Raw genomic sequence first — 72,089 nt, 5'->3', positions numbered from 1 at the left:
AGGTTTATTTCAAAACAAATTCTTTATATAATGAATTTTGTGTTTTATTCCTTAGGACCAAAGATAACACGTGAACCTTCCTCACCTCTTACCTCACAGCTTTCTTAATGCATTGAGTCCATTTAAATAAGTGAGATTAAAAAAAAAAAAGATTCTTTAACGTTAAAAAAAAATTTACTCCTGAGAGTAAATGTATGGCTAGAGAGAACTCAAGCAGGGCACATGTTCCAGAGGTTCCTCTGGGTAACAGAAAGTTCCTGGTTCCTGTGGCGAGATGAAGCTTCTGGGAATGAATCCAGGAATCTTACAGTTATATGGAGCCAATTCCATGATTCCAGAGAGACTGCACTGAGGAAACAAAATCAATACAGCTTTCTTTTTTAAAAATATATCTCCAAAGACTTGAGGACCAACCCACTCTCAAACCTTCAAAATGAGATTCCCAAGAAGAACAAATTTCCTGGCCTTGCTTCCTCTTACCTGTGTTTTTTCAATATTTTTTAGTGATAAGATTATTAGACTGATCCCATATAAATTAGGCTTGGTGGATTAGAGTCATAATGACATTTCATTACCACTTGAATTCTTTTAGGTTTTACTCTCATTTAGACATAATATGTGCAGCACAAAGTGAGGCTCTATTGTCTATTTGCCCTGAAAGCAGATTAGAGAAATTCAACCATTTATTTACCTTACAATGATAATCTTTTCTATTTATTTATTTATTTTTAGAAAGAGGAAGGGAGAAAAAAGAAGAAAAACATCAATATGTGGTTGCCTCATGCACCCCCTAACGGGGACCTGACCTGCAATCCAGGCGTTTGTCCTGACTGGGAATTGAACCCTTGACCTCTTGTTTTGCAGTCTGGTGCTCAATCAACTAGGCAAAACCAGCCAGGGCACAATGATAATCCTTAACAAATTTACAGCCAACCAAAATTTATGGTTTAAATTATTGTTTTCTTCTATTAAAGCTTGTCTAAATATTATTTTATATTAATAATTAAATTGAGGAAGTTTATTAATATATTTTGTTGAAATAAAAATACATGACTTATTTATAAAATAAATGATTTTATTTGATTTTTTAAAATCTTCTTTTATTCTACCTATTATTAAGATATTTTAGGATTCTGAAAATTCCAAGTGCGTGTTCCCAATATATTTTATTAGGCAAATTTAAAGTAATTCAACAAAATTTACTCTCAGAAAATTTTTTTATAAAAGAAAAAAACATGTTGGGTAGGAGTTGGCCTAGAACAAAGGCCTGTTGTCAAGCATTCACCCACATATAAAATATTTTGAATCAGCTTATTAAAATCTAATGCTTGGGTAAGTATATGGATTTGCTTTGGTATGATTTAGTGAACTAGATAAAGGTAGAGAAATAGAAATGGCCAATTCATGTGTATACTGAACAGAGAACATATGGCAGAAGTTCCTTCAACGAAAAAAAAAATAGATAACTTCGCAACTTACATTTATTTTTTTCTCCTTAAAAATGCAGTGCAAAATTTGAGAAAACTGCTATTACATTGTATTTTATTATATCCTATTGTCTAATTAACAAAGGTCAGCTGTATTATAAACTTTTAATTGCAGTTTTTCCAAAGCCATTTAATTGTTATCTATGGCGTTTTCCAATCATATATCATACTCTTAGCATATATGTGGCATGTTCAGAAGCTGAAAGTACAATACAATCTCCTCTTCAAATAACCCAATTTGACATGAAACTTATGTTGTTTTGATAGGTAATCCATGTTTATTTCACAGCCTGTTTCTGAGATGAATACATTCAAACGTATTGATCGTCACTAGACCAGCATCTGTAAAATATGTCTTGGAATATCTCAATATGCCATACCCAAATGAAGAGTCTCCTGTTTTAAAAAGTGTACATCTTTTTATATAGGTCTGTTCTTATTATTAGGAGTCCAAAATACTTTTTTTAGTGAGTTATAAAAAATGAGTTTATTCTTCCCCACATAGATCTATTTATTGCTGGAAAGTGGTTTCTGTCCCATGAAGTTTGAAGTTCCAGAGCATTTGTCAGATAGACAAATGTTCCAATTTAATAGGTCTGCTCCGTATAGATGTGGGTGCGGAGCAGAAGTAGGAGCAGCTCTGAAGCTTCTGCTTGCAGTACTCCTTCCTGATACTTATTCCTAAATTTACTCCATGTGTGTGCCCTTCCCATCTACCACTTTCTTCTCCCACCAAACAGTTCTTCAAAATCTATTTGAATTCAGAGTAGTATAGACAGGTGGCTTCATGACCTGATGTATTGAGGCCTGGTCACAGACACGTGTTTAAGATGACAGAAACAAATCATCTTTTTTATTAAAACTCTTTTTTGGCACTGATTAGCAAGGGAGACAAGAAAATTTACACATACACAAATGGGTCTATCTATTTGAAGTGTTTGGTGTATGAGGCTTTTATTTGGATAATGACATTATTGTTATATACCCATGGTACTGCTTTTCTATTGCTGCACAATTATCACGAGACAAACTGAGTGGGTTAAACAGAATGCATTTATTTTTCACAGCATTCAGGAGTCCCAGCACAGCATTGGTTGGGACTCTACTTCGAGTCTCACAAGGCAGCACTCCAGTGACAGCTGAGCTATGTTCTCTCCTGTAGGACCTGCTAGGGAAGGATCCGCTTCCAAGTTCATTCAAGTTTCTAGCAGAATGCATTTACTTAGAGCTGAATGACCTAGAGGCTCCGATTGTACCGGCTGTTGTCTGGAGGCCACTATCATGTCCGAGGGGCTGTTCAGAGTTCACAGAGTCCTCCTGCACTGCTTTCCCAGGAGAGCTTTCTCTGCATGACTGTGCTCGCTGGAAAATCTGGCTGGGAGTTTCCCCTGAAACTGGCCCCATTACACAGCGGCCGCGGAGAAACTGAAGAAAAAGGCAGATCCCTCCAGATTGGTAGATGGCAGGTTTAATAAGCAAAATAACCTAATTAGGAGGCTTGTCTAGGGCAGCCACAAGAGAAGTTTTCTAGACCCACCTGCCACATCTTAAAAGTTTGTATGAGCTTTAACGAGGTCCAGTCAATACACAACAGGTTTAACAGGGTTCAGTCATGTACCAAGTGCAGATGGTCTACTCACTACATGGCTATTTCAAGGTCGTTTCCTTGGGTGGCTTCTAGGAAGGAAAACAAACAGAGTGCACATTCCAAGGACAGGGAGAGGGTGGGAAAATTCCAAATGCCCTGGGCCAGCCTGCAGGTCAAACTAGAGTCACATCTTCTTAAAGACCTTCCCCAATGGTCTGTCTATGTCAGTAAGTCAGCAAGAATAACCTTTCATAAAATCACAAGAGTCCCATTTTCCTTACCTTACAATGTTAGCAAGTCAAGAGATTCATCAGAGGCAAGAGAGGATCTGCCTACATCCCAGGGAATGATTTACCAGAATTTCAAAAAGTGTGCTCTCTTCTGCTATGTCAAACTCATGGTAACTTTTTGTGTGTTTCCTTGGCCAGAAGAAGGTGTCAAGCAGACCATCTGATGGGAATGTCCACAATTGTAACACCACCCGCCATTATAGATCTATACACATACATAGATCATTTTATAAATAATGCAGAAAATAGCTCTGCCACAAAAATGTGGATGTCTCATTATTAGGTTGTCAAAATTTTATTAAAATATAAGACATTTTTATCATCAGAGGAATGCTAATGAACTTTTGCATGCTGATATTACCCTGGTCCTAAACAAAAAGTCTTACTGCATTATTTTTTATATAATGTGACCATTGCAAGTATCTATTATACAAATCTCAGAAAATAATAACAAGAGCTTTATGGTACACACAGAGAATGTCTAAGTCACTTTTTTTTTTTTACTTTAAAGAAAATTTTTTAAATTAATTGGCCATTTGCCATAAATATGGAGGTATGATTGTGTAAAAATAACATAATTGACATAATGCTAGTGAATATGTTTGAATAATACAAGTTGCTATTAAAAATAAGATAAAATGTGTAATGCTAATTAGTTATTCTTAGTACTCTTAATATTTCATATTTTCCCCTTGAACTTTTATCTTATGTAAAGTCATACTTATTATGCTAGTTGCCCAAAATTGAATTAATTTATTGATTGCAAATTCACTTGTCAACATAATTAGTATAATGCACTCTGCATTTACTGCTCAGTTAGACACATAAACAGTTTTCCTTAGAAGTGTATTTCAACTAGCTTTTGAGGGTCTAAGTAAAGAGAAAGTTTTTAGCAGAAAAATACACTTAAAAAATCAAACAAAAATGTAAATAATTGCTTTCAATTGAAATAGGGATAGTTACCTCTTTACAGATACAAGTGTGAATTCATAAAATGTTACACTACTAACGAGCAATCACAGAACAGGAGAAATGAAGACGAGGTATTTCCTTTCACTATTTGCTCCTGACAAAGAGCAACATTCAAGTGAACACTCTACCAATCTGAAACAGCATGTGGACATGTGCTTGAAGGTAAATACAGTGAATAGATGGCTATAGAGGCTTCCATCTCAATACTAGGCAAATCATAACACTTTCAGGTAATAGTTATTAAGGGAACATTTCACCAATTTGAAACATGGCCAATAGTAAATTATCTTCACAGTGTTATTCAGGTGAGAGAGAAGGGCTGCTCCAATGCTACCAGATTATGTGTGATGAATCTGCTTCTCATTTGTGATTATATTGTTATTTCCCTCAATGTAGCCAATATTCAAGAAAACTCAGCATACGATCTGGTGAGGTTAAGGTTATGGGTCCTCAAACTTGGTGAAGATGACAAATGAATATAAAGTGCTTTTAATTTTCTTAGTCCAGTATTGTTTCATTGGCCTTAAAACTCATGTCAATAGGTAACCTTTAAGAAAATATTAAAAAAGGATTATTTTGAGAACATATGCATTGTATAAATTCCCTTTTCCTCTTTCTCCTTCCTGCCCATTTCCTCTGCTCTCAGGACCCCCACCACGCACTCATCATTACTCTGATTCTGGTTATGTAGAAACATCTAGAATTGCCTTGCCTGCTCATTCAATAAGATATTTCTAAGAGACAAAAAGGCATATTAAAAGAGATAGATAATGCCACCAAGATAGGTCAAATAAACTGTTGTTGAGATTAAAATATGTGAAGATACATATAATTTGAATTTCCAGCATCTTTAATGAGGTCATTATTGAATGATAAAGAAGCCTTGAATAATTTTTGACTTGTGATGGGTAATTTCATTTAATATAAGAGACAATGGAAGAAATATTCAGGAAACAGAGTAATATTTAAAGTGCAGTTATATTAGTGGTTCAAAGTCATCACATGACATTTTTAAACAGTAATATAACTAAATTTCCAAATAATTCACAAGTTCTTATTCCTTATGTTTATGGAAAAAATAAATTATAGTCTTACCATAGATAAGCACAAGGTTTCTATTTTTGTGATGCATGTGGTCTTTCACCTATATTCATTCAAAAACGTACATTCAACAAATATTTAATGACCTCTTTCTCTGTACAAAATATTTTGTTTGTTGCTCCTCATAATACAAGGATGAATGTTATTATTCCAAAGTAAATAATCTCAAAATTGTAGATGGAGATGGAATATCATACTGACTAGTGTATTGAACAGAATGCATTAAGAATTCAGCAAGTACTCTTTGGGAGCTCACCGAAGATAGCACAACTTTGCTCTGCTATAGTCAAGACAGACTTACTGAGAAATCGATGTTTATCTTTCGCTTGGATGGTTCATTTTAATGCTAAACAAAAATAAAATTGGAATATATAATAAAATAACCAGCTTAGTTCTTTAAGTAAGGAAGATAATGCAGTAGCCTATCCTTATTTATTTTTTCTACATAAACAGACTTAAAAACAAGCTACTGTATTTGAAAGTGCTGGCTTAAGGGAGAACATCAACTATTAGAAAATTCTGCTCTAAGTCTGGGCAAAATTTTAACTTTTTTCTAAATTTTGTCTTTTATTTACAGAATTAATGACTAGAGTAGTTAAAAATATTTATTGCATTACATTTCCTGGTTAGTCCTGGACTAGTATATCTAAATAGACCTAGATTCCATATATATTTATTTAGATATTACTTCTCACTCGAGTTGTTATGAAATTCAACAGCTTAAGGTTCAATAAAAATGATGTATGACTTTGTGTTCCAAATTCCATTATCTGAACTTTTTCTCATTTTTGAAAAAAGCATGACCACTGTTGTGAATAATTCTGAATCAAATCACCTTCCAATTGTGAAACATTCTGAACAAGAATGTATAAAAACTAGGATGTTCATACATCTTGGGTTATCTGGGATGATTCAGATTTAGGACTGTAATTTATAAGTAATGATTAATTACATCCTAATTCTATTCTTGGAGAGATCTAGGTATGACAATAAATTATTTGATCATTCTACATAAAATGGATCTATAAATGCCAGGCATTCAGCTTAATGACACATTAGAAACACCTTGGCCACTATCATTTCCACCTTCTCCCCTTTTTCATATTCATTTTGTTGAAGTTGGACGTGATAGGCATACGTGGTTGTTGTGGATTGAATTGTGTCTCCAAAAAATAGATGTTGAAGCCCCTTTTCCCTATGAATGAAAACTTTTCTTGGAAGTAAGGACTTGGAAATGAAATTTAGTTAATATGAGGTCGTACAGAATGAGGGTGGACCCTGAAGGAACTGATTGGTGTCCTTTTAAATAGATGGAGAGAGACAGACACAAAGATTTAGACACATGCAGAGTGAAGATGGCCATATGAAGGTGACTACAGAATTGGAGTGATGCAGCTACAAGCCAAGAAATGCCAAGGATCATCTTCGATAACCAGAAGCTAGAGGAGACAAAGAAGCATTCTTCCCTAGAGTGCTTAGAAGGATCATGGTCCTGCTGATGACTTGACTTCAAAGTTTTAGCCACCTGTATTTTGATAAAATGAATTCATGTTATTTTAAGCCACTCATTTTTGATACTTTGTTACAGCATCCCTTGGAAACTAGTACAGAGGTTATGTCCATGAATGTCTTTCTAGTTTACCATGAGTATATATGATCAAATAGAATACATAATGCTGTTATTTTAGATAAGTGGAATTATTTTGTTTCTACTTGTTTCTCCAAATTCAATGTTGATTTCTTTTAGCTTAACTATTGAATACTATCCCGTTTTATAAATAAATACATATGTATCAACTATAAGATATATACAATGTATTGATATTAATATTGTTAGCTATCACAAAAATTTATAGCTATCACAAATACATACTATACTTTTCTTTTTGTGCATATGTATATACAAGTGAGTAGGCAATGCAACTCTACAAATTTGTGTAGTATTTATAAACTGATCCTCAAATTAGTGTAGTAATTTTGAATCCCATCAGGAATGCATATAATATTATTTTGCTTATACGTATTGCCAAGATTACTTTTAGTAGTTTTACTAGAGCAATATTTTTGTTGTCTGTCATTTTTTTTCTTTGTGGAGTTGGTTGTTTGTTCCTGAAGATCGATTCAGTAAGAAATGTATTTAAAATTAAATTATATTCTTTCTTTGTTTTAATTTGTGGTTCTCTGATTATTAGTGAAGTTCACTTACTCATATGTTCATTGAGATTTCAAATATTCTCTTTGTGGATTACATGATCATAACTTTTCCCTTGTAGGCAGACTTATTTGTATTTCCCTCAATGATATGTGGTGGATATTTTTAGTTTGGGGGCTACAAGTTTTTTTACTTGATTGTTTGTATGATTTCCTGTGATTCTTTAAGAACAAGGATAGTGTTTCTTCTCTTCTCTAGCTAAAGACACACACACAAAAACCTGAAAAATAAACACTAAGTGGTAATAAAATAACTTTAGGCTTAAGGGGCTGTTAAGCCCATTACTGGGGAATATTGGACAATCATTGTTTAAAGAACACAGTACACATGATAAGCCTGTTCTTTTGTTACTATAGGATTAAAGAGGTGAACTGAAAAGAAAGATTCCATGGTTATAAGCCAAAACAGAGCTAGAAGGAGACAGTGAATTACAATATGGACATAATTTCATTATATTTGTTAGGTAGATTCGTAGGAGTCTTAGGAGTCTCCTTAGGAGACTCTTAAGTATTCTCCATGGGACATATAGAAATGTATATGAATATATGTGGTACATGCTAGTAATTCCTAAGAAGTACTGCAAGAAAAAAAATCCAGAGGCAAGAATAACAATGAAACTATTTAGAAAAAGAGTCTCAGTAATAGCTTCACAGAGATACAGGTATATAAATATATCCAATAATTTAAATAATTTAATTTTAAATAATTTTACTTTATATTTTTATTTGCACATTTATGCTAATATACACACACATATATATTTGTTGAGTAAATGAAATCATAAATGTATTTGTGTGAGAGGTGAGTTTGAAACATTCCAGACAAAGAGCTGATATGGGTTGGGGAGGAGGTAGGCATCAAAATGCTGCCCTGTCACTATCTTGATCGATTATGGTACCTGCATCGAAGGTTGTTTTCAAGTAACTTATGGAACCAGGTTGACAAACAACAACACTAACAAAGAAGACTGTGTCCATTGAGATTATTCTTTCCTGAAAAGCTAAAAAAATATTAAAATAGGTGTACTTAACAATAGGTATATCAGATAATCTTTAAAGCTTTAGATTCTCCTGTAAGATTATTTTCCTTTGTGACTACATATCTATTTTCAAGTAGATATTCCAAGACATTCCCACTTAGTTACTGCCTTCTTGGTATATGTTTTATTAACACCATACTTCACTTTCGAAAGAGCCCTAGTTTCGATAATAAATTATGTAGCTACCTTACAAATCTAAAATATATTCAAAACGTGTTTTACCTTGCCATTGTTTTATACCAACCAAGTAATAACCTTTAGCATCTTTTGCATGTAAACAATACTGAGAGCAATATATTAACCCTGAAGTTTCACTAAAAAGTGAACTCTTCATTTCTGGTAGAAATGATTAGAAACTTCTAACATTGAATATTTTTCAGCATATTTTAAGGTTGGTAAGCAAACAGAAAAACTAAGGTCAAATTAAATTTAGAGATTATCTAACATTTTTCAAATCTGTCTTCTCTATTATATGAGGAATAAAATGATTAAGTATATCAGAAATGCTGAAATGATATACAGAGCTAGTATTTCAGAAATGAAACTGAGTTTAAAGTGATATAATTTGGCCTGTTGTACCCAACTCATGATTAGAAGTCAATTAACCTGGTCTATTCACTTTATAACGTACAGCCTTTAATTACTAATGTAAGTGGGTCATAGCTATATGCATTATTCAAGACATAAAATTTAACATTGAAAAAGCAAGTTTTTTCATGTAATATAATAATACTTTGAGACATATATAATCATAATTTCTTAAAGGATGACTAAACTGAAATTTAGAAAATTGAATTAAAACACTGATAGAATGCTGGTAGTTAACAGATAGTTAACTGGTAGTGGAGCTAGATTTTAACTTAAGTCTGACTCCATTTTGCTCTGCATTTTGCTTTCTTTACAGGGAATAAAAATTCTCATGCTGAGAAGCTGGACATGTAGACAGTCCTCCTAGGTCTCCGCGGGCCATGCTCCTTTGTAGAGCTTCCTCTTAACATCTCAAATATTTCCAGCTTTCCAACTTTTTGCACTGATCTTCAGCAAACTCAGTTATTTTTTGAAGGCCTGCAGTCCACATCTGTATTTCTTACTTGTGTAGCTTATCCATCACAGCGTGGCTTTTATCCTTTTTGTTGAGACAGAACGTCCAAGAATCCTAAGCTTGGATACATTCTCATGTGTCCAGGATGATGGAGATAGGTGGGCATTATCTCTCTTTCCAAGTGCTACCTCTGAAACTCATGGTCCTTATGTTAGATGCTATCACCATCTTTGGATTGCCTAAACTCCAGTTTCAGATAATTTTCATTTATCCTTCATCATTTGGAATTGATAGAGTGGTTTTCAAGAGTGAACTTAAACATTAGAGTTTGAAGGTTGAGCTTCAATGGAAATATTTCTAATATATAAAAGAAGTCTAGTGTACAATTTTACACCTGCTTAAACGGTAAACTAGAGAATTAAACCTCAAAAAAATCTGTAAGAGCCTCCAAAGGTATGAAAAATAAAAAAAAAGTTATTCAAAGTTTAAATTACATATATGATATACAATATATTACATATTATATATAATAATGTTATATATAATGTTTTCCTCAGTAATCATTTTAGCTTTTCTCCTGTATGTAGCATAGCAGCCAATAGTCCACAATTAAAATGGAATAGGAATTAAGTTTTTTTCTTACTATAATGTAATTATTTCTAAACACTGTTCTTTCTTAGAGAGCCATATAATTTTGATATTTGTTTTAATTTAAGTTACTCTTAGTAAAATATTTTATTATTTTAAAATATTGTACTGAGATTAATTTCAGTTATACTAATGTATATAATTTAAATGAAAACATGAAATCAAATTACTAAAGGCTTATACAGTATTTAAGAAAAGCAGCTTAAATTGAGGAAAAGTAGAATTAAGTACTGCATATTATTGAAATGTGTAAGTTAATTCCTTCCTACTGTGTTAAGTAAGGGGATTGGCATAAAATCTTTAGTTGTGAATTAAAGTGCTTGGGTGTGTACCTGAGCAAGCAGGAAAGGATTATCAAAGGAAAGAAACAACAGTTGTTCTTTAGAAAGCTTTGAATAAAGTTTGGTAAGCACATGCAAATTGTTCCTTCTCTTTTTTTGGAATATTATATTGTACTCCTTATTCTTTTATTTACCTAATTCTTTTTGAATAGTATAGAAAATAGCATACTTTTTCTTCTATGTATATAATTTTTTGATGTAGTGTAATAATTTCTTTTGGGTCCTATTGAAATAATCTTTGAGCAATAAATAGCATTCAGAAAACAAACTTTAATAATAATAAGGTCATTTATATGAAATATCCAGAACAGGCAAGTCTATAGAGACAGAAAGTTGATCTGTAGCTGCTAGGGGTTGGAGAGAGGCAAGAAAGAAATGTAATTGCTCCTGGGCACAGGATTTCTCTTGGAGATCATGATAATGTCACACAATTAGTGTTGACATGGGTGCGCAATTCTGTGAATCTATTAAAGTCACTGAATTAAAAATATTTGTACGTAATTTAAAACTACAATAATTATACAATAATATTTGCATATTTCATTAGTTAACATTATCAAGGGGTCTTTCAAATGTTTACACCCTGTAAGGCAATAAATCACCTCCTCAAACCATATTCTAAAAGCCTAAATAGGGATGCAAATATTTAGTTATACAGTATTTCTATCAGTGCTTTAAAAATATTTATACCATTGGTATCTATGATTAAAACTTTGACAAAGGGAAAAAAGAGTAATAGCAAACACACCAAAGTTAAGCTCAGGCCATACATACCAGTTTGCCTGCCACTTTTCTCTTCATTCCATATATTGCTGTCAGTTTATGTGAGCAGTTACATCATTTGAACAGTAGTTTCACAAAGTTCATTATTCAATGATAGCCAGTGATAAGAAAGTCCAATTGGTCTGCCTCTATAGATCTGTATTTAAGGTGTGAGCTAGTAAGTATTTAATTTGATGCAGTTTAAAGAATGATCTTAAAGTAATCATTTATTGAAAAAGTTTCTAGCTGAGCTCTGGGTCCCTCTGCATAGCTAAGCCCTTCTATCTACGAGGGGATAGCTAATTCTCTCATCTGCCCCCTGACCTGAGATACTCCTGAGGCAGAATATAGGCAGTGGAGGTGCCTTCAATTCCTTGGGATGTGTTTGATGTTGTCGGTGTGTAGAAGTCTTAAAGTCTGCATAGTTAAACCCAGCAGTGGGTGATGCAGAAGTATCCATGCTTGTCCTTGAGATCTTTACTAGCCTACCAGCACCAAGAGAAGTTTTCAGTCCTCAAGGAGTGACCCATGTATGAGACACAATGCGTGACCACAAACCGTCACTTCGTACAGCGCAAGCATGTAAGTGGTCTGTGCTCCTGCTGCACAAGGTCCCGCAGGGCTGCATAAGATGCTCATCTCACCCTCTGGCTAAGAGTAACTCTGCCGCAGGCCTATTTTGTTAACATATGAAGCAACACCTGAATTTCGTGGGACCTAGTGAACTACCTTGGTGGGCATTTTACGTTTGATATGGGGATCAATTTTTCATTGTGTAGGAACTGAATCAAATCACTTTGCATTTGGTATCACGTTTCATATCATCTGAATGTTTCTTCTAATTTTGTTTGTAAAGTATGTTTGCATGGATGCTAAAATCCGCATTTGGGACACTGGGAGTTGGTCTTTCACTACAGATTTATTATAAAGAATTTTGAAAATTAACAAGAAATATAGGGAGAAGTATAATTTGTCAAGGGAGTAAAGTAGGGTTCAGAGTACAAGAGGGTTATTTGCAATTGGTGGCTTCCTAACTTCTTGGTTGCAATGATCAAATCTTGAGTTAAATAACAGAAGATTGCTATCTTTTCAAGGGTAAGAATCTCCTGGTATATTTGACTGCTATTAAATCATACAGTTTCAGTGCTTCCTCCAAATGTAAATTCAGCAATTCAACTAATATTTTAAGAGATTACATTAGATAAACTTTAAAATTATATAATAGCCACACATTTTATCTAAACTTTCTCACCAGGATTTAAGTTTCTGTCAAAATTTGGGTTTTTCGTAGTTGCTACTGATAATTTATAGTTCACATTAACCAAATTTCACATCTTTTATTACAAACTAAGTTTTTTTCCAAACTAAGCATTGGGTCTTTAAAGATTAACATAACCAACTAAATTAAAAAAAAATAGTTTGGAAAATACTTAATGTAGTGGGAAACAAAGAAAGTAAAATGTTTGTTTTACATGTTCATAAAATGCAGAGTTTCTGTAGCCTGTTACTCTTCTCTTTGATGTAAATAACTGTGAAATCATATATATCTTGATAAACTCACTTTAGCGCTCTTCATAATGAGGCTCAGTCCCACTTTATAGCCATATGGTCTATTTCTATACTATGTAATATTGCATGCCAAAAAACATATTATGTTCCTTTTTTATTACAATAATGTTTACACACTTCACTGTAACGGTAAATTCTATCTCCAAGACATGGTAACAAGATGGCCTGAAATCTGATTAACTTTAGTTTTCATTTCACCTCTTTTGATTAGTACTTATATTAATTTGGGTAAGTTATTTAACTTCTCAAAAGCTAAACTCCTCATCTATAAAATTGGAGTTAAAATAGTAATAACCTGTAACCTACCTGTGGAAATTAAAAATAAAATATAAAACACTTGATATATGACAAGACTTCAAATGTTCAATATTATTACTTTTCTTAGTCACGTCCTGGCTAAATATCTCCCACCCATTATTTCTTCATAGACAATTTCACTTTTTTAAGTTTCTTTTTATCTTGATAAGATGTAACTAAATCATTGTTAATATATATTTATTTTATATCATTAATATTTAATAACTTCAAATGATGCCATCGATGAAATTTAATGGATAAAATGTAATCATAACATATTAAATACCAACTATTGTACTTATTTAAAACTACAGATTTTAGAGTATGAGAGAGTAAAAAAATGTTGCAATACAAGGATGGAGGATGGAACCTCTAAAGTAATCCAAATATTACCTAATGGGGACCATTGTTCAGATTCTCTCTCCTGGCAGAGATAAATTATTGATAAACCAAGAATGTCAATACCAGGGCACTGGGATCAGAATACTTACCTTTCATAATATAAATTTAAAGAGAGATTGCAATTGATGTCAAGTGAGGCTTGCAGAATGCTTTCAAACATGTCTGCTTATCAAGGGAACCAAAGAACACTAGGAGCTGGCACAAAGCCACCATGTGTGGAAACAGATTAAAGCAATAAATGGGGAGAGAGAACAGGCAGATTCAGCAAAGAGAATGGCTTCTGGATCAATGATTTTCAGTTCCATTTGTTTCTTTTCTCTTGGAACTATAAATAATTTTTATACTCAATGCATTGTCAAGTTGATCTCACTTTTCTTTTTTTACCACTAATGTATTTTAAAGTGTTGGATTTTATGTCATTTTAAATGTATTGAATTTACTCAAATAATCTCATCTGCAATCACACATTTAAAGAATAAACAAGTTCTTCTTATATAGTTATCTATTTTGCATTATTTTTTGAACTTTGATTCAATCTTACTTTTTCAAAGAATTCTTATAATAAATATGTTTTACATGTGCTTATATGCATATTTAAAAACAATATATATTGTAAACATTTAAATTATTTATAATTTACATACATTTAGAAAATAATTCCTGTGCCAGTGAAGTTTTAAATCATAAATATTTATTCTGGCTTGAGAGAGCACTTATTAGTAGTTCAGCATTGACCACAAAAACATTATATATTACATCTTTTGAAAATATTTAATCATAAAAGTACATTTTACGATAATTGCAGTTAGTGAAATTGTATAGCAGGGTCATTAAGCTTGTGGAAGGAGGTCTTTAGATGTTTTATTTGTAACTTTGTAATTATCTCCTTGGTCCTGAGATTTTTTTCCATCACTGAGCAATAGACTTATTGGGATGTAAGATGTTCATGTTTTAGTGAAAATAACTAAAGCATAATCATGAAGAAAGGGGTTGGGAAATGAAATGTAGTCATCAAGCAGATCACACTAGGAAAAATACATGTAGAAGTAAAGGATCCGAAATAATATTTCTTTAAAACAATGTGTGAATGAGTTTTTGGAAATCTTTTTTGTAATGCTAAAAATACATGTGTCACAGGATGAAGATAGGTTTTTTTATATGATCTGTGTGGTTTTCCTGATCTCATCTGTGTAGGGTTAGCCAATTCACATTAGAGAAAGACATGGTTACAGAATGGAAACTCCAAGTACAGAAATGCAAATGTATTGATTAGAATGCTGTCAGCAGTTAAGGAAATAATCACTCACTTCATCTTATCCAAGAGGCTATGGGGCTCCTTCGGGGAGTCTCTCCACACTCCACTCTTTGCTGGGTTCAAGGACAAGAATCATATCAGCAAGCGTGCTTTCTGTGGATAGTCTCTAATTATGTATATTCATTTCTAAGAATTTGCTGGGAAGTGTTGGAAATTGTAAATAATGAGGCGCCCCAGTGCCTTTTAACAAAGTACTGCCTTGGGTTGCTATAGGTTTTTTTTTTTTTATATCAACCTATTATGTTTTACATTAAAGAAAAAAAATGTTACATACTCCAAAGATAATTATATACCGCAAATAATTACTTCCCACCTTGACTAAATCTGTTAGTATATTTAACTCTAATAAAAAGATGGTTAAATTGGTTTGGTCGGTTTATTTTATGTACTCTAGGTTCCTGGATTGTGTAATTAATTATAGTTTATACTAATGTTGTATACATCTTTGAAAACAGAGCAAGTGAATACAAAATGGGCTTATACAAATGCTGAATGTGCTTTGAATTAAGAATCCTTGGTTGCTCAAAAGCCTACTAAAACATAGGTATTATGCTTCAAAATCAAACTTCTTATTCATGTAAGCACTATTCATGGGAATTGTTAAAGTCTTCTATAACTTTTTTCCATATACTTTCTAGATAAATTATTTTTTAAAAAACACATTTTTTATACTCATATATCTTAGTCAGTAATATTGAATGAATATTGTTCCCTAGAAAATCAATTTTACCTATTCATAGTACCTATGTCAGAAGCTCAAACAAACAAAGCTATTCAGTTGGTCATTCTGTAACTTAATTAAGTCAAAGAAATTTCACAGAGTGAACACAATCACTTTTGTATGTAACACACAAAAAATTAAACTAAATAGAAAATCTACTTTTTTAAGAATATATTCTCTAGACTATTCTAGAATTATTTTACCTACAATCTTCAAAATATTTGAAAATTATATTTAACATTCATTAGAAAGATAACATAAAACACTTAGGATTTAAGTTCAAAATAATTTTCTTAAATTTTAAGAGAGATGACCCTAGGAAAAAAAAATTTCCTAATGTGAACAAAACCCATCTTCTGATTTCAAAACCAAATTATTGGTCTCAATTTTAAACTCAATTACTTCATTTATAATTTATTTAGGAAAATTTCTTCCACTCGACAATCTTAGGACATTTTATAATTAAAAATATTGAGTAAGTCAAAGACATAATAAGATATATTTGAGATAGCAAAAATATTAACATTTCACTATTAACATATATTTAACTTTAGGAGAATAAACAAAATACAAAAAAAACAGGAATATGCTTTATTGTGTCTGCTATGTTTTATTACCCAAATGTTTTTTTTTTCCTAACATGACATATTTTTTGAACAACTTTTAGGTTTAAAGGGTTTAGTAATGGACACTATCTCTAACTTTTTCATTTTTTAGTTGCCAGACTTCATTTACGGTTTTATTTCCTTTTATTCTGAATCAACCTCTGCAAGTACTGCAACTCCAGTAAGAAAATTAGTATTTAAGAAGAAAAACAAACAACAAAAAAGTAATGTTATGGATGGAATAATTTACCTGGATCATCTGGCTATCATCCATCAGACATTGGTAGAGGAGTGGCTCTTACTTCATTGTCACTGGAAAGAAATAGCAGGTAATTTTTAGATTGTAGACCTGCACTAGAAGCATTTCCAGCATGATTTAAATTTAGTGACATTAGAGCCAGAACGACCAGGGATAAATACACAGAATCACATTTCATAACATTTAAGTATCTGTAAGAGCCAAGATCCTACAAAAAAGGAAGCTTAAGGGAACAAATCAGAGTATATTAGCCCCATTATATCAATGTATCGTAATCAAATGAGCTACTCCAGAGTACTTTCTACAATTGAACCAAGCCATAAAAGGTAAAGAAGTCATATAAAAATAGTGTAAATGCTTAAATTAATGTCAGAGAAAGAGTTCAAAACCAATCTATTTTTAGAGTGCAGACTTTGAGAACCCTATTGTAGGAATGACTATCAATGGGCTGTCCTATTTCCCCTTACGTTCATAACAAAATGCCTTATATGTCTTTAATTTCATATCTCCTGCAATGTTCACTATCATCTGTTCTCTGAGAACAAGTCCACAATAAAATCTAAAAATAATAAAGATGATGAAATAAATTACTTATTAGTAATATATTTGTATGTCAGTTTAGAAATAATCTGTATTATTTGCTAGTGCAAATGCTTTGTCATGTTTAAGAAATTTACAGAGACCTGCGTTGCTTATACAATTTAAAAATATTTAATTTACTAATTTACTGACACTTGTGATTTAATTTTAATGGTAGAAGATTATAACATTTTAAACAATTTTGAAACCTTTAAGTTAATTTATAGCATTACAAGCTTTGAGTTTAATGTACTGAATATGCTATGATTGTTTCAGTCACTGACAAGCTGGTTAGTGAAATAACATAAATGGACTGAATAGACAAACCAGACTTTCATAGATTACAAACATAACCCAGACCCCAATTTTATCCATGATTTTAAGGATATGCACAATCAAAAATATAAGTCGAAGTCTTCCCTTGAAGAAGCCTGAGATCATTAAGTAGCCCACACTTGGATGTAACAAGCAACATTCTTCAGACATCCTAAATGAGGTTTACTTTAAGTAAAAAAGATGCAAGACTGCTTACACAGAGAGAGCCATTTCTGTATGGAATATTTCCATTTTATACCCACTCATTCCACTTTGCATGGAGGTCTTATTCTGTCTCTCTCCTGAGTAGCCAACATCTATCTCATCAATGGAAGCACATAGTCTTTGTCTCCAGAAACGTGGGGAGACCAATTCCGATACAGTACTTGTATCATTTAGCTTTAGTTTTCTCAGTTATAATGTCACTGGTGATTTATGTGTCCCCATGTAGAAAAAAAATTCAAGCATAAAAAGAAATTGCCATGGGAATGCAGTTCACCAGGATGGAGGAGAAAGAGGTTTCACTCCTGAACAATTGCTTGAAGGGTAGGAGATGCTTTGCACTCAACATTGTGATATTTTTATACTAGAAAATATCTTACTACATCTACTTTCTCTCCAAAGTTAGATCCATTTCCATATTCTTGATATGTGAGAGGGATACAAGACTAATTAAATTGACTTTTTAACATTCTTTTTTAAAACTTTTCAAAAAAAAGGGTTTTATACTCCCTTTGGCACCTGGTATCTGTCAGAAAGGTTCCTGTTTGCAGAAAAGTAGAAAATTTCCATTTAACATCTTTTTGGAGTGGGTTTTTCAAGTAGTTATTTTAATAAATATGATATGAACTTCAAAATTTAACTAGCTACAAATATTACATATCAGGGAAGAAACCCAGCCTCATAAAGCACCTCTGTGAGGCCTGCCAAGACTCCATAAGTTGCAAAAGTAGACAAGATTAGAAGAATTAGTCAGTTACCAAGGTTGGTAATAGAATGAGGAAAATGAGGGCTACAAAAAAATCGGAGGTCTCCACTTTCACAATTTGTTTACATCTTTCAGACTATTTTCTAATTTAGGAATACATATCATAACCTCACAGACAACAAAATTAGAAGTATTTTCCAAGACACATCTGCTCTACATCCACTGAATAGTGGTGTTTAAATGTTCAGGTTTCCTGATCTCATTTATAAATGCATTCTCTCAATCCATTCAGTATTTGAGTCTGCTTGTGTTTTTGTCTAGACTATTTTAAATCATCTCTTAATTTATCTACCTATATCCAAACTGTTCTTCTAAAATTAACTATTCTCACATCGACCTTCCAAACGGATCTTTCTGAATTTCAAAGCTAGTCCTTTTGTGTTTGTGTTTAAATAACTCCTTGTTGCTTATTCAAGATATGAAGTTCAAATTAATCTACTCCTGTTTACCTCTACTGCCTTATGTCTCTCTGCCTATCTAGGCAGTTCCCAAATATGCTATACGATTTTGTTCATCAGCATATTTGTTCTTATACTAAGACCTTTCCCAACAACTGAGTTCCTCTTGGAAAAGATACACTAATGTCTTAGAATCTGAATCAAGCATCATTTGCTCTATGAATATTCTTGTTACCCTTCCTAAGCACAACTGAAACTCTCATTTATTCCATAGCCTGTATGATGGTGGTCTGTTATAGCACGCTTTATCACATTTATTTTAAAACCCAAAGGTTTTTGAGAGTCTGTGTTCATGCATATACATATATAGATATGAATTCTCTTTTTCACTATTATAATAAAATTATTAAAAATATAACAGTTTATAGCTATATTTTAGCTATATGTATGTTGAATGAATATATGTAAAAAATACAATAAGAACAATGAAAACTATATCCTTTCATTTATATGTTTAATCATTCATCACTCTCCCAGAATTCTCTTGAGCATAAAAATCTTGATGCAAGCTTTCAAATTATGCCTAAATGAACACGCTGTATTAACACAAATTCTTCCTTCTCAAAAAGTGGCTAGATGTTCTCAATCCACTCCTTAGTTCCCAGGGGTAGTTTTAGCACCTAAAAATGAATCTGTCTCTTCATCCCCAGGGGGTTTGCTCACTCCAAAAGATTGTCCTCTGAGCTCCATAGAAGTCCAGCATCTGAAACCTTCTCTGCTCATGACTCAGCTAAGTTGTAGGCTAACATTTTTCCCAAAATGAGTCTAACGCAGCTCCCAAGACAAGATTGAAAATTTACCAGAACTTTTTGTTTTATTCCTCCTCTATCTCTACATACACAGATAGACAGCATCAGTTCAGCAAAACTAATTTCTAAATTATGTATAATTTCATAATTCCTGCTCAGAGTGGAAATTACAGAAACTGTTATTGGATTTTATGTTTGAGGTGCCTCCTCTATTCTGTTCAGTCACTCTACAATTCAGTGGCTTGAGCATAAAACAATCAACACTGAGGCTGTGTGACTAAAATTTACTATTGAATAACATATAGTCAAATTATCCTGAAACATTTAATTATACAGATATAACGCTTTCTTCATTTAAGGTCATCAAGAATAAGCGTAAGCTGTGCTCAGAAATCATAATCATCCTAGTTGAGATAACAAAATTATATTTTTTCCAATATAATATTGCTCTTTTATCTCTTTTTCTCTAATCTTTATTGTATTATCTCCATTATCATTTAGTCCCCTTATACTCCCCTCCCTCCAAGAATCGTCACAGTGTTGTCCAATCCAAGGGTCTTTTTCCCTTTTTGTTCAGTCCCTCCACCCTCTAACTACCCTCCTACTTCAGCTGTCATCTGCTCTCCATCTATGGGCCTGTCCCCATCTTCCTTGTGGGTTTAGTTTGTTTGTTATATTCCATATATCAGTGAAATCATATGATATCTGTCTTTCTCTGACTGGTTTATTTCATTTAACATAATATTCTCCAGGTCCATCCATACTGTCACAAAGGGTAAAATTTTCTTCTTTTTTTACAGCTAAGTAGAATTCCATTGTTTAAATGCTCAGTAGTTGTTTTATCCCACTCATCTACTGATGGATACGTGGGCTGCTTCCATATCTTTGTGATTGTAAATAATGCTGCAATGAATATAGGGATGTTTATGTTCTTTCAAATTAGTGTTTTGGGTTCCTTTGGATATATTCCCAGAAGTGGGATAGCCAGGTCAAAAGACACATCCATTTTTAATATTTTGAGGTATCCTCATACTGCTTTCCATGGTGGCTGCATGATTCTGCATTCTCAACAAAAGTACAAAAGGGTTCCTATTTCTCCACATCTTTGCCAGCACTTGTTGTTAGTTATTTATTGATGATAGCCATACTGACAGGTGTGAAATGGTTTCTCATTGAGGCTTTAATTTCCATTTCTCTGATTATTAGTGGTGTTGAGCATCTGTTCAGATGTCTAGTGGACATCTGTATGTCCTCTTTAGAGAAGTGTCTATTCAGATTTTTTGCCCATTTTTTACACTGTGTTGTTTGTTGTTTTTTGATGTTGAATTTTTAAATACCTCATAAATTTTGGATGTTAACCCCTTACCAGATGTATCAGGTGAATATGTTCTCTCATTCTGTGGGTTGTCTTTTTATTTTGTTGATAGTTTCCCTTGCTATGCAGGAATGTTTTATTCTGATGTAGTCCCATTTGTTTATTTTACTTTTGTTTCCCTTGTGTGGGAAAATATATCTGATAAAAAAATGCTATGAGTAATGTCTGAGATTTTGCTGTCTATGTTTTCTAGGATTTTTACAGTTTAGGTCTAACATTTAAGTCTTTGATCCATTTTGAATTTATTCTTACATATGGAGTAAGATGGTAATCTAATTTCATTTTTCTGCACATATCTGTCCAATTTTCCCAACACCATTTATTGAATAAACTATTTTTAGCTCATTGTATGTGTTTGCTTTTTTGTGAAATATTAATTGACTGTAAAGGTGTGGGTTCATTTTTGGTCTCTCTATTCTGTTCCATTGATCTATATGTCTTTTTTCATGCCATTACCAAGCTGTTTTGATTACTATGGATATATAGTATAAATTGACATTCAATAGTGAGATTCCTCTAGTTTTGTTCTTCTTCAGGATTTCTGTTGCTATGCAGGGTCTTTTGTGGTTCCAGGTAAATTTCTGAAATATTTGTTCTAGTTCTGGGAAATATGTCACTGTATTGATAGGAATATTGATAGGAATTGCACTGAGACTATGGATTGCTTTGGGTTGTTTGGATATTTTAATGATGCTAATTTTTCCTGTCCATGAACACAATATGTGCTTCCACTTATTTGTATCTTTTTCAATTTCTTTCTTTAATATCTTATAATTTTTGTAGTAAAGACTTTTTACATGCTTGGTTAGGTTTATTCCTGTTTTATTCTTTTTGAAGTAATTATGAATGGAATCATTTTCTTAATTTCTCTTTCTGTTGGTTCATTATTGGCATATAAAAATGCAACTGATTTCTGGATATTAATTTTGTATCCTGCTACTTGAATTAATTTATCAGTTCTAGTAGTTTCTTGGTGGAATCTTTGGGGTTCTTTATGTACTGTATCATGTCATCTTAAAATAATGACAGTTTTACTTCTTTTCCAATTTGGATGCCCTTTATTTCTTCTTCTTGTCTGACTGCTATGACTAGGGATTCTAGTACTATATTGAATAAGAGAGGTGAAAGTGGACATCCTTATCTTGACCCCAATCTTAATGGGAACACTTGTAGTTTTTGCCTCTTGAGTATGATGTTGGTAATAGGTTTGTCATATATAGCCTTTATCATGTTTAGTTAATTCCCCTCTATTGCCACTTGGAGAAACTATTCCGAGTTTTTATCATAAATGAGTGTTGGGTTTTATCAAATGTTTTTTTCTGCATCTATTGATACGATCGTGTGGTTTTTATCCTTCATTTTGTTTATGCAGTGAATCACACCATTTATTTATTTATTGATGTGAATTTGTACCAACTTGCATTTCCAGAATAAATCCCATTTGATCATGGTGTATAATCTTTTTGATGCCTTGATGTATTTTGTTTGCTAATATTTTGCTGAGGATTTTAGCCTCTTTGTTCATCAGAGATATTAGCCTCTAGTTTTCTTTCTTTGTTGGGTCTCTATCTGGTTTGGGAATTAGGATAATGCTGGCCCTGTAAAGTGAATTTAGGAGCCTTCCCTCCTTTGAATTTTATGAAATATTTTGAGAAGAAGAGGTGTTAGTTCTTCCTGGAATGTTTGGTAAAATTCACCTATGAAGCCATCCAGTCCAGGGATTTTATTTGTTGGGAGTTTTTTGATTACTGCTTCAGTTTCACTAGGTGTAATCTGTCTATGCAGATTCTCTGCTTCTTCCTAATTTAGTTTTGGAAGCTGCATGTTTCTAGGAATTTATCCATCTCATCCAAGCTCTCCAGTTTGTTGGTATATTGTTGTTCATAATGTTGTCTTATAGTCCTTTGTATTTCTTTGATGTCAGTTGTTCTTTCTCCTCCTTCATTCTGATTTTATTTATTTAGTCCTTTTCTCTTTTTTCTTGATGGGTCTGGTTAAAAATTTGTCAACCTTGTTTATCTTTTTAGAGAACCAGCTCTTGGATTTATTTATTTTATGATCAATTTTTTAGACTCCATTTCATTTATTTATGCTCTGACCTTTATTATTTCCTCTCTTCTACTCACTTTGGGCTTTGTTTGTTGTTTTTCAAGTTCCTTTAAATGTAGAGTTAGATAGTTTATTTCAGGGGTTTTTGTTTGTTTGTTTGTTTGTTTTAATAGGTCTGCAATGCTATTAATTGCCCTCTTAGGATTGCTTTCCAGTGCCCCAAGGATTTTAGATTGGTTTGTCCTCATTTTCATTTGTTTCCAGGTAACTTTTGATCTTCCTTGATTTCGTAGTTGACCCATTCATTGTTTAATAACATGCTGTTTAGCTTCCATGTGTCTTGTGTTTTTCAGTGTTCTTCTTGTGATTGATTTCTAGTTACAAACATTGTGGTCAAGGAATATGCTTGGTATGATTTCAATCTTCTTAAATTTACTGAGGTTTGTTTTGTGTCCTAACATGGGATCTATCCTAGAAAAAGTTCCATGTGTACTTGAAATGCATGTATATTCTCCTGCTTTGGGGTGAAATATTTGAAGATATCAATTAAATCTATTTGATCGAATATGTCACTTAAGGCTCTTGTCTCCTTGTTGATTTTTCTGCCAGGAAGATCTACCCAGTGACGTCAGTGTGGTGTTAAAATTCCTGACTATGACTGCATTTCTGTTGATCTCCCCCTTTATGTCCATCAAGGTCTGTTTCACATATTTAGGTGCTCTTATGTTGGGTGTGTAAATGTTTACTAAGGTTATAGTCTCTTATTGGATTGTTCCCTTTATCATTATGTAGTATTCTTATTTGTCTCTTACTATAGCTTTGGTTTTAAATTCTAAGTACTGATACCTGAGCTTTTTTTGCTTTCCATTTGCATAAAATATCTTTTTCCATCCTGTTACTGTTAATATGTACCTTTTGATCTGAGGTGGGTTTCTTGGAGGCAGCATATATATCAGTCTTGTTTTCTTATCTTTTCAGCTACTCTATGTCTTTTGGTTGATGCATGTAAGCCATTTACATTTAAGGTGATCATTGCTTAATATATATGTAGTGTTTTTTTTTTTATTGTTAGACTGTTTTTGCTTTTTTCTTTTTCTTCTTCTAATTCTTCCTTTCCTCCTCCTCCTCCTTCTTCCCCTTCTCCTTCTTCTTCTTCCTCTTCTCCTTCTCCTTCTCTGTCTCCTTCTTCTTCTTCTTCTTCCTCCTCCTCCTCCTCTTTCTTCTTTCTTCTTTCTCTAAACCCTTTAGCATGTTTTGTAGTACTGTCTGAGTTTTAACAATCTTCTTTAGCTTTTCCTTGTTTGGGAAGCTCCTTATTTCTCCTTCAGTTTTAAATGATAATCTTGCTAAGTAAAGTAGGCTTGGTTGTAGGTCCTTGTTTTCCATCACCTTGAAAATTTCATGCGACTCCCTTCTGGTCTGAAGCATTTCTGTTTGCATAATCAAATGACTGTTTAATTGATGCTCATCCATAGGTGTCTATCTGCTTTTCTCTTGTGGTTTTAGGATTCTCACCTAGTCTTTAAGACTTGTCATTTAATTAGGATGTATCTCAGTGTAGGTCTCTTTGGGTCCAACTTGTTTGGGATTCTCTGAGCTTCCTGGACTTGTGTGTCCTTTTCCTCCGCCAGATTAAGGAAGTTTTTTGTCATTATTTCTTCAAATGTGTTTTTGGTTCCTTGCCTTGTCTCTTTTCCTTCTGGTATTCCCATGATGCAGATGTTGCTATGCTGCATATCCAAAATGTTTCTTAAGCTCTTCTGAATTTTTAAAATTCTTTTTTTTAATTTTAATTATTTTTTAAAATTTTTCAAATACATTTGTCTCCATTTACCTGCCACTACTTTCCCCTACTCCACCTACCCCCTCCTTCCCCGCTCAATTCTTCCCCACTTTGGCTTCGTCTTTGTGTCCTTCACACCTGTTCTTTGATCCTACCCTTCCCTTTCCCCTCCCCGCTACCCTCCTCCCTCCCTCTCTCCTGTTCCTGTCAGTTTCTTCTTTCTTTCAGTGTTGCTGGTCTTATTCTCCTTGCCTGCTTGCTTTGCTAAATAGGTTCAACTTATAGGTGAGATATTTGTCTTTCACCACTTGGCTTATTTCACTTAGCATAATACTCTCCAGTTCCATCCATGTTGTCTTGAAGGGTAGTAGCTCTTTCTTCCATTATGCTGCATAGTAAGTATTCCATTGTGTAAATGTACCATAGTTTTCTGATCCATTCATTTACTGATAGGCAATTAGGTTGCTTTCTACTGCTCTGCCTAGGTGCTTTTCTCTACCTTGTCTTCCAAACCACTGATTTGATCTTGGGGTTCACATTACCTACTGTTTATTCTTTCCGGTGTATTATTTATTTAATTGTATTATTTAATTATTACATTCTTTATTTCTGACTGGTCCTTTTTTTATAGTTTGTCTTTTTTCATGCTGTTGAATATTCTTATAATCATTACTCTAAACTCTCTATCTGATAAATTGCTTGCTTCCATTTCTTCTAGTTTTTCATCTGGTGAATTCTCTTGTACTTTCATTTGGGGTCTGTTACTTTGTCTTCCCATTTTGGCTTCTTCTTTGTATTTTCCACTCTGGTTGTTAAACTAATCTAGTTGTAATCAGCATCCCAGCTTAAACACCACAGGGTGGGACAGAGTAATTCCTACAGGCAGGGTTATTGCTTCCCCTCAAGCAGATGCCACTTGGAAGGGAGTGTCTTGTTAGAGAAAGATGGCTTTTTCAGTATGGGGAATGACTCAACACAGGGGTCATGGTTGCTGTTCCTTCAGGTATCTCTCCAGTGCATAGGCTCTCCTTAAGTGTCTCTAGTCTTCTCTGTCCTCCCTCTTCTGGAGCCCAAGGTAAATGGCTGTAAATGAAATTTTGAACATTTGGCTCTTTAAAAGTCTCCCTGGGTCTCCAGTAGTCTTTCCCTGAAAGACAGAAACCTTACTGCTTTTCATAGCTGGATGTTATCTGGGTTCTTTTCTGGTTCTAGTGCTATAGGCTGGGGAGCTCAGCTTGGGGCAGAGACCCCATACTTCTCAGGGAGAACCACCTAGCCATTGAAATATCTTTCTGGAACTTCAGTTGCCACCCATGGGAGCCCAGATAATGGTCTTACACCTCTTCTGAACTGCCTACCAGTCTTACAGTGGGGAAGTGGTTTCTTCTGTCTGTCCATGTTTATGAGGCTTCTCTCTAGCTAGTGTTCAATTGGTTATTCAGGATGATTTCTCTACAATTTAGTTTTAATTCCAGATTGGACCTGGAAGAAGGTTAGTATAGCTTCCACTTCTTCCCCTGACATCTTTATGAAATCTGCTTTTTTATCTCTAATTAACACTTATTACAGTTATTCCTTGGAGAAATACAACATTTAGTTATCATCCAAATGACTAAACATCAACAAACATTGCACAGATATAGATAAACATACACACACTGAAAGGTAAAGCCCAGAGTCTGGCTAGGAAAAGTTGAATTTGTCTTATTTTGGTAGACTTGAAATGTTAACAGAGAAACAGACAAAAATAGCCCAAGAAAGACATTAACCAAAAAAAGAAGAAGAAGGATATATTGTGTTTGGCAAAGGTAAACATTCCTGTTTGTCTGAACCTGATAGAGTCCGTTGTTAGTAAGGTGAAGTCTGAAACTGGAATAAGCCAAATTCAGTAAGGATTAAATTTAGGTGAAAGAAATGCGGTCTTGTTTCAAGTAGAAGAAAATGAGGAAGATACCAAAGAGTAGCAAACAATGGTTGAGGTAATAGAGTCAAGTATTAGAAATAAAAAGAAAGTGGGAGCACCAACTACAAAGGCTTAAAAAGGTGAAAAGATTCAAAGAAAAAAACTGTGCTAAGCAGTAAGCAACAAATGTAAACACCACTCCCCTACACACTAAATGATAAAATGTTTTCCTCCTTTTCTCCTATATACAGAGAAGGACAGTTTGATAAACACGTATAAGGTTTCTACCATTGTGGGCATGCAGAATTACAGAGATAAGAAGCTTCCACTGGAACAGAGATGCAGTGGGAGGGTATTATAATTTCTTCTTTGCTGGCCACTTGATACGCAGAACTTGGTGAATGAAAGTTGCCAGGGTGCCCTCACTCAATAGGGAGAGCTTCACCGGTACACATAAGGCAAACTAACACAAAGTGAGAAGCAGATTATACTCTGAGACTTCTTTCCCTTTTAAATTTGGTGTACTATTTACAGCATCACCCACTTCTCAAGATAATCAGATCATTTTTAGAAATGAAAATATGAAATTGCTTTTTATGCTTTTTTTCTTTCCCTTCATGCAAATTTGTACATAAAATAACATTCCACTTCCAGTTAAATAGTTTTAAAAAGAACTTCCATAGAAAAAGTAGCATACATTTTAATACCAAGAAAATTGATTTAAAATATTTTATATCTGTCTAATATATACATGTTACAAAATAGAAAAAATCACTGCCTTCTTTTTATATACAAGAGTCAGTAGAGAAATATCAAGAAGTAAATTTTAAAGATAAATATGACATCCCCTTTTATGACATATGTATGCACTTTACTTTGGACATATATATTCACAATTTTAAGTAAGCACTCAGCCAAAATATTAATGTGTAAGCTGTTAAAAACACCTTTCTGTCTAAATCAAGATGTTTAGTTTAAAGGTATAAGACAAAGGAGTCTCTAAATCATATGAGTCATTTAGTTGAAACCATTTCTCCTGAATGTATTTTTAGACATGATAATTTGTTTTAAAACAAATCATGATTAAAAAACCTGTGTACATGTCCCTGAGTGGTTGAAATGTCCTCTACTTTAACACAGACTGAAAATATGTTGTACAATAAATAAACAATTGTTACTTTTTAAATGTATGTTAAAATACAAAAGGAATAGCATAAATCAATCAGAAAAAGCTAAGAACCATATGACTTCGCTCCTATGTGGGATATGAAAGTGAAACTCATAGACAGAGAAAGACAATGGCTTGGTGGCCACCAGAGGAAAGGCACGGGGTGGGGGGGAACATAAAGGAGCCAAAACATATGGTGATAGAAGATGATCTGACTTTGAGTGATGGGCATGCAGTGCAATATACACATCACACATCACAGAAATATATACTTCAAACATATATGACCATATTAACCAATGAAAACCTTTATTAAAAATGTTGGTCAATATAGTTGAACAAATAAATATATAACCATAACATTTAAAAATAACTATTTCTCCTTAAAAAGCAGTATTGACTAATGCTTAAAGAATTCTCATTATGTCAAAATTTGTATATTGTGTCACAATTGATATTTAGCACAGAATTATCTTTAAGTTAAAATAAATATTCTTTTCAATTTTCAATTGTTCTAAGTTAATGTAAATGAAAATAAAATTCTATTAATATTGATTCAGGATATAAAACTTTTTATTGCAAATATATTTTTACATAATTTTAGTGTGAAATTTGCATAAGAATATGACAAAAACAAATGTGTATGAATATTAATATATTGACTATATGAACAAATATGTAACTTTATTAACAATGGCTATCTATCCTGGTTGATATTATGTTTTCAATTGTTTTCAATTTTTTTTTCTGTAGTACATGATATATATTCTAATGACTATGACTTATATTTGTCGTGAGAAAAAACACATAGATTTCTAAATGTGATCTTATTCTTATAAAATTGGAAAGAGAAGAAAGGAGAGGGAATGCGAAGATGAGAGGTGTAAAGAAAAGAAGATAAGAAGATAAGGGAGGAGTTACTGTGTGATTACTTAATTGATTCTCCTGTTTACTGTTTTTGATGTTTATGTGTGTGTGTGTGTGTGTGTGTATAACTGATTTAAAGAGTAGACGGATGCCCATTATTTTTTTACTTTTTTTATGCTCACCCAAAGACACACTCAATGATTTTTAGAGAGAGGGTAAGGGAGGGAGAGAAAGAGGGTGAGAAACGTTGATGTGAGTGAGAAACATTAATCAGTTGCCTCCCGTACCCGCGCTGACTGGCATATGCTCCAACTGGAAATTGAACCCACATCAATTTGGTTTATAGAACACTACAACCAACTGAACCACACCAGCCATGGTTATATTTTCCAATATTTACAAACGATTTTATTATCAATAACTATACATAAAACCAGAGATGTCTGAAATCATATTTAAAAATAATAATAATTTTGTCTCTCTCAAATCAGAGATCTTTCTGGATTGGAGAATATAATAAACCAAACAATTAGAATATTGTCATCATTGAGAGTAGTTCATGATTAGTTTTTAATATTATCTTTATCAACTCTAATAAGTCTTTCCTACAGAATACAATTTAAAATATCCTGCTGTTTGCTATATCCGTAGAATCAGATTACCCAGGGCAGTGCTCTGTAATTCATATTTTAATATTCTCCTAGATATTTTGTTTTTGTATTAAAGTTTAAGCATATGATAACTTCATCTTCATAGAGGTGTACACATGGATGTGCAGACAAGCTATTAGCTCCAGCATCTAGAGGGTGCTCACTAAATTAAGTTACACTTGAAATGAGTCTTTAACAACTAGCATTACTAGGCACACAAGAAGATTGGGTGTGTAAGAGTTATAGACATCATCTTAAGATATAGAAAACATTTGGATAATATTTAGTTTTTATTATGACTAAAGCCAAGGGCATGTTGGGAAGTCATGGGAAATGAGGTAAATAAAATCATAAAGCAGAACTCATAAAAGGCTTTGGGCAAGCTAAAGAATTTAAAATTATTCTTAAATAGGAGTTATTAGATGGATTTAAAAGGGAAATGTCACAATGCAATTTGTATTTTTTTCTTGGTTTATCTAATCTATTTGCTCCTCTGTCCATCTACCATCAATTCACTCACCTTTCCATCTATCCAGTAATTTATCCACTTATTGATATCTGATCATTTGCCCTCTGCACTTACACACATACTAAATAACAATATGAAGTAAAAATTTGCTATTGAGAATAAAAGCTACCAACAATTTTAGAGAGTACATGATGGAGTTGTTGTTTTATAAGAAAAGGAGTTGGCCTCTTTATGGTGCACTCAAGCAAGGAAACATTACCACTGGGTATGTTTTGAGGCAAACTTTGTCTCTACTATTTGTAACTCTTTCGATGTCACCATTGAAACTTTTAAAACTATTGTCCATTAATAAAAATAAAATACATTGGTTATTAGCTAATTCCAAATACACGAGAGGAGAGGGAAACCATTTCTCTGATTTTTCTCTGATCAGTCTTCTATGAGTGTCAGCTACCAATACGTATCTGTCAGTGACTCCTTTCTGTGGTATTCATCCCTAGTGCTTTCTCTCAGTTTTGTTCTCACTTTAATGAGGAGAAAAGAAGCCGACTTTTACCTTAGGTCATCTTAAGATAGCCTTTTAATGAATGATTGAAGAGTTCCAAGAACATTTGTAACATCACTGCAATCAGATAATGCAAGATTTATATACTACTCTGTGTAATAGTCAAAATGATATATGACATGGATACTGTAATTGAGGGGCATAAATATAGAGTTCTGGGAAGGAGTTTAATTTGATCACATAATTTTAAATGATGCACATTAATAACTAATGTATTATGCTCACATATAATTTGTTACATAAATTCCCACAGAAATGTCATATTAAATGATCATGATTAGCATTACCCTAATAAATATCAAGTAAATTATTGCCAGGCCAATTATTTTAAAGCATTCATGATTTATTAGCACTGCACAGAGTATGTCAATAATTAATAAATACTTTTAAATAAGTTTCTTGGTATTTTAGAATGTTTGCAAAGACCATAATAATTCCTGTTTCCCTCTGCAATGTAACTTTATAGATTCTCTTACCAAGGAAATGGAGTGTATTTCCTCACTTTTTTGAATCTGGGGTACTTTGTGACCTGTTTTTCCCAATGTAACACCACAAAATGACTGTAGATTTTGGAGTCTTTCATATTTCCTCTCAATCCCAGGAGATGTGTCACCCAAATCAAAATAAAGATCTTTACTCTCTTCAGCAGCAGCTTGAAAAGTCTGATGGGGCAGATGTCAATTTTGAGAAGAGCTAGTATAACTATATTTGACCACTCAGCCCCAGCTGAGACTCAGATGACTACATTCACATGAACCATCCAGAGGAGACAACCAGAGTGCTCAGTTGAGACTGATATAATTGATAAAAATCATGAGCAAATGATAGAGTTGTGGCTTTAGGGTGGTTTCATATTCAGCAATATAAATAGATGCACTTGGGTGGAATTACAAAATTATCATTTCATATACCTATCTTTACTTTTTACAAGTTTATTAGATCATATAGGTATAGTGAGAAAAATATCAGACAAAATCTTCACATAACACAATAAAATGTTTAAGGCAGTAACTAGTATTTTAAAGCATTACTACTATAATAAATATGTTGCTAAATGTATTTTTATTTATCATAAATTATCTCATATAACAGACATAAGGATATAGTTATATGATAAGGAAAGCAGCATCTATTTTATATAAATGGAAATGAAGGCAGTAAACACGAATAACTTAGTCACTGTCACAAAACTAGAATTGATAAACAAAACCAGCCGTGCCTGTTTTCAGAGTATAGCTTTTCTCAGGAAAATATATTGTAAATTAAGTAGCAGTTATCCATCATGTGGCTTTATATAGTAATGACTTTCACTCAGTCATTACTATATATGTGAATTATGTAAACACATATTGGTTTCTGCCCCTGGTACTGGCAAAAGACCTTAAAACACTTAGCATTTTTTAAGCGATAAGAGCACTAGAAGAGTCTTTAGTTTTAATATTTTCTCTTTGACACATGTTTCTGACAGAGTTCCTAAATCCCTTGGAATTTTCTGGCAATGTGGTGTCCTTTGTTCTAAGGAGACAACCTCTGATGGATTCCCAAACAGCTTCAGGATGGGGCCTCATCACCAGAAACATCATGCCATGATTAGAAGCCTGGAACTTGCATCCTCCTAGAAGAAGAGAGGGCCTGGAGATTGCGTTCCTGACTGACGCATCTATGTGATCAAGCCTCCAGGAAAATCCCCTCAGTGCGTGTTCAGCGAGCCTCGGGGTTGGCAAACACGTCCACCTGGAGGTGGACACACCCTAACTCCACAGGATCAGAGTTCTTATACTCAGGGCTCTTCCAGACTTCACCCTACGTATCTCTTCATCTGGCTGTCCATCTGCATTCCTTATCAAATCTTTTATCATATAATAAATTGTAAACATCAGTAAGTGTTCCCTTGAATTCTGTGAGCTATTCCAACAAATGATCCAATTCAAGAATGGTTGTCATAAGAACTTCAAATTTGTAGGCACAACAAAGAGAAGCTGTGAGTAACCTGGGGATGTACTGCTTGTGATTGGTGCCTGAAAGCAGGGAATACTCCCGTAGCATAGAGCTATCTGACGATATCTCCAGGTGGACAGTATCTGAATTAAGTTAAATTGTAGGAGAGCCAGCTGGTGTCACAGGGAAATGCTTGGCGTAGGAAAAATATGAGCAGCAAGTAGGAACACTTCTGACACATTTGGTGTCAGAAGTGTTGTCAGTATAGTAGTACTGTAAGCATAAAGGAGAAACCCAGGAGTTATTTTTCCCCTTTCCAAATGAATATTGAACTTCTGCCACATATTAGGCACTTGACTGGACCTGGTGATGTAATTGTGAACAAAATGAAAATACTAGCGGAGCCATATTAGGATTACATTTAAATGTTATGAAGGCATCGATTAGTTATCAAATAAAAATACCGTCATAAAAATTTTCACAATTTTTAATGACATAATTCTATATTTAGGAACATGATTTAGACTGGAGCATCAATGAAAGCATTTATGAAAGAGTAACATGAATGTTAGGCATGAAAAATGAGCAGATATTAAGTATGGAATTATGAAGGCAAGACCACCTGAGGCAGAAAGAATAGAAATTTTGTGTGCCCAAGGTGACAAAAGCTTGGTACTTTCAAGAAACTCAAAATCAAAGAGACCAAGGGACACAGAGAAGATGGAGGGGGAAGGCAGGAGAGAGAGCTGGAGAGGGATACAGAGTCCCGATTTGGAAAGGCTTTGAAGGGCATTGTACTACCTGAGTAAAGAAAAAAAGGATTTTCTAAGAGTTAGTGACAATTACTGAGGAGTTTTAAACAGTGTATTGAATGATCATGTTTTCATTGTAAGTTGTGTACAGTTGCTTATCTTAAAATATCCTCATGAGAATATGACCTTTCTCAGACTGCACCTGGTAGCTCCATCTACATTTCTCTATATTCTCATATTTGCCTATTTCGGCACCACATAGACATAAATAAATTACATAACAATGGGTACATAAAAATGGAAATACAATCTCCTTCCAATTTGAATTTTCTATTACTTGTTATGAGACTGAATATATCTCGCAAGTTTATTGGGCATTTGAATTTTGTTTTCCTTGATTTGCTCATCCGTAGTTATGATAGAGACTACAGGCTTATACTATGTAACTCAGCTTTTTCAGGAAACACAGACAGACTGTATTCACTGTCTCCATGAGGTTAGGTATGGTCATGTGATTAACTTCCAGCTAACAAACTATGAGCAGACAGAAGGCTCCTAAACAATCCTATGCATAGATTTTTGTTGTTATCCCTGTACCCACTAGCTACAAAGAGAAGAATCTGAGCATGTAGAAGAGGCAAAGCCAAAAATCAAAATCAGTTGGGTTCACAAACCACTGAAGTAAATATATCCAGCTGATATAACTAGTTGTATTATTGCAGGATCATAATTTTCCCCCATTTTTAACATTATTACACAACAGCGATTGAATCCCAAGGTGATTATAACAATATATAAACTAGCCAGCAATGTTTGAGAGTTCAAGTTATTCTACATTCTCAGACACTGCTGGTCAGAATGGAAAATTGCACAGACACTCTGGAAGATACTTTCATGGTTTTTGCACAGTAGAACATATATCTATGGTATGACTAAGCAATCCCACAGCTAATATTTACTCAAAAGTAAATATATGTCCCCACACACACACATAAAACTTGCCATGAAGACTTGTAGTGTATTCATATTGCCAAAAACTGGAAACAATACGTCTGTCTTACGAGATGCTAGTAAATAAACAAATGAAATACAGTGGACAGTGAAATGGAATAAAATACTACTTAGCAATAAAAATGAGCATACTTTTCATAAACACAACAGTATGAATGAATCTAATACATTATGGATAAGTGAAATAAGCTTGTCTCAAAAAGTTACATACTGTATGATTTCATTTATATTACATCCTTGAAAAAAAGTAAAAAATTAAAACTATTGAGGTTGTTCATGAGTAGGTCAGTGGCCACCAGTGGTTCTGGGTGGGAAAAGTGGTGAGTATACAGAGATAGCACAAGGTTCTTTTGAGAGCTGATGCAACTGTTCTTTGTCCTAACAATGGTGGTTGTTACATGAATATATATATATATATATATATATATATGTGTGTGTGTGTGTGTGTGTGTGTGTGTGTGTGTATAAATAAAAATGTATACGCAATTTTACATAAAAATGAATTTCAATTCATGACAATGGAATAAATTAAAAATCAATAATTAAAATAAATATAGTATTTCATTCAGATCAGGCATTTCAATCACTTTGTTAAAATGTTATTTTTGGAGTTGAAGTTACATAGTCATTATTACTCTGAATTCAAAGGCTTTTCTGAAAAAAGTTTTAATTAGACTAACAGTTGGCATTAATCATTTTTTGAAGTTTCAGCCACTAGTTTAGTAATCTTGAAGCCCTTCTTGATAACAAAAAATTTAGGAAACTTAAAGAGCAAAGGGAATGAGGATGAATTCTTGAGTGGAAGGATAGATTCTGTTAGAGAAAGCAATTGTTTCAAATTTTGCATTACACTAACATCACTTATTCTACTCACTAGATTAAAAAAAATAGCTGTGGTATTATTTTTAGAATCTTAGTCATTTTAGGAACCTATGATCACAAATCAGGAGTGAATCTTTAAAAAAAATTTTGCATCCATTTCTCTCATTTTATTTTTTACATGGAATTGTCTTTTTGGCTTAAAATATTTTCTGGTTTCTCTGAAGATTGGCAAAGCATGTGGTCTGTGTTCCTTGACCATTTGTCTCATTTTTTTATTAATCTCTAATTATATTTAATTTTAAAACTGATAGAGATAGACTATTTTTATATTTTACCTTTGAGGAAACTAAACAAACAACATATTTAGAATTTATAGGTTATTAGAAAACATATAAAACACTTGGGTTATAACAATTCATTTTTACTCTACTGTTCACTGATATATAACTAGAATGCTATTATCCTATATTTATTATAAGATTCAGAAAAATGCATTTTTACCAGAGAACTAGAAAAAAGAAAGAAAAAATAATGCAAATCAGTTATTTGAGAAAAGGACATTTTAAAAGTAATATAAGAATTAAATAAATGTTATTTAAAAATTTTAATATTTTCCCACTATTGATCTGAAGTTCAAAATATGTTCATTTTGTGACAAATCATTACATTAAAATATTTTAAGAAATGAAAGATTGATGCAATTGAGACAAGCAAGTGCATTTCTTGAGCAGTTTAAAATGAGCTTCCAAAAATTCTCTAAGCAGTTCGAATCTAAAAATAACTTAAATTATTCAGATCTTTAATAATGTGCAAATATAATTCCATCCTTTCTAAGCTCTAGGTATGTGATAATTCCTTTCATTCTTCATTAAATGCTGTTGGATCTTTAACATTTAGAATTCTAATCTCATTTCCACAAAGAGCTGAAAAGGCGGTAATATTGATCTCAAAGGAGATCACACATTTCATGTGCTGTAAGGAAGAATGGCTCTCCAGGAACCTTCGGCAGAAGGAGAGGAAAAATAAAAGAATACAACCATTGTGCCATAAGGAAGGTTTTGTCTGGTCAAGATGCTTGAGCATCTGCACTGCCTGATTCGAAAACAAAGTTTATAACAGCAATCTATTACATGGAAAATTCTAAGCTGATTTTGCAGTTTGTTCTTAGAAGAGTTGAAATTTTCAAGAATACTCTATATTGCAGCCTATAGAAAAACAACAGCAGCTCTGACTGGTGTGGTTCGGTGGATTACGTGCTGGCCTGTGAACCAAATGGTTGCCAGTTCAATTCCCAGCCGGAGAACACACTTGAGAGGCAGGCCGGGTCTCTGGTGGCGTGTGAGAGGCAGCCACACATTGATGTTTCTCTTCCTCTCTTTCTCCCTGCCCTCTCTTTAAAAGTAAATAAATAAAATCTAAAAAAATAAAGCAACTACATGCATAGCATATTAATAATATTTTACCAGTTAGATGAATGAGGAAAATGTTCTATATATCTGTAATCAAGGGATTTTAGGATTATCAACTTACGTGAATAAGGAAAACAATGTTTTTTTATCAGACAAATTCACTTTAAAATAACAGATTCTTGACCTATACCAATTACATAACTAAGGTATGGTTTTGATGGTAAGGATAAACTCAGGAAATACTGAGCTATAGAACCCATAATAAAGAAGATCATCTTATTATCAAACCTAGCAAGTATGCACATTATTTATTTATTTTTTAAAATTTGATTCCACTAATCTTTAGTCAATGTGTGACTATCATATTTATATTTGTTAAAACATTCTTGACAGTTACTTTCCTGAGATTCAGAATCACAGTCCTTATGTTATCAACAACTTTCTTTACTCTTCCTTAGCTTTTCAAAGTATGGTTCCACTTTTTCTCAAGAAGCCTGTTTTTCTAACTAGACAAAAGGTAACGTGAGGCCGTGATATACTCAGTACAACACAGAAAAATACAGTCAGTTCAGCTCACTTGCAATTTTAGTGCATTCCACTTTCAAACCACGGAAACCCAAGTACTTAGGAATTTTCCATTTTAGTTAACTTCTGTCGGCATATATGATGTAGACTTATTCAGCTGACAGCTATTACTGACTTATTATTATGTATATATTAGTATTGGACACGGAATGCATGGGACGAAACAATGGTTTCCCCTGGTGTCTCCAAATACCACATCAACAACGTTGTGTATTTTGAATTTGTCTAACTACATGAGGTGACTATATTCTAAAGTGTCTAAACCATTAATTAGGTGCATAATTTTGGCAAATGCCTCAGTACTTAACACTATAATGGTCAATTAACCATTACTATAAGTGAGAATAAAACATGCATCAGATTTCCATGCATCAGGGTAAAAGGCTAAAGGACCGATCTCAGAAATTATCCTGCAGGGTTAGGAGAGATCCAAGAAACACTTTCTAGACATTAACATCCTAATCTGTGACCGGATAGGAATGGTGGACTATAATCCAGGATCTTTAATAGAAATGGTCTAGAGAAGTTTATCAAAGCAGTTTCAATTTTAAAACCTCCCTAAAGGTTTGGCTGTTACAACAGACTCCCACATCCTATGTCAGCCACATTCACACACACCCAATTACCTCCCTTTATTTTACTCTGTGAGAACCACTGTTCCATTTAATTCATAAATTTCCATTCACTTCTAATATTCTGTGGTGGTTTCTTGCCACAATGCATTTTGCTTTGAGCAAAAATCATGCACATGGACTTTGCAAAGACGCTTCCATTGCAGATTAGTTAAGATTCAGGAGGATTTGGTGGGCAGGATCAGGTTTTTGGTTTAAACCAAAACCAAAACCAAGGTTACTGACTGATTCTGTGACCTTGGACAAATTACTTAATTTCTTTGACACTCAGTTTCCTTTGCTTGAAAGTCGAATAATAGTACCAAACATTCAAGTTTATTGCATTGATTTCAGAAGATAAAATACTGGAATTTGTATTGCAGTGTCAACTATATAATGTATCTAGAAAGAAGTGGCTCTTTCTACATCTATTATTATTGTTGCAGTATTCTGAAAATTATGTTGCTATTCATCAAACTGTATAACAAACAAAAATATCCCCACAATTATAATCACATCTCTAAAAATGAATATAGTGGTAAATCCTTGAGTTTTCTTCTGTCATCTAGCTAAAAACTACTTTTATTTTTAGAACATCATTAACTATTACTTTAAAGTTTATGCATGAATTTAACAGGGCCTAGGTCTCAATTAATCTCTCAGAAAGCTTTCTTTTATCCCTGTATTTATCTTGCCCCTCAGATTAAGTATTTGACATTTTAATTAAAACCCTATAATTTACATACTATTTGAAGCTTGAGGCTCAAATGCTTTCAGTACTAAGGCCCTGCTTTCCCTGCCATCTTTCTCTATTGGAGACCAGAGTCTTAACCCCCCTCTAGCAGGATGGATCCCCTCTTTCTGCTGCCATTCTCTTCTGAGGGTGCATAACAAGACATTTTTTCCACCTGCCATATACTTCTCTGATATCTGTCATGTTTTGCAGAAATGCTTGTACCAAGGCACTTGATAATTCCCTGTGGACTCCTGTGAGTTTCAATTTTGAGAGATCTGTGTGATAAAGCCCATCAACGATTTTAGGCCTTAGTGTATGTCTCAATCAGAAGCTCAGCAGTCTCTCAGACTATAACAGCTTGAGGTTAAAGATTCTTCATTTTCAGGCTCACAGGAACATGTCAAATTTAAACCACTGGTTGGATAATCCCCAGGCTACATTGATCTAAAACTTTTTCATAATATGTATTGTTCAACTTGGCTAAACTTCGAGGGGGCGGCGAGAGTGGAGCGTCAGCTATGTGGATAAAATAAGAAAGCAGGGCAAAGGAAAGGGGTTAATATCGTTAAATTAAAAAAAAATAGAAATGGGTGGTGGGCCTAGAATCTAAACTAAAGCTTTGACTAAGCAATATGTTGACAGTGAAGATGATGGCTATTGTTTATTGTGCACAATTGCAGTGTCTCAAAAACAGCCTCCTATACACTGAAGGTTAGTGCCACCCCTTAAAGCTCTATACAATATTTTGATGCCCTAACCTGCAATGTGACGGTATTTCAGGTGGAGCCTTTGGGAGGTAATTAGGTTTAGAAGAGGATGAGAGGGTATGTCCCCCATGATGGGATAGTATCCTTCTAAGAAGAGGATGAGGGACCAGAGCTCTCTCTCTCTTTCTCTATCATGTGAAACACAGCAAGAAAGTGGACATATACAAATCAGGAAGAGGACTTCCACTAGCCACTGATTTTGCTGGCCCCTTGAACTTAGACTTCCAGCCTCCAGGACTAAGAGAAATAAATGCTGTTTGAGCCACCCAGGCTGTAGTATTTTACTATGGCATCTCAACCTAGCACACAGGCTACCAAGCATTGTCTTCTTTCTCATTCAAATATCTCATGATTATTCGTGGCACTGGGCCTTTCAGTATTTCTTTGCCTAAAATGTTTTTGCCCATTCCTTTCTCTCTATTTATTCTCAGTTCAAAATTCACTTTGAGTGTTTACACCTCTTCAGGGATTAGATGCTCAGATCCATGGACCCAACCATCATCTTTCCCCTTCTTTTACTGCAATAGCCTCCTACCTGATGTTACTGCTTCTGCCTTCACCATTCTCATTCTATTCTCAATGCACTCAAAATTATTCTGTCAAAATATTGCAGATCATATTTTTATGCTTTGTTCAAAACCCTCCAGCATCCTCCTTTATTATTCAGAATAAAGACCACCTTCTTTAAAGGTCTTATATGTACCCTGTCACTGCTACCTGCAAAATCTCTGAGCTTGTCTCCTACTACTTTCCTTTTCACTTTTCTTCATCCACACTAGATGCCTAAGTTTCTGCAAATATGCTAAGTATTCTTCTGCCTCGGGACTCTTGGACTTGATGGCCTTGCTTTCTGGAATGTCCTTTATCCACTTATTTACACATTTTGTTCCCATATTTCCTCAAATCTTTGTTCAAATATTATTTTTTCCGTAAGACTTCCCCTAAAGCCTCTGTTTATATCACCCTCTTCGAACACTCTTTTCCATTTACCTGCTTTCTTTTAGTCATATCAGTATAATACACTTAACTTATTTAACTGTATGTAGCCTGACTTCTCCAAAAATGTAAAACCACAAGGGAAAGAATTTGTCAGTATTGTTAGCTCTTGTATTCCCACAAACAACAAGAGATAATTAAAAACTAGTACTGAGGAAAAATTGCTATTTAAATTAGCTATCTCTTACAGTTGTAAGAAAGTTTGTTCTGTTGTTTTTCCTACCTGATCAACTTATGTATCACTGAGGGATGTTTCTGTCTAAAATTACCTTAAAGCATACCAACTTGACAAATAAGCTGGTGATTTGGGAACTGAATGTGTGGAGACAATCTCTTCCTAACTATCCTGCCATTTTCAGTGTATGTAAATGCCTATTTTTATGGTTCCAAGATGGCTGCCTAAGGCTTTTTTTCCCCTCATATTCAATTTTCTTTCTAGAATGTAAATGTTTCCATTGTAAGAGATAGAACAGAGCTTCCAGCTAGATCAAAACATTGCACAATGGGTTGATATCATCAGCATGAATTAAATAATTCATGAGTCATCTGTGGATCTGGATGCACTGGCCCTGAAACAAAAGTGAGGCTCTATCTGAAAGAGGGTGAGTGATAGCCATTGGCAGTTAGCCTGCAGGGTCTGACATACTTATGAAGATTAGAGCTCACTGTCTGACCAATATATAGCCCAACATGTGGGAAAATATAGACATTTTGCTATGTCTTTTTCATAGACAGTTACACTTGTTTTCAAGATTTGGCCAGGGCCTGTTTTTTAATAGTATCATTCAATACTCAATCAAGCAGCAAGTCTGGAAAGGGGGGAATTTAGCAAAGTTATTGGTATGATATTATGACTGAAAGTTAAAGAAGGAGGTCTTGATAAACATAGAACCAACATTGCCAGTAGTTTTATAATGTTTATTCCGTGCTATTTTTCAACAACACAGGATAGTGACAACCAGTACGGGGTGTAGAGTTTAGAATCAAGTAGACATGCATTAACTTTAACTCTGCCATCTTGGAGCTGTGTGACCGGGGTAACTTCTCTGACCTCCTCTATAAAATAAGGGCTCACCAGTCAGGCTCACCTTTTAAATGTCATAAGAAAGATAAAGAGAATGAGTCAATATATCTTTCTAAATATGGAAAAGTCAAATATAACTAAGAAAGCTGTAAAATTCCTAGAATAACAATTAAAGCACTTCAATGCACAGCTTAATCTGTAATCAAGTTTTTAAATTTTTATTTTCATGATGTTGCTCTAAGCACTGGATGAATGTGTGTGTGTATATGTGTGTGTGTGTGTGTGTGTGTGTAGTCTGTCCAGAAGGTATCCAGCCATGTAATATGAAAAAAAAGAGACATTTATTGAATAAGATACAAGAAATATACAAGAAACATTGTACATAGGACAATAGCATCTCAGTTCCCTTCAAAGTAGGCACCTTGGGACCTGATACAGTTCTCCCCATTGCCATCAGCTGCCCCGTCATATTTACCAAAATCTCATTGAGAATCTGAAATCTCTTCCCTTTCAAAGGTGATTCTGGTTTGGGAAAAGCCAGAAGTCACAGGGTGCCCTGGGCTGTAGCAGGGCTGAGTCACTTGGATGATTTGATGTTTCACCAAAAAACTCTGCATGAGATGTGATGCCTGGGTGGGCACTTGTCATGATGAAGCTGTCAATCACCAGTTGCCTATGGCTGAGGCCTTTTCTATCATCTGAATAGTTTCTGTGGAGGAATATTCAAGCTTAATGCAAAAATTGATGCAGATTTGTTGCTCTACTGGCTCAGTCATTTTGAATGAGATGACCACACAATACACATGCTCACTCAATGGCAACTCCCATCCCCACTGCCTGATGCAGTGAAATCATCATTGTTCACACATTCGCATTCCAATCCACTCTCCTTGGCTGCCGGGTTACATCACTGTGGTGCAAACTTTTCTTATTATATTAATAATGGCTGGACTTCTTCTGGACAGACCTCGTATATATAGCAATGATGTGTTGTAAAAATATTATTATATATGTAGAAGCTGACGGTCTTCTTTAATGATGTAGCTGTGTTTTAAAAAGTGGTGGTTTTGATTATTTTACTACCTATGCATATGTGTGGGAGTAGAATGGTAACAGGGAAACAATTGATTTTAGAATCAGAGTTCAGAGTTCCAGTCATCTTTTTCTGCTTCCTAGCTATATAATATTTCTCTATGTCAGTTTCACCATTTTTAAAATGGGGGATAATTCTCTGTAAATCCATCCATCTCTAGCTAGCTAGTTAGCTATCATCCATTTATCATCTGTCTGCTTACATATAATTAATAAAGTGCCCTAGAATTCTGTATGAGTCAAATACATTTTAGCTTTCCTATTATTGCATGTAGCTATATTAATTAAAAACCCCACTGAGGTATATGTTAATAAGGACTATAATAATCATAACAATAGTAGTTAAAACATTTTGTGGATGGGGATAATAGGTTTTTGGGTTTTTTTTTAATTGGGAGTAGAGTATATTTTGAAGGAACTATTTTAGGAGATTATTTTCATTATTAATTTTTAACTTGATGAATGGACCTGCTCTATTCCATCCAAAAAATTAGGATAAGGAAAGAAATTACACTCTTTCTCTCTCTATTTCTTGACCTTGATCACAGTATCTGGCAGATGGTAAGTATTCAAACATATTAGCTATTTTTATTTTAGTTCCTTTCTAACATTTCAGAACTCTGTTCATCTTTTTCCTAAATGACAAAGCTTTTTATTGGAACACATTATTGGTCATTGGGAGGAGGTTAGTGTGAGATCACTTGGGATGGTTATTTTCCTCACATCCTTGCTGTATTCTAAGCTTCCCTTTACCCTACTAAAACTGTAGTCTTGTATATTTAATGTTTCATTTGTTTCAAAATTTTGAGGAGAATTTTGTGGTTTGAAAATTTGACAGTTTTACTTGAATAAAATCCAATGGAAAAGTAATTTTAAATAACTATGGGATAGGATAGACTGGTTGATCTAATGACTGATTTGACAAATCTATTAAAATAATTGTGATATTCCCCAATGAGTTGCATGCAATTAACTATCTGCTTAACAATTTCATTTCAAAATCCATATTAAAATTTAATTAATAGTTTACATTCCATGTGCCTTTATATCATTACATGATAAATTATTCAAGTTCTAATGTTATATTTTAGACAGATGTTAAATCAAAGTAGTTAATGCTTTAAACTAATTGTAATTGATTTTATTCTATTTTTTTCTGAGTGTTGAACTCATAGAGATTTAGCTTTTTTGACTAGAGTCATAATTAGTGTGACCATTGTTTCACGAGTATTTACATTAAACAGAGATTAATTGAGCACCCTCAATAACCCACACCCTCTATTTGGATGACAAGGGCAATGCAGGAAGTCCATAAGGTGGCCTGAACAAGTAAAACAAAGTGATCTAAGTTACTGAAGTCAGAGAAAGCTAAGGCTTGAGGATGAATACGAGCTCCCCAGATGAGGAGGGGAAAAGAGAATTCCATTTGGAGAAAGGCTGGGAGAAGAAATGACTTGTCAAATTTTATTAATTACAATATAAAATAATGAAGTAAACATGACAAAACTAGTGAGATAAGGGGAAAGTGGAGTACAGCCACATTACAAAAATAGGCAGAGACAAAGATGCAGTTTGTGTTGGACATGTTAAAAATTGTGGAGTGTGTGTATTAAGTGTATTTAAAAGTTAATGAGTAGGAAGTGGGAAAATATGATTTTTATTCAGAGTATTACTTGTTAATACTTCTAGAAATACATTATTGGAGGGGCATAGGAGATTTTCATGAGGGTAAATGCAAATTTATAAGAGGCTTAATTCTCCCTGTTGAAAATAAGAGAAAACATTTCCACTTGGTCTCTTTTATCTAAAATCATTTATGCTAGAAACTTTACAGTTATAAAATCTTTATCTTTTTGAAAATTTTTTGTAAGTCAGGAGTTTTTATTCTTATTTTTTCTAATCGTTATTCAGTTACAGTTGTCCCGCTTTGTTTTCCCCATGTTTAAACTACATAAACCTCTTACTTCTTACCAGTTTTTTTCTACCAAGAATGTCTTTCTCCATGAACTGGAACCATCTATCTGAAATGCAATCCTCGATCATGACAGATCCCCTGTCTCCCGGTTCACGTAAGAGAGCAGGGACCTAACTTGGGCAGAAGCCTTGTTCCATATAGCGAAACAGATTTTCTCTTAAAGATACAGAAGTTTATTTTTCCCTTTTGAAAAAGCCAATTAGCTAACACAGCTGGTCACTCCAGCTACAGAGTGAATTTAGGATGAACTATTTGTCATGATGAATGTGCTCAGGTCTTCTCTGGAAGATATGTATGTACTGGGTTCTATCTTCTCAGCTATATAAAAGGGTGAGATTTCCTTCTGTCTTTGCAACCTCTTAGCAGACTGCCTGTGATGGGCATCACTTTCTAGTTCAAGGCTTATTCAATAATAAAGTCGTGTACTTTCCCTTCTACACTTGTGGAGAGGTTTTTTGGACTGGGACGAGGCTTTGGTCTTAATTATATTTTCCCCTGCACCTGCAGCCCCCCACCCTGGCTCATACCTGCCAGGAAATGAACGTCATTTCCTCCGGCGCTCCTTTTTTCTCCCTCACTCTGTACTCCTTGTTTCCGAGGTTTGCCACACTATCAGTTACCTATGACATCATTTGGCTGAGCAATGTAATAGTTTCTGCACATCATTTCTCTTTGTGGTTCAGTTTTATATACAAACTAATAAGTAAAACGATAGATTTATAAGTAAATAAATAACTAAATCATGTCTTTGCTCCTTACTAGATACAGCCTGCTGTGCTGGTCACTAGTGTTTTGGTGCTTGTGAGAGTGCAGGTTGGTAATATCACAATTCTGCTTGCAGAACATTGTTCATTACCTCACTTGTAATTCTGTTTCCCTTCTGTTTTTAAACATGGTTAATTTTCTCCGGGGGTCGGGGCGGGGGGGGGGGGGGCGGGTACCACCTCTTTCTAGTCAATCCTCACCACAGAAGAAATCGAATGCTGATTTCAGGCATAGTAGCTTTCCTCTGGCTGTTTTTTAACTTGATATAAGCAGAATCATAAGTATTGATTTATGGTTTTACTAGCTTCTTTGATAAAATCATTTTTTTTACTTAAATATAAGTGACACACATTATATTAATATTTATTCAAGGGTATCACATAAAGACTTAATATGTATGTATTTTAAGAAATGATCATCACAGTCAATCTGGTAAACACCTCACCCCACACAGTTAAAATTTATTATCTTGTGATGAGAGCTTTAAACATCTACTCTCATAGCAACTTTCAAATCAACAATGCAGTATTATTCATTATAGTTATCATGTTGTATATTACATCTGCATCCTTTTGTTTTTGTAACTCTAAGTTTGTACCCTCTGACACCTTTACACATTTTGCCCACACTCCACTACCCTGCCAGGAATCACCCGTCTATTCTCTATATCTCTGGGTTCAACTGTGTTTTTTTTTAGATTCCACATATAAGTGAGATCAAGAAATAAAAAGCTTTGGCAAGTTTGTGGAGAAAAGGGAACGTTGTGCCTAGTTGGTGGCAATGTAAATTTGTGTAGCTTCTCTGGAAAACTGTATGAAGTTTCCTCAAAAAATTAAAAATAGAACTACCATGTGATCAAACACTTTACTTCTCAGTATTTATGTAAAGAAAAGGAAAACACCATTTCAAAAATATATCTGCACATCTATGATCAATTTAGCATAACTTACAGTAGCCAGACAACCAAGCAACCTCAATGTCCATCCAGGTGAATGGATAAAGAAAATGTGACATCAAAATACAATGGACTATTATTTAACCATAAAAATGAAGAAGCTCTTACCGTTTGCCTCGACATGGATGGACTGTGAGGGCATTATGACAAGTAAAATAAGTCAGAGAGAGACAGGCAAATACCATTTGATCTTATTTATATATGAAATGAAAAAAAAAAAGAGTATTCATCCATGCTCTTGCTTTTATTATAACTAGCTCATTTTTCTCTTCACTGCCAAAAAATGTACCATTGTATGACTATAATTAAATTGCCTATCCATTCTCATCTTGTTGGATTATTTTTAGTTTGGAGCTTTTATGAGGAAAGCTGCTATGAATATTTTTTACAGGTATTATTGTGGGCATGTTTTTAATTATCCTGGGTAAATATATAAAAGTAAAATTGCTGAGGCATAGGGTAGTTGTGTTTTTAACTTTATAAAAAACTGCTACACAATTTTATAGAAATGTATTATTTGTACTCTGTCTAGTGAAGTATGAGAGTTTTATATAAATCTTCCATAATATTCAATATTCAATACTGAGCATATCCAATACCCAGGGTAGTGGATATGAAATAATATATCACTATGATTTTAACTTGCATGTAATAAGTAGTAATGATGCTGAATTCCTTTTCATATCCTTAACAACTATAAGAAATCAGTGCAAATATTTTATTCATTTTTCTATTAAATTGCATTTCATTATTGTTTTTAATTAAATCATTTCTGAAAAAATTGTATGCCAGAGATACTGACAATACTTTCTATCTACATTTTCCTTTATCAAGTTCTTAGTGGTATCTTTATGTGAACAGATTTTCTTTTAATTATATCTACCTTAACACTGCTTATTCAGTTGGTGTTAGGTTGTCTAACAAATCTTTGCTTTCTAAGGTGTGAAAGCTTTCTCCTATACTTATTAAAGTTAAAATATTAAAGCTTTTATGTTTGTCTTTAATCCATTTTTTCAGATAATTTTTGAGGATAGTGTGAGATAGATATCAAGATTCACCATTTTTCTCTTTGTTTCTCTATTTGTTCCAACACCATTTGTTCAGCAACACTGAAAGGAAAAGAAATCAACAGAGACAAGAGGGAAGGGAGGGGCAGGGAAGGGGAAGGGAAGGGGAAAGTCAAGGAACATATAGCAAGGACTCATGGACAAAACCAAAGGGGAAGAGCTGAGGGAGGGAAGGTGGGAGGGGGCAAGGGAAAGAGGTGGGGGGAAGGCAGAGACAAATGTATTTAAAAAGTAAATAAATTAATTAAAAAAAAAAAGAAAGAAAAGACTTTCCTTCGTTCACTCAGCTTCTTTGGTGCTTTTGTTGAAAATCAATTGATCACTCTTGTGGATCTGTTCCAAACTCTGTATTCTATTAATTAGTTATAGATATTTTTTGCAGATGCCTGTTAACAAATGAAATGTTTCTTTCAATTTAAAATATTCAAATTGTTTCCCTAATCATGTGTGGATGTTAAATTTCATCAAATGCTTTTCATTCATATATTGAAACGATCATACAATTTTTCATCTTTATTCTGTTTACATAGTGAATGTTATTAATTTAATTTCAAATGTTAAAGCAACTTGATTTCCTAGGTTAAACTTCATGTAATCATAATGCATTAGACTCTTAATATATTGCTGTACTAGATTTAAAAATATTTTGTTAAGAATGTTTCCATTTAGTTTTCTAATGAATTTCTTGAGAGATGTAATTTTCTGTTCTTGTACATTTTTCTTCAGATTCTGATAACATGTTCATCCTAGATTAGTCTCATAAAATGGAGTAAGAAGTGATTCATTCTCTATTTTTGAAAGAGTTTCTGTAGGATTGATAGTTTTACGATCTTAAATGTTTAATAGGATCCTCAGTGAAGCCTTGTTCGCCTAATTGTTTTGCTTTTTTTAAAATTTATTATTTATGACTATTGTTTTTAATTTATTTTTTCAAATACATTTGTCTCTGCCTTCCCCCAACCACTTTCCTTTGCCCCCTCCCCCCCTCACTCCCTCGATCCTTCCCTTTTGGTTTTGTCCATGAGTCCTTGCTATATGTTCCTTGACTTTCCCCTTCCCTTCCTTTTCCCTCACTCCCCATCCCCTTCCCTCTTGTCTCTGTTGGTTTCTTTTCCTTTCAGTGTTAATTGTTTTGCTTTTCATTGATTTTCTGGTATAATATTTTTTATTATAGAATCATTTATAAGTAAACTTGATTACTTAGTACTTTGTATATCAGATTCGTTTATAAGAAAATGCGGTAGTATGGCCCTAGCTTGCGTGGCTCAGGGGATTGAGCACCCCACTGCGAACCAAAAGGTAGCCAGTTTGATTCCCATTCAGGGCACATGCCTGGGTTGCAGGCCAGGTGCCCAGAAGGGAGCACGAGAGAGGCAACCACACATTGATGTTTCTCTCCTTCTTTTTCTCCCTCCTTTCTCTTCTCTAAAAATAAGTAAATAAAATCTTTTTTTTAAAAAAGAAAATGTAATAGTATACACTCTTTCATTTCTAATATTATTTGTCCATGTTTCACTGCTTTTCCAAAATTTTTCAACTTTTTATATGCTTATAAATTATATTAACCTTTCAAAGAACTAATTTTGACTTTATTTTTTCTATATTTATTTTGCACAATTTCATTTATAATTCTTTATTTTAATTATTATTATTTTTTATTAATTATTCTGGGCTTATTGTGCTTTTTTCCCTTTACATTCTGTAGGTAAAAACTTACATATTGATTTTTCACTTCAAATTATGATTTAATATGATTAATTAAAGCTGCAGTTTCCTCCTCAACACTGTTTTAGCTATAGCTAATTTTTATTTTTTCTTTCCATTATTATTCAATCAGACACATTTTAAAAATTATGCCCATGCTTATTTTGATTCATTTATTATTATTTTTTTTATTTGGGGGATTTTCAAGATGTCTTTATTATTTTTTAAAAGTTTTTATTCATTTATTTTTAGAGAGCGAGGAAGAGAAGAAGAAAGAGAGGAAGAGAAGCATCAATGTGTGGTTGCCTCTTGCGCACCCACTCCTGGGAACCTGGCCCACAACCCAGGCATGTGCCTTGACTGGGAATCGAACAGGCAACACTTCGGTTCTAAGGCTGGTGCTCAATCCACTGAGCCACAGCAGTCAGGGCTCAAAAGGTCTTTGTTTTAATGATTTCTAATTGAATTTTGTTTTGGTTAGAGAATATATATAATAATACAAGAATAAAATTTGTTTTGCATACATACAACTGTAAACTTACTTTTGCTCACCCCTGCATTTTAATGAGTAATTATTTGAAAGTCCATTACATTTTTAGATGGAACATTTTATTTACAGTAGTAGAAATTATTTCATCTGTACTTTTACCTGCAGTGTTCAAATTTCAATCAGTTTAAATTAGTTGATAATAATGTTTAAATCAGTATTTTAATTTTTTTGTCTACATGTTCTACCAATTACTGAGAGAAAAAAAGATAAAATCTCCAACTCTTAATGTGAATTTGTCAACTTCTGTACTTAGTTCTATTGAATTTGCCTCATTTTTCATAGCTCTCTTATTAAATAAGTACACATTTGTCTGGTTACATTTTCTAGACAAATCACTCTTTTGCAATTATAAACTACCTTCCTTACTCTCCAGTAATACTCATTTTTGTGAAACTCACTTTTTCTGACATTAATACTTCCATCCCTATTTTCTTATGCTTATAATTTGATAAGTTTTATTTTGATTATTTGCTATTAAGCTCTATATTTTTGTAGTTAATCTATGCTTCTTCAGACAGTAGAGTTAGATTATGCTTATAATCCCCTCTGGTAATTTCTGTCTTTAGTACCGTAATAGTCTATGTACATTTTTTCCTACCATAATAGTTCATGTAAAGATGTAATTATTAATATGATTTTATTCATGTTTACTCTATATGTTATTTGTTCTAGTGGCCTTAAATTTTTTTTTTTTGAACTGTGGAAGAAATTATACAATGTTTCTTAAGACCTTCACTCTTTCCACCAGTGTTTCCTCCTCATCTTCTTGCTCTTTGGAGTATCCAGCCAAGGGCTTCCTTTTGTTACTAAATAGAAACAGAAAGGGTCCTTGAGTCACCACTTGAAAGAGAGACACCACCTGAAAGAAAGTCACCACTTGAAAGGGAGTCACTGGATCAAGGAACAATTGTGCTGAAATTCACATGAATGAGAATGTTTTGAGTGACTGTTAAAATGCTGAGATTTGGGTTATTTATTATAAAAGTTAACATTATTTTCCCTAATACCTTATTAACTACATTATAAATTCACTTACTTTAAAAATGTTATTCCCTTGGAGGTGACTTCTGCAAGTTCTTTTTCGGTTCCCATCCAGTTTACACCCCAGCCCATCTGCCCAAAAGCCTGTCTCCTTTCCATCTTCAAAGGTGACATCAAGATGTGCTTTCATTTTCTCCCTAAATACAACTGAAAATGCTTAAGTATCCTCATTTTCAAGTAGGTTAACCACTTGGAAACAATATTTTACAACTATTATGTTATAATTAGTGCTATTTTAAAGTGATGCAAGGTATAAACACTGCTGTCTTATGTTGAAGATTTTCACAGATTCTCCCATATGTGTTATTTATATTATATTATATTAATTATATGTATTATATATTATATTATATTTATTATATTATGTTATTTTATGTTATATTATATTGTATAATTTATTATGTTTTCCAAAAATTTATTACAAAACTGAGAAAAGTGAGTCTTTGCCACTAGGCATTTAAGATATTTAAAAAACTGTATTGCTCCATTCATCATTCTTTGATGAGTTGACAAACTCCATTCTCTAAAAATAATATCTGATCCTATGATTTTTTAAAATAGAGCATATTTGTATAGATGTCATTACATTCACATTTTTCTAAAGTAGCGACATCAACTGTAGAATGCCCTACCTACCAGTGGAATATGAACTTTTCTCTTGCTGCTTGTGTACCCACAAAGGTATACTTATGGAGAACATGAGAGAAACAATAACAGTTCTTGTTAAGCCCCTACTTTGAAGTAAGACAAATTCAGATTTTGGTGGCCTCTCTCATTTACTGGCTGTAGGACTTAAAAGAAATTGTTTGACCTCAGGCCCTTAAATATACAACAGAAATAATGATAAAACAATTATTTTTTGTGAAGTAAAACATGATAATGCTAAAGTACTTAGTATAACCCTGCCACATATAAGTAAAGTTCCTTATTATTATATTTTATGTTTTTGTTTAATTTGCATCAAAATATGAGAATGAATACAGTTGTCAGATATATAGGAGCCAAGATTCTCTTTTGCAATCATTGCAACCCAACACAATGCAACAACAAACCTGTTATATAGATAAGTATATATTCTCTGCCATTTCCAAATAACCATGCTGCTAAGAATAAAATACTATAACATGAAATATCAAAATATTAACAAATTTGTTACTGACTTATTAGCTGTGAAAAATTAAAATAATAAAAAATTAAAATAAAAAAAGAAGGAAGAAAGAAAGAAGAGAGAGAGAAAGAAAGAAAGAAAGAAAGAAAGAAAGAAAGAAAGAAAGAAAGAAAGAAAGAAAGAAAGAAAGAAAGAGAGAGAGAAAGAGAGAAAGAGAGAAAGAGAGAAAGAGAGAAAGAGAGAAAGAGAAAGAGGAAGGAAGGAAGGAAGGAAGGAAGGAAGGGAGGGAGGGAAGGGGGGAGCGAGGGAGGAAAGAGTGAGCAAGCCCTGGTCGATGTGGCTCAGTTGGTTGTGCCTCATCCTGCAAACCAAAAGGTTGAGGGTTCAATGCCTAGGCTGCAGGTTAGGTCTTTTTTTTTTTTTTTTTTTTTTTTTTTTTTTTTTAAAAAACCTTTTTTTGTTTTAAAAAAAAAAAAAAAAAAAAAGAAAAGAAAAGGAGGGCTGAGTTTACTGTGCATGCACAAGTAGAAAATGTCTTTTTCTCCAGCTTTGGCTTTTAGTCAATGTAGTTCAAATAACCTTTTCCCACTTCCCTGATGTCATGTTATCCAGATCCTATAGCTTTCTGACCATTGAAGGTATCAGAATGCTTTTCAATCCAGAGTTAAATTTCCATCTCACATCCAATTCATGATTCTCCCCTACCCCAACACCTAACCCCCAACCCAGCCTCCTCAATTTAGGCCACAGAGATTCTGGGACTGGTAGTGCCAGATGGTAGGTACTTATTCTTTCACTATAACTCTTTCCAAATTCTGGTCTTCCAGAGTTGAGGGGAAGGAAAATATCAAAGGATATATGTGCTAAGCAGAATAATTGTCTCCCAAAGTGTTCAGATAGAAATTCTGAGAACCTGTGACTATAGGCCTTACATGACAAAAGGCATTGCAGATGTGAGATGTGATTCAGTTTACTGACTTTGAGATGAAAAGATTACCCTATATTGTTTGGGCACAATCTAATCATCTGAGTCCTTAATAAAGAACCTTCCCCAGCTGTGGTCAGAGATGCTCTGAAGGAAGAAGCTCAGAGAGATGGACATGTAAGGAAAATGCTATGTCCAGTTCTTTGTTCTGAGATGTAAGGTACTATGCGGAAAGATTGGAGAGAGGCCTCCATGATATATGGGCTGCCTCCCACTGACTACTGGCAAGGAAACTCAGACCTCATCCTAGAACTGAATGGAACTGAATTTTGTCACTGTCTGAATGACTAAGAAACAGATTCTCCCAGAGGGTTTCTAGAACAGAATGCAGGCTGTTGACATTTTGATTTTAGTCTGGTAACACTCTTAGAATTTTACCTACATAACAGGAAGGTAATAAATGTGTTGTTTTAAGCTATTGAATATGAGGTAATTTGTAACAGCAACAATATAAAGCTCATGCAAGAGATAACTAATACAGTTCGTGCTGTTTATAATTCCCTTTTAGCTGCCCCTGCTCTGCACAGAAAGCCTCCAAATTCTAAATTCCTTTAGCATGCATTTGTGAGCCTTCAGAGCCCTCAGCGGGTCTGTGTTTCAGAGTTCCCTGCCATGCTGCAATATTAGGTAGAAACTTCTTGATCGTACTCTTTCAAGGCATCCCATAGCATTATACTGAACTAATGGAGTCCCTCACATGGGGTGCCTGCTTCCGTGGGAAGAATCCAACCAAAATTATTTGAGCATGACTGCCTCCCAATAGAGCTACTTGACCTACAGGCACCTGTTAAATGCCTTGCCATTCATACACCAAGGGTGGAGGCAGCCACAGCTCCAGTGGTGTACTCCTGCTTGTGTCCCCGTGGGCACAGTTAGTGTAAGGGAGGGGGACAGGGGGGTAAGAGAAACACCACAGTAGTTCACACTAACCTTAGAAACTCCATGCTTTCCTTTTCTGACAAAGTCTATTTCCATGTTATGTAAGCCGGTGCTGGGGGGACTGGGTGGGTAACGCTTATAGGTATGAGTTGGCATTTTATAAGTTAGTATTTTAATTTAACTTGGCATCACCGTTTAATAATTCCGGTGCACATTTTACCAAACAATGGGAAAAAAGGTATTTTTAGACATTTAAATGCATTATATTAACATTGATTTTAAGTGTATTTTAAAACTCTTATAATTTTATAATTATTAAGTTCAAAATGTTAAAGTTGACATTTATAAAATTAGTATAAATAGGATACCATTATCTGATTCTGTTGTGGTCTACTTAGTTTTCTCAATAACTACACAGGCTAAAAGGCAGTTTCTGAAATTAAATACTGCCATGAAAGTTAATATTAAATCAAAATCTCACTGGTTCCTTATTCTGCATGTTCTTTCTCCACGTAACCAAAACAAGAGTGTCTTTTCATGTGGCTTTCCCTATCCTCATGAGAAGTGATACAAAAAATGATTAGGGGTTTTCAGAACTATACTGAGTGAGATAGAAAATCACTGTAGTTGTCTCCTCTTACCAGACAGTCATATGAATACAAGCCCACTGAAAACTGACAAGTAGTTTTCACATTTCCGTCAATAGAAAGAGCTTTCATTTGTAGGGAAGGAGCTTCCCAGGAAACTGGAAAGAATGAAAAGACAACAGGTTATACAAATCGCAGTGACAGAAACTACCTTCCTGGGCTTAGACAAATCTCTTCGTCCATGATAACTCACATGCTCAGTGCCAGCTTATACTCACAGAAGATGGAAAAGCAATCATTCTAAGGAAGCTGAATCCAAGCTCTTATGAATTTCTTCTCATGTGAGCTCTTTTCTCTTTGGCATAAACTTGAAAACCCACATAAAAATTTCTTATATCTTGTTTATTACAAAAAATAAATTGTTAAGCTGTAGTTTTCATTGTCTGCTACTACAAGAATGACTAAAACGGAATGCAGTAAAACAATTTTCAAAGTCAGTAATAAACTTGTCATATGAATGGATGATGTAAAAATTCCATTTCATTGGCTTTAAGATTTTCATAACTTTCTTGTCCAAGAAGAAACCAATATTAGCCCTGCTGGGAATCAAACTCCCTACTTGAAAGAGCAGGAGAAACCGTGGCAAAGACTGTGAAAAGATTGAACATTAAAGGGAGAAATTTAGAGAATCAATCAACAGGAAACTGTCCAACATTCTTTCCCTGAAGAAAAACCAGCATGTACACCTGCTATCTTTATTACCTAGCTTAGAGCAGCTCTCTCAGAGGGTTGAACTTTTGTTTACTTTTTTATTCAGGCTACCTTTCTACCTGCAGCTAATTCCTGGCAGGGGGCCGTCAGTGTATTTAAACCCTTTTAGGTCTCTGCCAGAAAAGGAAGAGCAGTTGGCTATATTGAAATTGATATTATTAAGGGATCCTTCACATGAAACAAGGCTAAAAACATGCAGGGGTGAAGCATTAACCATGTGGAGGAGAAAAAATGACAAAATGTTAAGATGATATAATTGTCCTTAAGAATAACTCAATGATATTTATGTATTCTAGGTTATGTCAGATTAAATTTGAATAATGGGCACAAAGGCTTTATAGCATTGTGGAGGAAATGTAAAATCATTTATCTTTCTAGTTATCCATGAAGAGCTGACATATGCTGAAACAACAATCTTTAAACAGCATTCTTTTAGCTTCCTTTAATGTTCAGATGATATCTATAAACAGCAAGGCTCTATTGCTCTAAGACACACAAACCTGTTGACCTGTGTGAATCTATGGTACTATTCCTCTGTAATAGGATAAAAATATGAATATTAATTCTACTGCAATATATGCATATCAAATCAACACATTTAAGCCTTAAACTTAAACAATGTTATACATCAATTTTGTCTCAATAAAACTAGTAAAAATTAATTATCAAGACTTTAGAAAGTAAAACAGAGCAGTTATTCCACTAACATAAAAATATCTGTAATTATCTTACTTTCTTCTAGTTTATTTCCCCCCTGTGATTGCTACAAAGACATAATTATTCTACCCAGAATTTTTTCTTACTTCATTAGCCTCATGGAATGCTTCAAAAATCATGTCTCATGTATCTTATTGGGTACATAATTTCTTTTTGGTTTGATGAAAAATTTTGGGCATAAAGAATGGTGACAGTTGGACAACTGTGAATGTAATTAATATCACTTCTTTGAATACTTAAATTGGTAAAAATGGTCAATTTAATGTTGCACCTATTTTATAACAATAAAATATATAAAATCAGTTGAACATTTCTCAAATAAAATAATCAGATCATTGTTATGAATCAGTTGCAAACATCATAAGTCTAATATGCATAGAAAGCAAGATCCAGACTGTGAAAAAGGTTATATTTAAAAAATAATATGATGATTATATTTTCTCATACATGAATTCAGTATGCGTTGCTTTGCAATTTTCTCCTTGATATGAATAGTTGTGTTACTGGGTAATTTGAGACTGGCTAAGTTATATTTCCTAAGGGCATCAAGGTTTAATGCCACTTCTTTCTCTCCTCAGAAGTACTTCAATGATATGCATGGTTCACTCAGTTTAATGATCTGGGACAATGGGAATGTGCACGTCCTGTTTTGTAGATTTCTGCAGATAAGATATTCATGAGTATTTTGACATTCAGGAGTAAAATGAGCCGTGTACAACTGTTTCTGTCCTTATAGAAAGTTACTAATCATAAACAAAGTAAATTCAGACATAATTCTAATGTACTGGATGCCTGTCCTGAATCTATTTAAAAAAGTGAAAACTGAGCAGAATAATTTCCTAGCAGCATGTTTTAATAAAGATTTATTGATTTTTCTACTTTAAAACATTTTCAATGGTATGCATTCAATATACCAATGAATCTGATGTTGCCAGCCACTATTATGATATCAAAGAAGTATAGATTAAGAAATAATCCTAGAATTGTATTTATTATTCTTCATGAAAACAAACAAACAAACAACAAAATTTAACACCAATCAGGAAAAGCTTTGAGGTTAAAGAAAATTTTGAGGCATGTGGAAATTCAACACCATGGCTTCTGTTTGTTTGCTATTAAAAAAATAAAAACTAGAACTAATGTAGGTTCTGGAAAGAACTCTTATTGGATGATGGAATTAGAAGGTGTAAATGATTCTGAAAGGAACTTTGCTTTTATATGTGGTATTTTTCAAACTATATTTAATTTTTTCCAAACGGGATTAGGAAATATATAAACATGACAATAATAACATAATTTATGTTTATTTTATAAATAATTTTACCTTTAAAATAAATGTAATTTAATCTGCTACCAAAAAATGTTTTTAAAATTATTTGAAATAGTAAAATAAGATTTTTCCCCTTTCTTGTCTGGGAGAACACTGTAGCAACCTCCATACTGATTTAATATGTTTGAAAAACAAATATTGTTTTATTAGCCCAAAATTTTTCCACTAAACTGTGATCTTTAATTATTTATCAATTCCCCTGATGCTGTTTTTAATTTCAAATTCTACGTAAACTAATGAACACATATCAACATGTCTTCCCTATATTATATATTTATTATATTTATTGAAGACTACATGCTCTATAGTATATAGAATATTTAATTTGTTGTTTAAAAGTTCCATTAGGCAGTCTGGTTCACGACTTATCCTCTGAATAAATAACCTTGGGAAAGTTTAATTAGCCCTTTTACCTCAGTTTAGTCATTTGTGATACAAGATTGAAGGGACCAAAATTCTGCCAGCCTGAAGCTGTTTTGGGGGATATTGATTTTAAGCTGTTTATTAAGAAACAAAAGACTCAGAAAAAACCTTTGGCCCTTTCTCCATTTCTGCCCAAGAGCTTCAGACAGAGAAACCTGCTTCAGAAGCGAGATCTTGGGATGCTGCCTTAGCCTAATCTGAGTGAAGCGTGGTAAACACGAAGACTTGAGGCAACTGCCTGTTTAGCTAGACATCCCTGTGCCCCCCTGTGTCTGAATCACCAGCGAGGATTTCCCTGCCCTGCTGTTCAGCTCTTCCTCAACTACCTGTAAAGCAAGCATTTCCACTTCTGAAATCTAACATCCTGCCCCCCCCCCACCTTTTTCCCTTTGTTCAAAATGTCTTATACGCCCAGTGCTGCCTCACTGTCTTTGGAATTTTAATGGATTTATCATGTCTATGTGAATTCCCCCTGTACATATATTATATTTTTATCTTCTCCTGTTAATCTCGCTCTGTTAATTTTGCTATTGGTCCAGCCAAAAAAAAACCTTAAAGGCAGGAAGAAATTTATTAATATTTTTAGCTCCTGCAGGGCAATAAAAGGACCCACAAAAAATCATTGTGCTGTGATTTTTAAAATTATGTGTGGGTACTTAACAACAGATATTTACTTAGAGACCAAGGTATGACACATGGAAACGTGCTAGCTATTGTTAATTATTATAAAGAAAAAGAAAAACACTGATACCAGCAGAAACTTCACTCCGTGGAATATAATATCTCTATGACTAATACTTTCAGTCTTTAATAAAATCATGATCATTTAGAGATTTAAAAAAAGTCACGAAAAACTTTTAAAAATGTACTTCTATAAGTGGTAAGAAATAAAAACAGTGCTACTCTTCATTATAATGTGAAATGTTAACTCTCTTGTGGAAGTATTATAGAAGGCAGTTAAATATTAACATAAAGGAAGGAAGCAAATGGAACCCAACATCTGATCTAACTAGATTAACTAGGATAAGACAGTTTCATAGTCACTCCAGGTATCTGAGTAGGTAGGCAAGATGCTTCATAGTCACCACAGGATGCACCCAGCATCTTACACTGGACTAACTGGGATGGGGAAGGGGGATACTGTAAAGGGGAATTCCTTTGCTGGGCACATGCACAGTAGAAGCCAGATGATGAAGCCGAGCTATGAGGCATGCACAGGAGACAAAATGGGCCCATAAAGGAAGAGAGGACTAGCCTGGCAAAATCTGGAAAAAGGATCAGATTGGAGAATGGCAGGCACCAGTGCCCACAAAATCCAGGAAAGAGAGTAGATAGGGGAGGTGTACCAGCACAGGCCTAGGAAAAGCCAGGAAAGGGATTGAGTAGTCTGAAAGAAAGCCTGCTCTTTCCTGAACCCAAGGAAATATATGGAAAATAAACAAAGAACCCAGCAAGCATCCATGCCGCTCTCTCCAGCATATACTTTTTGACTTCATTTCTCCTAAACTCTAAGGGGTCCCCATGAGACGTGCAACCAGGGGAGCAGCAAGCAGTAGCAAGAGGACTCTACTTGTGCCTCTGTAACTTCCTTTTCTGAGAATATGCAACTTCTACTGTAGCCAGCCTGCTCTCTGCCTCTCCAAGGAGGGTGTACTATCTCTTCTCTCTAATAAATCTTGCCACTATCACTTAAAATCCTCATATGCGTGTGTCCCCCAAATCCTTTCCTGTGACACTGGAGAAAAGTCCTATTTCCAGAACGTGCTGGGGAAGATCCCTTTCCTCCTCTGGTAATAGAAAGAATGGTCTTGAAAATTATGAAACAATTAGGAAAACATTTATCTTTTTCAGTGATTTAGATTGAACAGATTTAGCAAATTAATGCTTGTCCTTGGGAGCTAAATGTGCATGAACACTTCAACAGCTACCCCATGGGCAGTCTGAAAGGATAAATGGACCTCGCATGTGTAAATTAATATAATCTTCTCCAGTGCAACTATTTTGGCCCTAAAATGTTCCCTTTAGGTGATTTACAAAAGTATTAACTGAATCAATTTTCTAATACAATTTTTAAATAATTATATAAATACATCACTTCATGTAAATATTGTCCATACTATAAAGTACCTCGTTGCTCTTATAAATAAGGAATGGACTTATACATACCTACTGAAAGAGATTTTTCATATTACTCTTAGCAGTTGAAAACAAATTTGAAGATAACACAATGGTATTATAGCAGTTATGTACAAATTTACACACATACATATACATTCCAACACCGTAACAGGTATTGCAATAATATGTATATATACCTGGAGATTTAGAGAAAGTATTTATACCTTAGTCTTACTGACAACAACTCTTACCTACGGGGAGAAAACGAAGATGGTGGACATCAATAAAGAATCAAATATTATCAATAAATTTAAAATATAAGAATAAAATCTATAACTGGTTACAGATTATTTAAGTCAGACATTCCCCTTAAGAATTGTTTATAGCAAAGGAGAAAGAGAAAAAAAAATGCTTGTTTCAGGGGATCAGTACGCCTCTTTCAAGAAAGCAATATGGACCCGAAAATGTGTTCATTTCTAGCAATCTAATGTGACCACATATGGCCAGCAAATTGGAAATACAATCAGAAAGGTCTTTTATGGTCACTGCTTGATGTAATAAGGAAGAAAATGAACAAGGGCTGAAGGTACTATGGAGAAAAACAGATATTACAGAGCTGATGAGACACAACTACATCAATAAATAGAAAATTTGGGAAGGATGCAGGATTTGGACTTTAATAGGAAATCTAATACATGTAATTATATTACATGAAACGCCTGACTCCACTTTTAGACAATCTAAATTAATGATCAACATTTAATGAAAACTTTAAGTCATATTTCAGTTTCCTTGCATGCAATTTTGTGTGGAACAGAAGTCCCATTCTACCCCATTGCTTATCAGACTATATTGTATATGGGAGTAAGAATTCATTTTGGATTTTGATGCTAAATCAGTACAAAGTATTAATTAATATTATAGCTCAACTATCAGATATGCTAGGTGTTAATCTAGGCTTTACAGTTATAACTTTGGGAAAGTTTCTTAACCAACATATGCAAGCCATGAACACTATAAACTCCAATGAAGTTGCCATCATATCAATGAATGCAAATGGCTTTACTCAATAACTTTATTAATCTATTTTTTTTAACAATTCCTATAACTTTACATACTTTAGTTCTTGCTGCGGTCCTCACATTTATATATAAGTTCAAATCTTGTCACTGTTGGCAACTTTGTTTTTCAAAACTATAAACGATAAAGTAAATACTTATTTACCAACAATTGAATCTAAAAAACAAACTAAGCGAACAAGAAAAACAGAGACAGACTCATGGCTATGGAGAGCATTTTTATGGTTCACAGGTGGGAGGGGACAGCGGGGGGGATGGGTGAAGAGGTGAGAGGATTAAAAGTTCCAAATAGGATGTTACAGAAACAACGGAGTGAGGATTGCCCGAGGGGGTGTGAGCTGCCGGGTAGAAGGGGAAAACAGAGGTCAATTAGGACAACTGTCATAGCATAATCAATAAAATATAAGAATAAAAAGGAAAATTTTGCTTCAGTAGCAATATTTAAAATTTTGATACCTCTTCTAAAGCAAAAAATTAGTAAATATATACAATTTAATAAAATAGTTCACTAAGCATCAATTGATAGCAACAAAGAAATAATTATTTTAGAAGGTTAATTTCATGATACTCTAAATATATTACAAGAACATTTCTATGTGTCCAGGTATTATCAAAAACAGTATAAAAACCCCAGGTGTGCTTGAATATAAAATTATCAATTTTCACAGCAAGTTGATTGATTCTAGAACCCAAGTAATTCTGGACTTTCACATACAGTAAAATTAACACTATTTTAACTAGATGCACCACCAAACACCAAGGTAATATTTAAAGTCTAACCACCATGACACAATCTAAGGTACTTGAAAATCAAGGTAAACTCTAAAAGTAAACTCCGTAGTTTCTCTAAATTAAAACTCATGAACATTAGGTAATAAAAAATGTGTTATTGTTAGAAAATTGCGTTACTGTCACAGCTGCCAACCTGCCTAGTTTTTAATAAAGGAAATGAAGAAAACTCATATAGAATTTATGTCCCTGCATATGTGCAAAGCTGAATAAATGATAAAAGAATAATTTTGAGAATGTACTGCATATTCCTCAAGGACTGGTTGTGAGTTCTTACAGAGACAAAGCTTTCTAGTCTCAGACAATTTAGGTTTATATGATTGCAGTTGTTCAAAAGAGGGGCAAACACCTGAATGAAGAAGTAGAGCTTAAAAATCAGATCTATAAACCAATCCTCTGCATGGATGCCAGGCAGCCTGTCTCCCCAGCCACCCATTTCGTAGTTAAACCTCGTCCATTGAGCTTATAATGAGAGGACTCTGTTGGCTGGGATGGGGGTTATTCATGATCTCGGTAAAACAGACTTTTGCTGGCCAAGGCTGATGTTAAGCATGAACATGTCCAGAACAAAGATCAACACTGAACACGCAATATGACACAATCTCTTTGGGTATCAGCCAGATACCAAGTCGTACAGAGATCACATTGGAGGACCTTCATCATGGATGGGGCAGCACTGTTCTCCTCACTAAAGCAGACACTTTGCATGGCTTTGTATTTCCATTTTTTGCCAGTAACACTTCTGCCACACAGCATTGTTTCTAAGGAACTCATTTTGCAGTAAATGAGGGGCAGGATTGGGTTCATAATCATAAATTAAATGATTTTGCTACAATCCTAACCAGGAAATAGCAGCTGGACTGAAGGAATAATGATAAGGCCTTTGTAGATTCAGTTATACTGTCTGAATAAGGGTTCTGATTTACCCTACTGAGGAAAAGCCTTCTCCAATACAGTACATGCTTAGAATCAGTGACTGATATACTAGCCTGGTCTGTCCCAAACCTGGGACTCACAGGAGCAGGAATCAAGGGTGGAATTGGGATAATTCCTCTCATTATTAGCCTTTACGTTGCATCAGTGAAGTATTTGATTGCCATTTGTCCACTCTGAGGTCCCCATGCCAGTCAAACAGGCAAAGAATCAAATTACCCTACTGGGCAAGGTAAATGGTCCTATCAGGGGAAATTATATTGCTACTGTGCATTGGGGACAAGAAATTTGTTTGGAATGCAGGGGATGATCTGAGTATATATTTTGTATTCAGGTGTTATAATATTTAATGGAAAAACTATCTTGATAAGCAGCTTTGCTAATGACCAAGAATGATTCTGAAAAATGCTTAGGTAACCCAATTAGGCAAGGGACCAGGATCAACCAGTGCAAAGTTCAGGACAAAGGGGATGGGAACGAGCAATTATAAACATCATAAGTAAGTTGTGATCATGCGACCAGTTCCTGGAATGAGGACTTTAATAGCTGTATCCATTTCTGCCTTATTTTAATATGGATATATTTATAAATATAATAAACAGTTTTGTTTCTACTCATCCATACTTTTATCATCTAACATAAGAATAGTTCATAATAGGTAACTTTTATTTATGTTTCAATAATTTACAGGTTAGTGTGTCCAATCTATAACCAAAATGAGCATCACAGTAAGAAAATAAATTGATCTTTGTGGCATTATTTTATTTTTTGCAGAAATGATTAATGTATTTATGATTTTATTAAAGATAATTGCATCATGAAAAGATTCATTTATATTATAGAAGGGATGACAAGTTTTGAAAAATTGAGGATATGGATTCCACATTCTATGAGATTCACTGGAAAGAATAAATTTCCCACTTATACATTTATATTAAAAAAATTCGACTTGAATTCAATAACTCTACTGTATTATAATTTACTGATATGCAATAAAATAATTTCATTACTATGACAATAGATTTCTTCAAATTTAGAATTTTCTGTTTCTTGGGCTTTCTTTAAAAAAATGGTCCAGCTCCATGACCCCTACATAGGGATTTATGCTTGTATTTTGTTGATTTTCCTGAACTTATTTGTATTAGTACATGTGTTTCTGGCTGCTGCATTTTATGAGAAACACAAACATTGTATAATTTAATGTGTTTGCATATCAGTTTCCATTAATCACTACATTATAGTATGAATCTCGATTTACCAGGAAAATTGATAGGCTTCACTGCTTATTACATAGCTTTATAAATTAATACCACTCTATGTTCCTTTTAAAGTTTTACATAAAGTTCGTATAATATTTCAGTATATCCAAACTTAAGTATTTCTATTGAATTCTAGAATACATTACAGTTTATTTGTAAAAAAATAAAATCTAGAAAAGAGTATTAAAATATCTTTCTAGATTTGCATAATGAAAACTATTTAGTGTTTTTGTTTGCTGGGATGTATTTTAAGCAACAGGGTACTTGCATAGAAACTGTATTGTATGTATGTAGTTTAATGTCAGGTAAAATTAACTTATGTTGTTTATATTAATCATAAAACAATAATTAAGCAACAAATAATTATCCAAGTCAAGATTCTAGTTTATTTTAGGGACAAAGGAATAGCATAAGGAGATTCTGTAGATGATGGAATATTACTAATTGTTGACCTAGATAGTGATGACATGGCTGATTATACAATGGGAAATGAATACACTTTATTTATATAAAGCTATCCATATTAATCTTAGTAAATGCCAAACCCAGTTTGTTAAGCTAACCTGATTTTTCTCTCAGAAGTAGAGCTTGCATGTTCAAAGATTCACAGCTCAGCAGTTACAGTTCCTGTGTGGACCAAAGGAGCAGCCTGACCTGAGGCTTCAGTTCAGGAATTCAGCTGACAAAAAACAGATGGCCAACTCGAGGATGCGGACCATGAACATCCCCGTATGCATGCACACATCTTCCAGTACACAGCTGAGAGACTAAGAAAACTGAATAACTTGCCCACGTGGCTGAAGTACCAGGTTAAACATCGTCTTCAGCTGATGACAAAGAAGATGTTGGGGGTGGGGAAGTCAATTACGGGAGAAAACCCGGAAAAGCACTGTGAACAAGGGTAAGGTTGTTATGCAGATTTAGGTTGTGGACTTTGCATTGATTAGAGTGGCTAGAGATAAGATCATTCCCTCCTGCTGCTTGGTACAGTTTGAGGGACACGCCCTTACAAAGGAAGATTTCCCTAACAGCATAAATGTCTTTCACAAATAGTAACTTCTTGGTTTTCAGAGTTTCTCCCGTGACTGCTGTTTCTTAAAATTAAACTGCCTAAAATAATCTTTATGCCAAACAGACATATTCTGGGATAACAAACATTCCTTAATGGCTCCCAGTCTACAAACCTGTAGAGCATTTTACTTGCACTGGCTATTTTAGACAGTTGCAGCACACTGGTACAGATTTGTACAATGCTTTGTTCTATGGCATTATGGTTGTTACTAATTCATGTCCCTAGGGGATATGAATTTTTCAGCTCCATTAGAATTGTATGGGACCACTGTCATATATGCGGTCCCTCATTGACTGAAACATGGATATTCGGCATGTGACTGTATTTGGATTGTACAACTTTATTGATATCTCTAAAAACAAGGATCGTTACATCAATAGTATCTTCTTGAATTATAAAATTAAATGTCAGTAGAATTTGAAATGCATAATTAATTTATACTATATTTTTAATTATGTTCACATGTGAAAGAAACTCCCAGAAGCTTGGCTCTCTTGCCAATGCAGTAAAGGATTAAAGATTAGCAAGTCTATTAGCTTGCAAGCAGGGTTTCTTGGTGCTCTGTTCTCATGGAAGAGAATGGGTTTAGTTAAGGGGGGAACGGGGTGGGGGGCGGCTGAAAGGCATAGGTTCATGGTGAAACAGGGTAAGGGCAGGGAAAGTAAGGGTGGCCAAAGGCTGGGATAGCAAGCACACATGTGTGGCCTGAGGCCATGAGACCAGAGAGACAAGTGAGCCAGTCCTTTGTCCTGAAGACTTATATAGTGGGCAGAATGAGGGAGGGTGAAGTCACATATTGATTAACAGGTAAAGGTGGTGCTAGCTTTCCAGGATGAGAGCGTGAATACCCAAAGGTATCAATGGGCTGCTTCCTTTAGGCACTATGGGCCTTTTCTGACCTTTCAGGCCTTGGGATGAAAGCACAGTTTCAAAGGCTCTCCTTCCCAGATAGTGGAAAAGATACACAGATTTTCCAGGACTGCTGAGTCAGTGGGTGGGACATGTATCCCTCCACCTCCTGCCTTTGTTTGCTATCTTTCCTAACTAACATATACACTAATGTTACCAATCTACTACTAACACATCATTTTATATCGGTTGATGAATGTATTTGTATATAATATTCCACATTCTATACCTATTTATTTCATCTCACTTAATAAAATTTAACATTTAAAAATAACGAAATTGTAGCTCAGAATGAGCTTTTCTTAAAATTTAGTCATTTTAATATTCTAATTTATTTAAAGTTAAATTAATTTTAATTTAGTAAACATGTCTGAAGATATAGTTATCTGATCATATAAGATATACTCAATTTCCCATAACACATTTGACACAAATATATTTGATATTATTTCACTTCAATATACCAGCTTAGAAAATTGAAAACTATACTTATGGAAAATATTAGGATCATTATTTCAGGGTAAGTTTATATTGTTTTTAACAGCAGTGTGGTAATTGTGGGGGGAAGAGGTGGGTTAAATGGCAATGAAAAAATACAATAGAAATAAATTGTTAAAAATAAAATAATATGTTGCTTAAAGATGTTTTACTTTTAAGTGTTAAAAGTAGAATAAATTATGTAAAATCACACATACAGAACTTGAACTTGTCTTCCAGATTGTTTCCATCAGTTCTTTCCACTCAACTTAATGATGAGTAAAGCCAGATCCAAACAGAAGACAATTTTCATAAAATCAAATGAAGAAACTTGATGAAAAATGAATAAAATTTCCTTAAAATGATTATCTCCTTTAAGGCCCTTGATATTCCCTTCATGTAACATTCAAAACCTTGCATTCAACATTTTTAAATAAATTGTCTAAGAAGGAATAGAAATACAACTTTGATTCTGCATTAACCTCAGACCTAGTTTTATCTAGCTGCTAATTATTAGGTTAAATACAAAAAAAAAAATCCATTTGTGATTAGTGATAATTTTTAAGCAATATGTATCATCTTATTTTGGAACATTTTAAATTCTTCTTTGATTAAGCTTCTTTGAATGTTTTGAAATAGTAGAAAGCAGTGTTCTCTCAGACATCCCAATGCACACCTGCCATAAACTGTACCAGCTTAATGAGCTATTCACATTAGACCTATTCACACCTTCTATAGGATGTTATTTTAATGGAATAATAGGTTGGTGAATCCATAGAGAGGTTGTCATAACAATTTCTTCATAGAAAATTTATAGAATAAAACACTAATTGATTATCTAGGATAGCTATTAGCCAACTTATTTGTTTTAATTCTTCAGTGCTCTTTGTTTCCTCAGTTGGCATTTAAAAAAAAAAATGTAGCTGGCTAAATTGAATAATCTATGTAAAGTTAAAAAATAAAGCACAAACACATATTTTATTACTAATAGTAAAATATATTTAAATGACTGAAATAGCATATTATGTCAATTTATATTTCTTTGAAGTATAAATAAAAATGTTCTCAAGTAGTCATTCAAATAGATTATGAGTCTTGAGACTAGTGGATAGTGAAAAGAAACCATCACTTCTCATGGTGTCAGAAAAAAAAATCACAAAATGAACAATTTCTCTATTTAAAAAAATTATATTTAGAATTTAAATATTTCTCCTTCTTGCTATGACTAATTTTTGACTGAAGCAAAATATATTGATAAGAAATACCTGTCTAGTTTATCATTTAATGAATACATCTGCTTTATCTTCTAAGTAAAAATTAAAATCTTATCAAATTAAATATCACTCTCATTAAGTTATTCATCATTAATTTGGAAATTAAGTAAAATACTGGAAAAATGAGCTAAAACAAGAATATTTATAGGTGGAAAGGGAGTTCTTGCAGTGTCTAGAGGAAAGGACTTTTCTGAGACCCATATGGGAGAATGGAGCTCTGTGGTATGGTTAATTGATGGTATAAACTTAGAGGAGTTCCCTTCTTGACTCCCCACTGTCCCATCTCTGTCCATCACACCATGGAAAACATCCAGCCATGAATTCAGAAAGGCCAATACAAGAGCTAGAGCCCAGAGTTTCTGCTTTACATTAAGGTGCAATCTAGTGCAGCATTCAGCTAACTTAGTGTGTGTTTTCAGCTGCAGTCCATTGCTGGGCTGTAGTATGCCGGCTCCCTCTTGGAGCCTGCATTGTGGAGTCCCCAAGGCCATGGCCGCACATCTGCTAAAACCATATGGTTATGGTGAGAAGATGTGTGAATGCATGGGGTGAGTGCAGATCCAAGGCCAGAAGGGAGAGGCAGAGCTTAGTCTCTTCAGAGGCCACACTATTTGCTTGGGCTTCGTATCAGTAAGACCCACAGAATTGGGTGCTCTGGGGCAAGACGGCACGGCAATGAGTGGGGAAAGTGTATCATGGGTGGGCAAGAAAGACAGCTTCTATGTTCCCCTGGTGTAATATTACTTGGACATGGGATGGGCCAGGTGCTTTATCAAAACCAATTAACTTCCCAAGATTTTGTGGGTTTTGGATAGGTTTACACAGCATAGTTAGAGTGACAGTTCTCTATGGTCAAGCACCTCCCCCTAAGCCCCCAACAATCAGGAACCTGAGAAGGAAAGGGAGGAGTGTTAATCCCTTTGGCAGAGCCCAATGCCGAGGTCCCCTGGAATAAAAAAAAAGAGTATCTTCCTGGTGAAGCAAGCAGGCTATGCTTCCCAGTTTATTAAGTGCAATGTCTAGTTCCCTCTGATCTCCTTTTTAATGTCTAGCTAAACACCAGTGGGAACAGAACAGTATTATCCTGGACAATGAACTTCTGATTTCAATTCTAAATATTCATTTTATAACTATTGACATATATAGTCACATGTTCTCTGTTATGAAACATAACAACCCAGTTGAAATTTTAAATCTTGAAGAGCAGAGGCTACTATAATCTTGTTCTCCAAGTGTGCTGACCAGAATAGACACACCACAGGAGACTTCCAAAAAACTGGCATTATCTTCTGGAGAGTTGGCCCCTTGTAGTACAGGCTTCGCTCACTAGGTGAGTATTCCAGAAATCCATCTGTATCAGTGTACCCACTGGTGTTGTTGTGAAAGGATGTGTTAAGCTTCAGTGAGTTTTTTGAAGACTTTTCAATATATTTTCCCATTTCATGATGGGTGATTTACGGGCTCACCTGGCCATACCACACTGAGTGTTCAACAGTTTTTAACTAAAATGGCATGACCCGTATGTCCCCACCCTCCCTATTCACCTGTTCTTTCCCCAAGTGACTTTTTTTTTGTTTCCCCAGATGAAAAAAGTCCTCAAAGAGAAACATTTTGCCAATGGGGAAGAGGTAAACATAAATGGCAGAAGCATTAAAGGGCATTAAAATCAATGAGTCCATAAACTTTTGAGCAATGGGAAAAAAAGCCAAAATAGGTGTATTGCATCAAATGGAAAGTACTTTGAAGGTGACTGAAGTTTAAACATGTAAGAATCAATACACAATTTTTATAAATAAATTCTGGTTTTCTTGGGGTCCCCCTCATATATTGAATAGCTAGACTTTACCCCCGGGACCATTGAAAATGTTCAAAAAATGGCTCTGCTACAACAAGCTGATGATCAAGGTTTAATATGAGTCATTCTAGGAGCTTTTCCTTCTAACGTTAATTGGTCAAAGATTGAATGTACTCTGAGGGATAACTTCCAAAGGTATTCATTGAATGTTTTATATAAACTTTTCAGAGACACATATTAAATTCAGAAGGCTCAGAGCACAGGAATTTCTTAATATCTACTGTAGTAGGAAATCATCTCCCTGATATTAAAAAAAAAAGTTCAAAATAATGTGATTTTTCAAAAAACTGCTCTCCGATAACAGAAGCTGCCACATGATTCTTTGAGAAGGGAAAAAGAATTAAAGGCAACAATTCTTGCTATGTAACTTGCATCTTCAGAGAAGCAAAACTATGAGAATAAATCAAAGCCCACTCGAAGTTCTTACCATTTGTCTCCAGACAATCGCAGATATTGCAAGACACTAGGGCATTGGAAGAGAAATTGTCCTGCACTGAAGAGAAAGGAAAGTTTGAGAAGCAATGCTCCCAGGCTCCAGAGCCCTCAAAAAATTTGTTTTTCTCCCCCTAACCATGTTGACATTCCATTTCTTTAATATGGACTTTTCTTCCTTTTCCTTTTCATTCAAACGGGCCTCATCCAGCACTCTGACTCCCCTGCCTCCTTCTCCCTCACAGGGCCTCTCCCTAAATTGTTGAATGCTCAGGACAGCTCTATTCTGATCAGCCTGAAATAATCTTAGAAACAAAGCCTCGGGTCTGTCGAGCCTAGAGACAGTTTTTGGTCTAATTAGAGATAAAATCTAGGCCTCAGTTCTGTTTCAACTCTAGGCCCAGAAAATCATCAAAACCAAAGGAAGCGACACTATGGCTGACATCAGGACCAGATGCAATGACCGATGACCCCCTACCCTAGTGCCGGCCAAGCAGTAGAGACCATGACCCTGACCATGCCCCTAAGTCGTTTAGTCACCATCCTTAGTGTTTTTTTTTCCTTATACACTCCATCGTCTGGAAGCCATCAGGAGCCAGATCTTTGAACATGAGCTCCCCTGTCTCCAGAAGTGGACCACTTTCTAAAATAAGCCTTAACTTTGCCGCAACCCCCTGTTCATGTCTTACTTGGTTCTGATGTGTGCAGGCAAACAAATCCCTTTATTCCTTTTACACGCGTGAGAGGCAATTCTTCCTCAAGTGACAGGGTCAGTTCATCCTCAGTCACACCCCAGAGCCTGGCATTAAACTTAAAGTAGAAGATCAGGAACGGGATTTCTATATTGATACTGCTGTGTCTTTCTCTACAGTCAGTTCAGGGGATCTATCATTATGTGTTGCCTCAGAGTCTATTCGAGCTGTTGGAATCTGGGGACGACCAATTCATTGCTTATACCTCAGTCCAAGCCAATGTCCTTAGGTCCTCTCAACACCCATCATGCCTTTCTATTTTCAAATTGTTTACTAGCAAATCTACATGGCAGAGATTTGTTATGCAAATTTCATGTCATTATAAAATGTAATGAAAAGGGTGTTTTTGTTTCCCTGACCTCAGACCGAGCTTCAAATCCCTTACTTTCTTTAATGGAAACTCATCTTGATTTAAGTTCCTCTGAAGAGGATGGGTTTTAAAAAGATGTCCCAATTAGCCTCTGGGCCAAACACACAGATGAAGTTGTATCTATAGGTAGTGCCGAACCAGTGCACACAATTTGGAAAAAGAATAAACCGTTTCTATCAGTAGCCCAATACGCCCTCCAGAGACTAGAGATGCAGGGCCAAGTCCAACAGCTTGAACCTCTAATCAACTCCGTTTCGCAGCACAGTGTACTGTTTTTTTACTTCATCCGTAACACTCCCATCTTGCCAGTACAGAGAAAAGGTAAATTTGATTCAGATGAGAACCAAAGAGCCCTATAAATGTAATTACTCACCACCCAGTTTCTATTCCAGCTACTCTTCATACCTCAATTCCTGCTGATGTAGCCTCAATAGATGACCTGCTGAGCTTACTTTTCACTGTTGAAACCAGCTCTTTTTGCAATCACATTTAAAGCAAGACAATTAGCACGGACTCACATATCTTAAGAACATTGTATGTCCCCCTCAATATTTTCTCAAATCATGAAGCAGACTTAAACCCTAGCCCAGTTCCAACTCTTCTTCGGTATATGGACGACTTCTTACTCTGTCATTAAACTGAGAATGAGCTCTTATTGACTCCCTCTTTCCCCTAAAGTCACCAGCTGAACACGCCTCCGGCTCTAAACTCCAGTGGGTGAAAACGAGTGTTCCCTACTTAAAACATGAAAAATCTCAAGGCATTTAAAAGTTAACCACAGAATGCACCTAGTCAATTTTGTCTATCTCTCTCCCCAAAACAGCAGCAACCAAAAATATAAGTCAGTTTTCAGAGCCAGCTGGCTACTGCCACCAATGGATTATTGGTTTGCAGCCCTTGTTAAACCTCTGCTGGGCTTCTCTCAGGTCACATCCCCAAGACTATTTCCTGCTTTCAGAGGCACTAAACAACTTCGAAGCCCTAAAATTTGTCCACACGCCTGGCTCTTAGCTTATCCAAATTTTTCGAAACTTTTCATCAATGGGGCCATAAAAAATGAGATTGCTGCAGACATTCTAGAGAGTCCTTTGCCTCTTAATCTGTCCTTTAGCATATTTCTCATGCCAATTAGACTCTGTGGCATCAGGAGTGCCCCCATGGCTGTTCGCGGTGGTCTCAGCTGTCACCTTGATTGACACTTGCTTCCTTCATTCTTCTCTACATTCCCGATGCTTTTCCTCCTATTTTACAAGTTTATAGGATGCGGCGTCTCTCCACATGGTGGCAGATAGCCTCCTATAAATCTACTCTTTTGACTAACCAAATTTTCCAACCTCTTACATCATTGTAACACTTTAAATCCAGCCGCTTGATTAGCCCTCTCTTTTGACGGAGAGGCTCGCTTATTTCCTGTGACTGCCTGACAATATTGAAATGGCCTCAAAGCCATGAGAGGATCTCAGAGACATCCCTTTAAACAATCCAAACTTACTTTTGTTTCATGATGGCTTTTCTAAATGAAATTTCCAGGGAAACAGGATAACTAGCTCTGCCATAGTTTCCCCACACGAAATGCTTAAGGCATAGTCTTTGTTCGCTAGA

This window comes from Pteronotus mesoamericanus, unplaced genomic scaffold (assembly GCF_021234165.1).
Source record: "Pteronotus mesoamericanus isolate MK-2021 breed Mesoamerican mustached bat unplaced genomic scaffold, CSHL_Meso_final contig_75, whole genome shotgun sequence".
Classification (NCBI taxonomy): domain Eukaryota; kingdom Metazoa; phylum Chordata; class Mammalia; order Chiroptera; family Mormoopidae; genus Pteronotus; species Pteronotus mesoamericanus.
Note: the sequence above shows the minus strand (reverse complement) of the source record.